Below are 69,289 nucleotides of genomic sequence, written 5' to 3'. Positions count from 1 at the left end.
AATCCTCTATCCAAGCAAATACATTATCTCCTATACCATGAACTTTTATTTTGTATAGTACAGTATCCTTTGATGTAGCATTTTGACAAATGCCTTAAAGAAATCTGACTATTCTACAACCATCAATTCCCCTTTAACCATATTGCTTGTGATTTCCTCAAAGAACTCTAAAAAATTAGTCAAACATGGTTTAATCATCAGAAAATCACATTGACTCAGCCTGATTGTGTTAGCCATCAAATCTCCTGCTATGGTCTCCTAAATTATAGATTCCAGCTTCCCTATGACAGATGTCAGGCTAACTATCCAGTAGCGTCTTACTTTCTGTCTCCCATTTTTTCTTGAATAGAGGAGTCACAGTTATTATTTTATAGAATCTTCCCAGACCTTTCCAGAATCTAGGGAAGTTTGGAAAATTAAAATCAAGGCTCTACTGTCTCAGCATCTGCTTCTTTTTACATGCTAAGATAAAGTCAATTGGCACCAGAGCATTTGTCAGATTGTAATTTTAATAATATTCTTTTGCCCATTCATTGGTCATTTATTTTAAGTTCCCCACTCCATCTCACATTCTGATTTAGAATTATTTCTGCGATGTTATTTAAATGACTCAATATATCTCTTTAATTCATTGCCATTTCTTTAATTTCCATTACTGATTTCCCAGATTCACACTCTTAGAGGACCAACACTTACTTTTACTTATTTCTGCCCTTTTCAAATGCCTCTGGACACTCTTAGTGTCTGTTTTTATATTTCTAGCTAGTTTTCTCTCATACTCTTATTTTTTTCCTTTCCTTATTAAGCTTTTCATCAATGTTTGCTTTTACGATGTATCTTCTAATCTGCCACTCTACAACATTATATGCTTCGTCTTTTTGTTTGATACTATTTTAAACTTCCTTAATTAGCCACAGATGGTGCATCTATCCTCTTTCTTTCTCAGTGGAATGTATCTTTTGAGTATTAAGAAATATCTTCTGAATGACTGCCACAGTATCCCTACTAAACTATCTTTTAACCTAGTCTCCTAAATCACTTCAGTCAGTTTTATCAAATTCTCATCATTGCTGTTCTTTATTTTTAAAGTAGTAGTTTTCAATATAGTCTTTTTTTCCCCATAAAGTAACTGTAACATTCAGTCTTTTATGATCACTGCTACTAAGAGCATCTTTACTATCTCCCTAGCCCTAGCCCTAGCCCTATCCCTATCCCAACTCATTATGCATTATCAGATCAAGTAGTGACCACTTTCTGGTTGATTTTCAAATATGTTGCTCTTAACAAACTTCCCAAAAGAACTTTATGAACTCGTCATTCAGACTACAGTTCTCAATCTGTTCCTCTAATTTTGCTAGATAAATAACCTGTAAGTCCTTAAATTCCCATTTGGAAATTTGAACAGCTATTTTCAAGAAGAAAATCAGCAACAACTGGAATTAGGAATCTAACGATGACCACAAAACCGTTGTCAGTTGTTGGTAAAAACCTATCTGATTCACAGATGTCATTTAGGGAACGAAACTGCCATTCTTACTTGGTCTGGCCTACATGCAGCAATGAGGTTGACTCGTAACTGCCTTTTGGGCAATTAGGGATGGACAATAACTGCTGACCTAGCCAGCAATGTCCAAATCCTGTGAATGACTAAAAAATAAGTGACCCCAATTGCCTTCTTCACTACCCTGTTCTATCTGTGACTCCACTTTCAAGGAACCTGCACCCAAAGCTCTCTTTGTTTAGAAACATTCCTCCGGACCCTACCATTAAGCGTATCGGTTCATCTTTGATTTGCCCTCTCAAAAATGCAACACCACACATTTATCTAAATTAAACTTCATCAGCCACTCCTCAGTCCATCGGCCCACCTGATCAAGGTCCATTATATTCTGAGATAACTTTCTCCACTGTCCACCACATACCAAGTTTGACATCATCTGCAAACTTACTAACCATTCCTCCTATATTCACGTCAAAATTATTTATAAAAATGACAGTGGACCCAATACCGATCCTTGTGTCACACCATTGGTCACAAAGCTCCAGTCTGAAAAACAACCCTCCACCAGTTCTGTCTCCTATCTTCATAATCAATTTTGTATCCAAATGGCTAGTCTTCCTTGGATTCCATAAGATCTGACCTTGCTAATCAGGCTACCATGCAGTAATCTATAGACAGTGAAAATGGGCCTCGTGATCCTTCTGACCATTTGGGTTTTAATCAGGAGGTGTCAGAAATGTTACCACAGGGATAATTGGCTTGTGACACCCAGCATTCATAGTGATGTCACTTTTTGAACTTTTGATGTTGCTCTTCCTATCATTGTGAAGCAGAATTCCACATGGAAATATCAGCATTCATTTTGAGAATACTACAATACAACGTCCAAGATGTATAGCTGATGCTGTATAAAGCGCTGCTCAGATTGCACTTGGAATATTGTGAACAGTTTTGGGTTCCATATCCAAAGAAGGATATACTAGTCTTAGAGAGAGTCCGGGGATATTCAAAAGAATGATCCTGGGGATGAAGGACTTGTCATTTGAGGAGGAGTTAAGGTCTCTGGGTCTGTACTTGATGGACTTTAGAAAGATGAGAGGTGGTTCTCATTAAAACTATAGAATACTGAGAGACCTGGATAGATTTGATGTGGTGAAGATGTTTCCACTAGTAGATGAGACTAGAACCTGAGGGCACAGCCTCAGAGTGAGAGGATGACCCTTTAGAACTGAGATGAGGAGGTATTCCTTCAGCCACAGGGTGGTGAATCTATGGAACTTATTGCCACAGAAGGCTGTGGAGCCCAAGTCTTTCAGACAGAGGTAGATAAGAACGTGAGTTGTAAGGGGACCAAGGGTTACAAGAGGAAGGCAATACAATGGGGTTGAGAATCGTATCAGCCTTAATCAAATGGTGCAGGCTCAATGGGCTGAAAAGCCTAATTCTGCACCTATATCTTATGGCTTAATGACACATTAGACATGTCAGGTGTCCTAGGAAAGCCAGGCTCCAATTCCTCCAAAGGTCATGTCCACTCCTTTCTTCCTGTCCCTCAACTTCTCTTTACCTTCACCCACCCCTCCACTATATCTGCTTTTTGAAGTCTTAGCTTTGTTGCAGAAATAAAAATCTGCTTTTGATTGATTGTCTTTATCAGTGTTGAGATGGAACAAGGAAAAGGTTTTGGTAGGAAGAGTAGGCCCCATACTAATTTGAAGGGTTATAAAATAGTGAATGCTCACATATGCAACTATTTTGGACCATTCTGATTTGTGTAGTTACCCAATATCTCCACAGTTTTATCCTCAAAGAGCCCTTACAGCTACACATAAAAGACAAAAACAGAGAAAGATTGAGCTTACAATTTGTTTGTGTATGTAGAACAGTTTATGAAGTAATTTAACTACATTTTCATTATATTTTTCAATGAAGGTTCACAGAATAACTGCATATCAGCATGTCGACCACAGTGGAAGGAAAAAAAACAGAGTGACGTTAGTGTCTTACCTTCATTGTTCTGCTTGGATGATTTTCATCTTTTTTACAACACAGCTCCACAGAGCATGAGGTTTCGTGCTTTAGCCATCTCAGTCAATACCTGCCTCTGTGCAAAAGGAGGGGTGCTGTGGAGTCACACATATTTCTATCTCATCCCGGAGAACATGCAGACACTATTTGCTGCAAGTTGTGTGGATGGACGGCTGCATGGCAATTCATAACATACCACACAGAGTACAGACATGTCATGCATGTACTTTGAGCAAGTAATTTGAGGTGGTATGGTGGCTTAATGGTTAGTGCTGCTGCACACTTTCACAACATCAGGGACCCAAGTTCGATTCTAACCTTTGGTGACTCAGTGGACTTCCTACATTCTCCCTTGTATTGGATTCTGCCAGGTGTTCCATTTTCTTCCCACAATCCAAAATGTGCAATCTAAGTGGTTTGGCCGTGGTAAATGTAGGGTTATGTGGATAAGGTAAAGAGCTGCGCCTGAGTGGAATGCTCTTTAGAGGGCTGGTGCAGAGTTGATGGGCCACAGTCTCTTTCAGTATTGTAGAGATTCTTTGATTCTATAAGTTACGTGGATAAATGGGAACCTGCAGATGTGGTGTACTTGGATTTCCAAAAGGCATTTGATAAGGTGTCTCATCAAAGGTTATGATACAAAATAAGAACTTATAGTCGAAGGGCAACAAATAATCATGGATAAATGGTTGGTTGGTTCACAGAGAATAGGAATAAATGGGTAATTTTCGGCATTGCAACGTGTGCCACAAAGATTGATGTTTGTGCCTCAACTATTTGCAATCCACGCACATGACTTAGTTGAAGAGATTACATTTATGATTTAAATTTTGTGATGACTCAAAGATAGGATGGAAAGTAAATTGTGAGAACACCAGGAGTTTACAAAAGGATTTGGATTGTTAAGCGAGTAGGCAAAAAATTGACAAATGGGGTATAATATGATAAAATATGAAATCATCTACTTTAGCAGGAAGAATAGTGAAAGAATATATTATTTAAATGGAGAAAGATTTTTAAATTCAAAAGTGCAGGAATTTCTGAGTTCTGGGTACATGAGCCAGGAACAAAAGGGGAGCATGCAGTTATAACAAGTAGCCAGGAAGACAAATGACATCTGGTTCATTGTCAGGAAAATTGGATATAAAGTAATGTGTTTTTCTCCAAAGTTCATACGGCATTGTTGAGACTAGATCTGGAGTATTCTGTACAGTTTTGGTCTCCTTAATTGACAAACGATATAAAATAGTTCACAAAATGTTCACTGGACCATCTCTTGGGATGACGTGGTTATCTGTTTTATTTCAGATTTCCAAAATTTGCAATATTTTTTTCATTTTTGCACCTGCTCCTAGATTGGAGTCAAACTAAATGCATATCGTTGAAATAAAACAAAATATATCAGAAAAGCATAAAAATTTAGTCAGCATCTGAGGAGAAAAGAAAGTTATAACATTATGACATTGGACCAGTGCTCTTGAAAATGGAAGTGCACCCTTGTAAGAAGAGATATTGAGTATGTAAGTTGGCTCGCTGAGCTTGAAGGTTTGGTTTCAGACATTTCGTCATCATACTAAGTAACATCATCAGTGAGAATCTCTGGTGAAGCCCTGGTGGTATGTCCCACCTCTCTATTTATAGATTTAGGTTTCTTAAGGTGGGTGATGTCATTTCGGTTCTTTTTTTCAAGGGAAGGTAGATAGGATCTAAATCGATGTGTTTATTGATGGAGTTCTGGTTAGAATGCCATGTCTCTAAAAATTCTTGTGTGTGTCTTTCTTTCACCTGTCCAAGGATGTGTGTGTTGTCCCAGTCAAAGTGGTGTCCTTCTTTGTCTGAATGTATGCAAATAGTGATAGTGGGTCATGTCTTTTGGTGAGCAGTTGGTGTTCATGTATCCTGGTGGCAAGTTTCCTGCTAGTTTGTCTGATGTAGTGTTTTTTACAGTTCTTGCGTGATACCTTGTAAATGACATTAGTTTTGCTGGTGCTGGTAGTATCTAATGGTTCCTTTTGATTCATTATTCGCTGTTTAAGTGTGTTGGTAGGTTTGTGGGCTACCATGATGCCAAAGGGTCTGAGTAGTCTGAAAGTCATTTCTGATATGTCTTTGATGTGAGATATGGGGCTATAGTTTTTGGTTGACTTGTGTCTGCTTGTTTGGGTTTGTTTCTGAGGAATCGGGGGATTCTACTTACTGGGTACCCATTTTTCTTGAAAACATTGTATAGATATTTTTCTTCTGCTTTTTGTAGTTCTTGGGTGCTGCAGTGTGATGTAGCTCGTTGAAATAATGTCTTGATGCAGCTCCATTTGAAAAAAGAATCAGAAATGACATCACCCCACTTTAAGAAACCAAAACCTTCATCAGGTAGCTTTGGAAAAGGATCATAAGACACTGAATTTAGAGCAAAAGATTACAGTGTCATGCAACTGAAATGATATATCGAACAACCAGGAACACTACAGGCAACTACTGGTTGATCCAACCAAAGAACAGACCCATGACCTAAACAAGACTTTTGATCCAGTCCTTCAGAGTTCGCTACGCACTCCCATCCCACATAGTTCTTGCATAAAGAACTTCTACTGTCTTCCAAAGATACACAATCTGGATGTCCCATTGTACCAAGCAATGGGACCCTAGATGAGAACCTTTCTGGCTATGTCGAGGGCAGCTTGAAACCTATTGTATGGGGACTCCCATCTTCTTTCTCAACACTACAAATTTCTTACAAAAACTGAGCACCCATGGATGAGTTGAACCAGGAACATTGGACATTTCAGCATTTTACTCCAGCATCCCCCACAATGATGGCATCGCTGCAACAGCGTCAATACTTAATACCAACAACTGCCAATCTCCACGCACCATCCTATAGCTCATCCACTTTATCCTCGATCACAGCGTCTTCACCTTTGTCAACCAGTTCTTCATCCAGACACATGGAACAGCTATGCAGGCCAAATTTGTACCCCAATATGCCAAATTCTCATGCACAAGTTCGAACAAGGCTTCTTTGCTTCATGGGTCATCAAACCAGCACTATACACCAGATATATTGACGATATTTTCTTCCTCTGGACACGTGGCGAGGAGTCACTGAAACAACTACACAGGGATATCAACAAGTTTCATCCCACCATCAGACTTACCATGGACTACTCTTTAGTATTTGCTTCATTCTTGGACACATGCATCTCCATCAAGAATGGGCATCTCAGTACCTCATTCTACCACAAACCCATCGATAACCTCATAATGCTGCACTTCTCTAGCTTCCACCCTAAACATATTAAAACAGCCATCTCTAATGGACAAGCCCTACGCATACAAAGGATCTGTTCAGATGAGGAGGAACACAACAGACATCTGAAGGTGCTCAAGGATGCCCTCATAAGTACAGGGTATGATGCCCAACTTGTTAATATCCCGTTCCGACATGCTACAGTGAGAAACTATAATGACCTCCTCAGGAAGCAGGCATGGTTAGCAACTGATAGGGCACTCTTCATTGTCCAGTATTTCCTGGGCGTGGAGAAACTACACCATGTTCTTCGCAGCCTGCAACACATTATCGATGGGGATGAGCACCTCGCCAAGACCTTCACTACAGCTCCACTTCTCATCTTTAATCAACCACCAAACCTTAAACAGACCAATGTTCACAACAAACTGCCCAGCCTTCTGGACAGGATTGACCACAACCCCGTACAACACTGTCATGTTGTACCGTGTCAGAGTGTCAACATAGATACCACCATTACACGTGGAGACACCAACCACCGTGTACAGAGCTGGTTTCATGTGACTCAGCCAATGTTGTCTGTCTCATACTCTGCAGGCAAGGATGCCCCAAGGCATGGTACATTGGTGAGACCAACAATCACCAGACAGAGATGTTCCCTCCCAGTCAGGAAACACTCCAGCGGTCAGGGACATTCGGCCTCAGATCTTTGCGTGACCATTTTCCAAGGCAGACTTTGGGATACACAATCACACAGTGTGGCCAAGCAGACGCTGATAGCCAAGTTCAAAACCCAAGAGGATGGTCTCAACCAGGACCTTGGGTTCATGTCAAACTATAGGTAACCCCACTCCACCATACATTCTCTCTGACACACAGACATTCTTACATACTCACACACTTACTTCGACCCTCTCTCATACAAACACATACACCCCATGCACTCACACCCACACACACACACCCTCTCACAGGCACGTACCCCATCACACTCAGACACACTTTACCAAGCATACACACACACTCTCTCATGCGCACTCAGGTGCGCACACTCTCATGTACACACACATACTCTCTTTCTCTCTCTCTCTCTCACATGGATGCCCACACACATATAAGTCTATGGGATGAATTTGCATTTGCAGAATTATATATGCAGATACATTCTATTTTGCTTAAAAATCACACAATCTGCAGGCAGTCAATATTTTGTAAATTCCTACTTTCAAAATAGAACCAGTCTGATTTAAGATTGGGATACAGACAGTATCCAATTTTACACCTTTAATGTTGAGCTGAGATGTCACTTATTTTTAACAAAACCTTGTTGTCTCGAGAATGTGACTTTAAAAAAGTTCTGGGATTTACATTTGAATGACCCAAAACCTGCAACCCATTCTCAAAGATGAAAAACTTAACAGCAATCTAAGTTTGTTCAATAAATCATTTCAGCTGCACTACATTGTATTCTTTTGTTCTAAATTCTGTCGTCTGAAGTTACCTGATGAAGGTGCAGCGCTCCGAAAGCTGGTGCTTCCCAGTAAACCTGTTGGACTATAACCTGGTGTTGTGTGATTTTTAACTTCGTCCACCCCTGTCCAACATTGGCACCTCCACATCATGGCTTTTATGAGACTATTATTTATGCGAACATTGATGGGAATATGTTATTAATCTAGATCATCGCAACTTAACAAGATCTTGCCCTCGACCAGCACATGATTTGGTTGTCAACAGTCTATACACCCACAGGAGTGCATCTGTCGGTAACAACAGCGACTTCAGCGTCAGAGGACTGACATTTCAAATGGTTCGGGGTTTCTGCTTTGACTGGAAAGCGCCGTATGGAGAATGAGGTTTGTCCTCATTGGTTTGCTGTCGGACACTAAAAAAAAACCAGTGAGCCAAAGTGTTTTTGAGTCATTGAGCTGGGAGAAGGTGTAGGTCAGGGAAGTGAGAGAGACCTCCCTGGGTTGTCAGGGCAGGAGGAGCTGGTTGTACTGGGTTTCACTAAAACGATGGAGCCTCTCCACATGCACGGCGTCCGGGTCGCTGAGAGTTTACAGCAAACACTCGGCAGCTTTGAGAAGAGTTTGTTGTGGATGAGTTGGATCGGAGACCCCAAAGCTTCCTTCTTTATTTATTTCCCCGTCACCTACTTCCTCAGCAAAAAGCTCGGGATATCGGTTTTGTGGATTACCGTAATTACCGAATGGTTAAATCTAACTTTCAAATGGTAAGATCTTCCCTGTATGTTAACCTGGCTTGTTCTCATTGGCGTCTTTCACTCTCTGCTCAGAATAGTACCTCTTCCCCCCCCCCTCTCTCTCTCTCTCATTTCCCCCCCATTCCACCACCATCAGAAGTGACTTTGTCGGTAAAAGACAGATAATTGCCGGTGCAACCTAATGGCCCCATCATTTATTTGAAAACGGAACTAGTGATGATTAATGGCAGGGCTTTGCTGCAACTTTGGGAGTGGCGAGACGTTCATTCCATGCCCCGGCCTCTCGCTCCGTTGCTTTAGTGGATGTTGAAGGCGCTTTCAGAGTTTCAGCTCACTAAACCAGTCCTAGTGTCTAAGGAGATCCATCCTCAATTGATAGTCCCTCGTCCTCTCATGTCTGTTTAGGGAACATTGTAAAATGGCTGCCACATCATTGCCGATGGGAGTCACTTCATTGAAAAATGTATAAAGTCTCTCACACTTTATGCTGAGAAATATCTAACTGCAAGTATAATAGGAAATTGTAAGTGGGATGCACTTTTTCTTAAAGGAAAATGTAGGTGTCCAGCTGCACGAATAAGTAAGAAATGAAGAAGTTGGGTAGGTCAACTAATAATGATTTCAGTTATCTCCTGACTGCTAAACTTAAAGCTAAACGTAACATGTTGTTTGTGATCATATTTTTCTGCTTGTTTACCCACTGTAGGGTGACCATTTTTAGTGGGTTGCCTTCCGAGAGGTTTCATCATTTCCTTCTCCTTTCATAACTGCCCTTGCCCTGACCCAGCCTCCACTTAATGTCCAACCCCTCCACACATGCACTATGCCGTTTTTCCCGTGAAAACTGGAAAGTGAATAGGCCTTTCATTTCCTGATCAGCTGGTTTTAAACAGTTAGAGAGTCCATTCTTACTCATCAGCATCTTACACCTAATAAACAAAAGCATTGTGAAAGATTTATTAATAATGTTCATCAGTTTAACAGTCCTGAAGTGTAATCTCCAATTCCTGGATTTTCTCAGGTCTCTACAGTATCATTGCTTTCCTGTTCTTACTTATGGAATGCTACATTACTAGAAAATAAACTTTCAGAGTAGCAGGGAGGGTTGCACACTGTGGTTACAGTTCACCATTGACCCAGATAATTCATGGAATGTAAAAAAGAAAGTAAAGTTGCCATAGTTTTACCATTTCATAGGGGTGTTCTCTGAGTGAGAAAGAGAGAGAGAGAAATAAATAACTTGCATGGGTTAACCCTCCAAACTGGTTAGACCACATATGGAATATTGTGTGCAGTTTTGGGTCCCATATCTTAGGACAGATGTACTGGCCCTGGAATGTGTTCAGAGGAGGTTCATGAAAATGATCCCAGGAATGAAAAGCTTAAAATATAAAGAATGTTTGTTTGAGAACTCTGGATCTACACTCGATTGAGTCTAGAAGGATGAGGGGAGATCTAATTGAAATATTCAGAGAACTGAATGGCCTGGACAGAGTAGATGTTTAGAAGATGTTTCCATTGGTAAGAGAGACCAGGACCTGAGGGCACAGCCTTAGATTAAAGGGAAGACCTATTAGAATGGAGATAAAGGGTTATTTCTTCAGTCAGAGTGGTAAATCTATGGAATTCATTGCCACCGAATATTCTGGGGACTAGGCATTGAATGTATTTCAGACTGAGATAGATAGGTTCTTGAGTATCAAAGATTACGGGGAGAAAGCAGGAGAATAAGGTTGAGAAGCTTATCAGCCATGATTGAATGGCGGAGCAGACTCAGTGGCTGAATGGCCTAATTTCTGCTCCTTTGTCTTATGGTCTTATGATGGTTTAACCAGAGGGTCACTATGCCTTAGGTAAGGGGCGAGGTTGATTAGGAGAATTCTTCGTTGTAACCTCAGCTGGTGTGGAGGGTTAACCCATGCTGTTGACATCCCTTTGTACTGCAGACCAGCTGTCCAACTAACTGAGTTAACCCACCCTCAAATGGCAGAGGATGGTTTCAATACATTGACTTCTGGGTTACGGGCCTAGCATGCTCTTGCTGTGCCATTCTGCTGCCTTAGTTAATAAATGTTCCTATTAAACAATTATACTTTTTATACTTTTATGTCTTATTTAGAGTTCCAAATATTCTTGTAAGGTATATAGCAGTACAGCTGAGAATGATAAAGGATGGGCCAGGAGACTCTCAAGTTGGGTTGTTGAGTTGTGCAGTTTTGTTTGACCAGAGTGAGAGCTATTGGTTGGTCTCAACAATGTTGGACCATGCAAGAACAATATATTGGTTAAAATTTCCCTGTGGATTAATACTGTTGAGTAGATCCTGCTGTCATATTTTTGGATAAAAAATGAGAGTAGGTGTAGGCTGTTCAGTACCCCAGTCAATTCTGTCCTTAAAATTGTCTTGTAGTGCAATGGTAGTGTCCATAAATCTGAGTGAAGACAACAAGATTCAAGTCCCATCTATTCTGAAGTTGTGTATTAACACTCCTGACCAGATTGATTGGAAAATATCTGTTCAGTCATTGACTGACATCTTACTGATCTGTGATTTAAATCTTTATGCCCACCCTTGCCACATGTCTCTGAACACCTTGGATAGATATTGTTAACTAATCTCAGATTTATATTGAACAATTAATCTAACATTAATTACCATTTCTGGAAGAAGCAGACACTGCCATTGCTAATGATCTCCCCTAACATAATTTTTCTGCACTATCTTCATATCTGTTGCTGTAATTAGTATCTAGAAATCTACTGATCTGTCTCTTGAATATCCTCAATGACAGCTCTCTGGGGTGAGAATTCCAAAGATTTACTTCCATTTGAGTGATCAGTCCTAAATGACTTGCCCCTTCTTCTAAAACTGTGCTCCCTGTTTCTAGATCACATTCACACACCCACAAACTGATCTATCTTTGTCTTAAATACGCTTGGCCTCCACAGCCCTCTGCAGCAATGAGTTCCACAGATTAACCACCCTCTGGCTGAAGAATTGCTCCTCACCTCAGTTCTAAAGGGTCGCCCCTTCAATCTGAGGTTGTGTCCTAAGTTGCTAGTCTCTCTGACTACTGGAAACATCTTTTCCACATCCACTCTGTCCAGGCTTCTCAGGATTCTGATCCCCCTTCATCCTTCTAAATGCCATTGAATATTTTAAAGATGAGAGGAGAAAGATTTAAAAGGGATGTGAGGGGCAACTTTTTCACACAGAGGATTGTTTGTATGGGAGTGAATCACAGAATTCCTACAGTGTGGAAGCAGGCCATTCAGCCCATCAAATCCCCACTGACCCTCCATCCAGACCCACCCTGCATTCCACATGGCTAACCCACGTAACCTACACATCCCTGTATAGTATGGACAATTTAGAATGGCCAATCCACCTAACCTACACATCTTTGGACTGTGGGAGGAATTGGAGCACCCAGAGGAAACCCATGCAGTTTTAGGAAGAACGTGTTTATGTCATAGTTGTCTGAGGCTAGAATCGAACCTAGGTACTTGGTACTTTAAGGCAGCAATGCTAACCACTGTGCCTACCCCTTTTTTTTCACCCATCCACAATTAGACAACCCCCACACATTCTGTGTCCCCAACTGTATTGCCTGCTCCTCCAATATTGTGCCCTCCTTATATTCCAACCCCACATTTTGCCTCCCACCCAAATATTGTACCCTCATTGTTTGCCCCCCCACCCAAACGTTACGCTGCCCCAACCATTTTGCTCTCCACCCCGACCAACTTTGCACCTCTCCCATAAATTGCACCCCCATGATGTCAGTCTCCCTGAATTTGCATCCCTCCCACAAAATGTGCATATTCCCCGTTTTATTTCCCCACAATTGCATCTCTGCCAAGGATTTTTGGTTCAACCTCAATATACTGCCAGAGGAAGTGATAGATGCAAGTACAGTTAGAACATTTTAAAAGATTTTTGGACAGGTACATGAATAGGAAAGATTGAGAGAGAGAGATGGGTCGAAATCAGGCAAATGAGTCCAGTTTCATTTAGGAAACTTGGTTGGCATTGTGGCGTTGGACCGAATGTTCTGTTTATGCATTATATGAGTACGGACTCGGAGTCCTCAACCATTCTTCATATGACAAGCCCTTCAGGCCCAGGATCATTCTTGTACACCTCTTCTGGACTCCCTCTAATGCTAGCACATCATTCCTTAGAAATGGGACTCAAAACTGCTCGCAATATTCCAAATGTGGTCTGACCAGAGCCTTATACAGCCTCAGCAGTACATCTTGGATTATGTATTCTAATTCTAGAGAACATTTCTAACTGTCAAATGAACCAGAATGGTAACCTTAAGAGAATCCCGAAATAAGATTCCCAAGTCACTTTGTGCTTCTGATTTACAAAGCTTTCCCCTTTAGAAAATAGTCTATGTCTCTATTGTTAAGCTGCGTCCACCCCCTGTTCCTCGCCTCGTTATCTCATGGCACCGGTAGTAAACTAGGGAACCCTACTCTGTTTGTCCTGCTCTGCAGCTTCCACCCTAACTCCCTGAAATCACTTTTTACATCCTCGATACTTTTCCTGGCTATATCATTGGTGTCAATATGTAACACGATTTCTGGCTGTTCACCCTCCCCTTTCAGAATCTTATACACCAGATTGGAGACGTCCCATACTCTGGCACCAGGGAGGCAACGTACCTTCCGGGAGTCCCGACCCTGATCACAAAATCTCCTGTCAATTCTCCTAACAATTGTGTCTCCTACCACTAGCGCTTTTCTATTCTGCCCCCTTCCCTTCTGGGCCACAGTGTCAGGCTCAGTGCCAGAGAACTGACCACTATGGCTTTCCTCTGGTAGGTCATTCCCTTCCAGCAGTATCTCAAACGATATACTTATTGCTGAGGGGAATGTCCACAGGGGATCCCTGCACTGTCTGTCTGTCCATCCCCTTTCCTCCCCCTGATTGTAACCCATCTATCCTTATTCTGAGCCTCAGGAGTGACCAACTGCCGGTAACTCCTCTCAATTATCCCCTCAGCCTCCCGAATGATCCGCAGTTCATCCAGCTCCAGTTCTAATTCCCTAACACAGTTTTCAAGGAGCTGGAGTTGAGTGCACTTCCCGCAGATGTAGCCAGAGGAGACGTGTCATGTCTCTCACCTGCCACGTTCTGCAGGAGGATCAAGCAACTGCCCTAGCATCCATACCCCACTTATCTGAATGCCCACACAATACTAAACAAGAAAGCTTAATTCAATTGCTATAAAATCAAGCAGTAAACTTATATTCAATAAAGGAAGTTTAGAAATGAACCGTACTTTATTAACTTGGTTAGAGGAGGAGGGCGGGTGGGAGATGCTCTTTGTACAGATCTTTTAGTTTGTAGCCTGTAAATATATTCCCTACTTACATTCAATCTGAATTTAATATATATCAATCAAATTGGTGGCAATCACCAATCAAAGAACTCATGGTTCACCTGATATGTTCGTCTTTTGTTCTGGGCTCTCGATCCTGAACTTCAATTTAGCCTGTCTGAAAAAAAAATCTTCATTATCACCAAGTTTGAGGATTTTGTGAAGGTACCACTAATAGTAGTTGTCCAGTTCTTTGTAGTATTTCTGGTAGGTTGTACAAATCTGTGAAGCGTTTAGGAACATAAGATCCCTGCTGCCTGGTAAACAATGACCTTAGTTTTGGGTTCAAGACCCTGATGCTTAAATACTCTTGACCTTGGTTGACTGAAGGCTGAGCTGACATATTGGAGGTGATGATGAATTTTATTGTCAATGTTTGCCTGTGTCAAGAGGACGGTTTCAAGTTGGAATGGTGCACTTTTTTCTGGATCTTGTCATTGATCTTAACCAACATGGGGAGTTGTTGTACCATGGGAACTGGTCCGAAGACACTTTAGTTTTCCAGATTTTTGTACCTTTCTATTAATTATCAATGATTTATATATTTGGATTTGCAAATGTTTTCTCCTTTACAGCTGCTAGTTTCTCACCATTTCGAAAGTACTCTAATTTATCTTCTTTCAATTCAAAACTGATGACATCACACTTGCCTACATTAAGCCCCATTTGCCATAGTTTTACCCACTCATGTAATCTATTTCATTTGCAGCCAGATGCTAACACATTCATTTTCTGTCCCACCTAAATTATTGTCATCTGCAGATTTGAATGTACAAATTTGTACTTCATCCAAATCATTAATAAATGTAGTGAAAAGAATTGATACTGGGAAGCATACATTGTTACATCATGCCCAGCTGAGTGTAAATCCTTTATTAACACTCTCTACCTCCTACTTTACAACCACGGCATTGTTAAATGGTAGATCAGGCTTAAGGGGCCAAGTAGCTTTGACTTTATTTGTTCATAGAAAGTGAGTGTCTGGCTGGTCCAACATTTATTGGCCAAGAGAGTAGCTTAGAGCCAGCCACATTACTATGGGTTTGGAGTCACAAGTAGGCCAAACGGAGTAAGTTAATCACCATTAGACCTTCAACAAATTATGCTTATTTGCAAGTCTTCAGGGAGGTTTTGTCAAGCTGGATATTAATTGATGTGGTTTTGAATTTTTGAGTGTACTGAGGAGCTGATGCTTTAACCACAGTCTAGCAAAAAACAAAATTTGAAGTATTTTTATAATTACATTTCAGTCATTTAATATCAGATTACTGAGTGATGGATTAATGTTGTAATAATGGTAATTTCTTGCAGTTATCCATTTTCAGCTGAATTAATCAAACTACCAAGTTACTATTTTTTAATTATTTCAAGAAATATTTTAAAGACAATTATAAAAAAGGTTTAAAAGGACTGCCTGAATGGGCTGCAACATAGTAGAATATGCATTTGTCAAAATACAAATGAAGTGAGAATGTCTATGGATGTTCTAGAACACTTTAATGATTATAAATTGCACTCGAATCACTCATTGTGCTCAAAGCATCAACTTTGTCAGGCCAACTCATAGAGTCATAGAGATGTACAGCACTGAAACAGACTCTTTGGTCCAACTCTTCCATGCCGACCAGATATCCTAAACTAATCTAGTCCTATTTGACAGCCCTTGTCCCATAACCCTCTAAACCCTTCCTATTCATATATCCATCCAGATGTTTTTTAAACATTGTAGTTGTCCCAGCCACCACCCACTTCCTGTAGCAGCTTATTCCATACATGCATCACTCTCTATGAAAATGTTGCCCCTTAGGTCCCTTTTAAATTTTTCCCCCCCTCACTCTCTAAACCTATGCCCTCTAGTTCTGGATCCCCCCACCTTAGGCAAAATACCTTGTCTATTTACCCTAAACATGCCCCTCATGATTTTCTAAACCTCTATAAGGTCACCCCTCAGCTCCAGGGAAAACAGCCCCAGCCTATTCAACCTCTCTGTATAGCTCAAACCCTCTAACCCTGGCAACATCCTTGTAAATATTTTCTGAACCCTTTCGAGTTTCACAGCATCCTTATAATAAAAGGGAAACTGAAGTTAAACATTTGCTTTTGATGTAATTTACTTCAAGTAATTTCCTTCAAAAGCCCTTCAAGAACATCTTGATAACCAAAGAGAACATTTTAATTCATAGTCTGTCAGGCATCTATGTTTTTTCAGATCAATTCTAAATGGTTTGTACATTTCTAATAGGTTACTCTTTGGCGAGCGTCCGTTTTGGTGGATTCATGAATCCGGGGTCTACAGTGAGCAGCAGATGCCCAAATTAAAGCAATTTTACTCCTCCTGTGAAACTGGGCCAGGTTTGTCTGAATAAAGTGCTGTGCCAATCCTACAAACAGGTTGGCCATTTTTATCTGTTTTTCAGTTAAAGTGATGACTGAAATTGATACCCAAATTTCTACATCTTATTTTTAAGAGACAATGTTTCTTTAACTTAGAGTTCTCTTTCAATTTTTCGATACATTTTCTCTCCCATTAAAGAACCATTTAAAATTATTACGTTGAACAGATCTTAACAAAATAGAATCAGACAGCTTGAAATCACATTTTTATTGATAATTAATAATTCATAATTAACTATCCTCTTGCTATTTACAAGAGATTTGAATCGATGAATTCAATTCCAGTGAATCACTATTCAGTTGAACACTGAGCCAGATTTCAGTGAATTTGAGCCAATTTCACAAACCTTTCAAAAATGATGTGGATGTGGAAGCCTCAACCCCATTTCTGACCGATCCTATTTTTGCAGCAGGAAAAATGGAGCACGGCATGACTTTCACCAGTGGGAAACCTAAACTCGGCATAGCCATTTAAAAGGAGTGCTAGCTTTAAAAAAACACAATTTGGCTGTTCCATGTACCTTAGTCAGTAATGTGGGACTGTCCTATATGTGGAGTAGTTGTAAATGGCTTGAAGGAGAAGCAGGCCTGTTTAAGCATTATGATTTGAAATTATTCAAATCCTTTGCTCTTTAAAAATTGGTAATAAACCAAATTGAAGATGTCAGTTAGAGTTTTTTAAAAAAAAGCACCCTTTGCTGAAATGCTTTGAGCGACTGGTCATCTGGCAATTTCAATGGAATTTTTATTGTTGACCTTTCCTAAGAACTGATATCACAATTGAGGTCTTTTTAAGTGCTTGATTTCGTTTCAAAGACTACAAAATCATTTACACCCCAACAGGGGTCAAAATGAAATATTAATTGTTCAAAAAAAAATTAATTGACTTTAACGGGGTTTCTCAGTAGAAGTTTGTTTATTTTATGGTAGACTGAATATTTGAGGGGCTTTAAAGACTTGAACTGGGAGTTATGAATATGACTTTTTCAATATCAAGTATGTAGGGGTATAAGCTCTATTATGGCTGAAAAAGTGTTGCTGGAAAAGCACAGGTCAGGCAGCATCCAAAGAGCAGGAGAATTGACATTTCGGGCATGCGCCCTTCTTCAGGAAAGGCTGAAGCCCTTCCTGAAGAAGGGCTCATGCCCGAAACGTCGATTCTCCTGCTCTTTGGATGCTTCCTGACCTGCTGCGCTTTTCCAGCAACACTTTTTCAACTCTGATCTCCAACATCTGCAGACCTCACTTTCTCCTCCTATGAGCTCTATTATATTGTAAATGTTTCCTGCAACCTATCTCCATGGCAAAGTGGCATTTTTGGAATGTTCCAAACAGAAATTTACTTAAATGAATTCTTCGAATCAAAGGTTCAGTTTTGAAACTAAGGTCCACATGAAGAATTTGTATCTCTAATAGAGTAAATGGCCCTGTATCCTGCCCCACCTCTTCATTCCATTTAAACATAATTTAAAACAGAGGGCTGGATTTCACGTATGTAGTCTGGCAGTTTTGAAGGGAGAAAGGCTTATAATTCCAGCATGTTGCCTTCCTCACCAACCTCAAATGTCATAGTGAAGTCGGAGGATGATAAAGGCATCAGGCAGGGCACCTGGCCCTGTGTGTTTTGAGGTTGCTCAATTATTCAGCATTTGAAGGTCTCATGTCTCCCTTTCTGGTATTTAACTTATGGATATAGAAGGCCCATGCTTTCTGGAAATTTTAGCCAGTATCATGCAAATTGAGGTGTAAGGAAGCCTTCTTTATGGTCAAACGCCCCTCCACCCCCCTGACCTCAAGTCATTCTGCTGTCCTGGGCCACGCACGCACACAAGCACGCGCGCACACACACACACGCACACACACACACACCCCTCAATGATTCTTTCCTAACTCTACGTCACGTCCCGGCTTGTCTTCATTTGGACTGACAATACACCCAGCAGAGGCCACCACGTCCGCCTGATACTGCTATGATTACAGTGCTGCTGGCCATTCAATTGGCAACTCCCTAAGGCAGGACTTTACTCCTGAAATAGGGGTAGAAGTCTCCTTTTAATGCAATTAACCCTGTCGTTACTGTTAAAATGCTGAAGGACAGCCATCACTCTGGCAGACTGGATCATCATCACCTTTTTGAATGAGTGGTTTGGAACCATGGCTCCCCTAAAACCCACCTTATTGGAGTTCACAACTGGTATTATACTTCAGGCTTTTGGATCTACTCTGGTCAGTAGCCAAAACTGATGGTTTTCTGCTCCAATGATTAATTCTATACACCTTGTGGAATTTTCTTGGAAAGAGCTCCAACATTGTTTCCTCTATTGCTCTGCTGTTTAACTATCACACTCCATTGCCCCCACTTTATCTTTGAATTCTAATGCCTTATTTATCACCAATCCTGATTATCATGCCTGTGTATTCTTGCCTGTCATGTCTGTTCGCATGCAGTTATTGATTACCATTCTGGATCTGAGCCAATTCTCCTTATCACTTTTTCTTGTTTCTACTTAAATCCCTCCAGTTGTCCTGCCTGTGTTTTTGTTTCTCTGCTTGGATACTTTGCCATCTCAAATCCCTACCCCAATATTTCAGCATTCACTGACCCTTGTCCTCTCTCACTGCCATCCTGGGCTTGCCACCCATTTGGGTTAACTTTCAGCTTTGGTGTGTGTTGCTCTTGTTCTTCTCCAAAAGGCCCATTTAAGACACTCACTGCTATTGCCCTGTGAACAGTAACTTGAACAGCCCCTTCATATTCTCCTTTACTATTTGGTGTGTGCTATGGTTGATTAGAACACACATCTATGTTGTAGGTGCTGAGTGTCAACTCTCCGATACCTCCTCCTATCTTCCCCAGGACCATGACTCTACCATGCAACGTCAGGCCATTGTATCAAAAATGGTCACTAACTTATTTCATCAGGTCATCTCCCTACTGCCACCAAGCTCATAGTAGCCCAACCCTTCACAGTTTGCTTCTACCTCCTTCTGAAAATTCACAAACAGAACTGCCTGGACAGACTCATTGTTTCTGCCTGCTGTTGCCCCACAGAACACATCTTTTCCTACCTTGACTGGGTTTTTCCTCCCCTCGTTGAGTCCCTGCCCACTTACATGTGCGATTCAGTTTGCAGTCACCAGCTGCCTCCTTTTCACCATGGCTGTTTAATCCCTCTACATGTGCTTTCCCCACCAACCCCCCCCCCCCCCCCCCCCCCACCCCCCCCCCCCCTAAGATGATCTCCAGGCTCTCTTCTTCTTCCTGGAATAAAGGCCTGAACCATTTTTTCACCCCCACCCAACCCTCCTCCACTTGGCTGAACTCGTCCTCACCCTAAATAACTTCTCTATTAATACTTTAATTTTCTTCACTTCAGAGGGGTGACCATGGGTACCTGCATGGGCCCCAGTAATGCCTATCTCTTTGTGGAGTATGTGGAAGATTCTAGCCCCCCCACAACCCTTTCACCGATATACCAATGATAGCATTGGTGCTGATTCCCTCTCTCATACAGAATTGGAAATGTTTATCGATTTGACTTTTAATTTCCACCCTGCCCTCACTTTCACCTGATTCATCTCTGACTCCTTCCATCTGTTCCTTGACATCTCTGTTTACATTTCTGGAGATAGACTGGCCACTAATATCCAGTATAAATCTACTGGCCCCCACAGTTAATCTGGACTGTACATCCTTGCCCCCTGCTTCCTAAAAAGCCCTTATTCTATTCTCCCAGCTCTTCTGTTTCCATTGCATATGTTTTGTTGATACCAACTCTGTTAAGGAGGTCTCCAAATTGTCCACCTTCTTCCTCAACAGAGGATTCCCCAGCATTGCCCAAGACAGGGCCTTCAACCGGGTTTGACCCATTTCCTGCGCTTCGGCCCTAACACCTTCTCTTAAGTCCCGCAACAGTGATAGGGTTCCCCTTGTCCTTTAAAAACCATCCCACCATCATTCGCATCCAGAAAAATCATTAGCTGTCATTCTGACACCTCCAGCGAGATGTCACCACCAGACACATATTCCCCTCCCCTCCCTTAACTGTCTTCTGCAGAGACTCTTCCCTCTGGGGCACTCTGGTCCACTCTTCCTTCACTCCAAACACATTCCCCACAGCTCCACGGCATCTTCCTCTGCAATTGCCAAAGGTGTAACACTTTCACATTTACCTTCTCCATCCTTGATATCCAAGGGCCCAAACATACCTTCCAAATGAAGCAGCACTTTACCTGCACTTCTCACAATCTAGTCTACTGCATTCGCTGCTCGTAATGTGGTCTCCTCTACACTGGGGAAATGAAGCGTAGACTGGGTGACGGCTTTGCAGAGCATTTACATTCTGCCCGCAAAATAAAACCCTGAGCTTCCAGTTGCCTGTCGCTTCAACACACCACCCTGTTCCCTTGTCAACATTCTGTGCTCCACTGAAAGCTGGAAGAACAACACCTCATTTTCCATTTGGGGACCCTGCAGCCTTCAAGATTCAATATCAAGTTCCATAACTTTAGAGCCTGAATTCTCCTATGTCCCAGCCCCACTCCAAACACCAGGCTTTGTGATCACATAGTCTGCTGCTATGCAGAACCCATTATCAGCCGCTAACAGTGCCCTTTACTAGCGATTCACACTTCTAGACAGATCGTTACCCAATCCTTTGTCGGTCAAACTGTTCTCTTTCCTTGGGCTCTACTGTCTATTGTTTACTTCATATCCCCTTCCCCACACTCTCTTCTGCATAAAAATTCACATTTTCCTCGCTATGATCAGTTCTGAGGAAGGGTCACTGGGCCTGAAATGTTAACTTTGATTTCTCTTCACAGATGCTGCCAGACTTGCTGACCTTTTCCAGCACCTTCTGTATTAATTCTTTATTGGTGAACTCCCCACTTTGGGACAAATACAGAAATTGCCAGGACTTAAGTCCTGGTTGCTAACAGTTCCGATGAACAGTCACTGGTCTAGAAATGTTCACTCTGCTTTCTTCCGATAGATGATGCCAGACCTACTGAGGTTTGCCAGCAACTCCAGTTTTTCTTTTCAGATCTTGAGCATCCGCAGTTAGTCATAGTACAGCACAGTATCCCTTCCTACTGATATACCCATCCAGATGCCTTTTTAAATGTTATAATTTTACCAGCCTCCACCACTTCCTATGCCAGCTCATTCCATACATGCACCACTCTCTGTGTGAAAAAGTTGCCCCTTAGGTCCTTTTTAAATTTTTCCCCTCTTACCCTCTATGTCCTCTAGTTCTGGAAACTCCCACCCAGGGAAAAGACCTTGTCTATTTACCCTATCCATGCCCTTCATGATTTTGTAAAACTCTATAAAGTCACTCTTCAGCTTCTGACACTCCAGGGAAAACAGCCCCAGCCTATTCAGCCTCTCTCTGTTGCCAAAATCCTTCAACCCTGGCAACCTTATAAACTTTTCTGAACCCTTTCAAGTTTCACGACTTCTGTCCGATAGGAGGGAGACCAGAATTTCTTCTGTTTTTCTGTACTTCTGTTTTATTTTGTGAATCCATTCTGTGAACTCAGTCAGTAGATTGACTTTCGCTCTCCCTCACTGTTTCTTCCTCTGGAATCTCTGATGACTTGGGAATAAGGCCTTTGCCATCCATGAGCTTAATGAGAATCTGAGTGTAAAACTGTACCCTGTTCTGCTGCTTGCTTTGCTCAAACTGCTTGTTTCCACTCCTGTAACATTGCCAACTCACCCTGACTCAGCTCATCTGCTGCTAAAACCATTGTTCAAGCAATCTATTTGATGACACTCCTGTTTACGACGTTCCAGTGCATTAAAAGTGCACGCTGTTGTGATTCCTCAGTAAACATTATTTGACCTGTTGTTGCATTACTGGTGTGTCCTATCTGTCAATACTGACCTTGGTCGGGCCAGTAATTAATGAAGAAATCCTTACTGAAGGATTTTTATCCATCATTGCAAATGTGTGGAATTTAATTTGCATTTAATTTTTGTGAAATAATGTAGGTTACCCATTGACAAGTAGTAGTGTGGGAATGGTTCCATTACATGTTGATCTTTCAGTCAGGTCTCTATTGTTGATGTGCATGTAACCCCAAAACTAACAATGACTACTGTTCTAGCTCTTTCAATAGATGTACTTTTGCTTTTCAACATTTGTTAAAAATGGGAGTGACTGAGTTAAGCCATTGGTCAAAGGGACACATGGCTAGGTCTCTACTGTTGTAATGATACAAGCTATACCTCTTACATACACAGACATTTTAATGATTAAGACTGAGATACTATGAATTTCCCAGGTGTGCACCAACCCACTGCACAATGAGGATAGCTCAGATTCAACACCTTCAATCAGTTCTAGATGTAGGTTTACTCACTGAGTTGGAAGGTTCCTTTTTCATGAAAACAAACCTTCCAGCTCAGCGAGCAAACTTACATCTAGAACCTCAACCGGAGCTACAAATCTTCTAAAAAAAAACTTGGTAACATCTTCAGTCAGTCTTATTATTAAACTTTTTTTTGTGATTTGGTGAATAACATACTGGCTCTCTTGCTGTGTTTATGTTACTTTAGGTAGCCCGTCGGGTCATGCTATGATCACGGGTGCGGCCTGGTGGGTTATGATGACCACATTTTCTACATTCATTTATGATCGCACCAGAAGGTTTGTGTGGCTTGAACTGTCAAAAATCAATGTATTGTATAACACGGGGTGCATAAATTTAAGTTTCATTCCTTTCACTCACCAACAATTTCCTTATCGTTTTCTGAAGGAGTCACTTCTTGTGCACATTAGCTGGTCCCCCCTTTATTGTGTATTATTCTCATGTAAACCAAAGCATTGGCAGATTATTTGAACACATTGGGCCTAATATGTCAGCTTATTGTGCCCAATGTATTCAAATAATCTGCTAGTTAAACTGAAATTATAACTTGAATACAATTGGTAAGTATCATCTGTTAGTGGTTGTAAATTGTCATGACCAACCGATTTGCTTAAACCCAGCCTTGTTAGGTTAAGCCACGTTTTTTTGGAACAGTTGCTGGAGTTTGACTATTAATCTCCCAAAGCTATTTTATCTTAATTACTGCTGGATAAGTGAGTGTTCCCTATTTCCCCAACACAGAATTTTTAAAAATTCTTTCAGGGGATGTGGGATTCACTACCTGGGCCAGCATTTTTTGCCCAACCCTAGTTGCCCTTGGTGAGCTGCCTTCTGGAACCATTGTGGGCCATTTGGTGTAGCACACTCAAGGTGCTGTTAGGGTGGCAGTTCCAGGATTTTGACTTGGTGACACTGAAAGAACAGCAATACATTTCCAAACCAGGATGCTGAGTGGCTTCGAGGAGAATTTACATGTGATGGTCCTCCCTATATCTCCTGCCCTTGTGCTTCAACATAGTAGTGGTAATTGTTTTCCATTGAATCCGCAGAATCCCTATACTGTGGAAACAGGCCATTTGGCTCAATAAGTCCACACCAACCCTCTGAAGACCGTCCCACCCAGACCCATCCCTCCATCCTAACTCTGTAACCCTGCATTTCCCATGACTGACACTCCCAGCCTATACATCCCTGAACACTGCGGGTAATTTAACATGGTCAATCCACCTAACTTGCATATCATTGGAATGTGGGAGGAAACTGGAGCACCCAGCAGAAACCCTCGTAGAGACGGGGAGAAGGTGCAAACTTCATACGAATGGCTACCCAAAGGTGGAATTTAACCTAGGTCCCTGGCACTGTGAGGCAGCAGTGCTAACCCTGAGCCGTCATGCCGTCTGGAAGGTGCTGTCTGATGAACCGAGTGAATTTCTGCAGGGTATGTTGTAGATAATACACACAACCACTCATGACTGTCAGCGGTGAAGGAAGTGAATATTTGTGGGTGTTGCACCAATCAAACATGCTGCTTTGTCCTGGATGATGTCAAGCTTCTTGAGTGTTGTTGGAGCTGCATCATCCAGAGAAGTGGGGAGTTATTCCAAAACCCTGCCCTGACTTTTGCCTTGTAGATGCATCTAAGGCAGGCAGATTGGTGAGGATGACTCGGTCTAGCAACAATATCCTTTAGAATAAACTTTGAAAGTTTTAACAGTTATCCTATTGTCTAATTAACATCGATTTTTAATCTCTCTTAAGCTCAGTGGCAAAGAACGCTCCCGTCGTATTGTACGTTGTGATGTTGCTTGCAATTGGCGTCTCTCGAATATTTATTCTGGCTCACTTTCCACATCAAGTACTTGGTGGAATAGTTACAGGTTAGAGCTTTAATTGCAAAATGTTCAGTGATCTGTGGGTAGATGGGAGATTCTCTAATTCAAATAGTTGTGTTGATAGTCCTGATAATTGTATTACATTTTAATTTGTAATTTCTTCCTTTTCTGCTTGAAGTATATACCTATACCTCCAGAATGGTGGCAAACCAATCTGTCTCAAGCAGCTACCAGTGTTTACCGGAACCATTTGCATAGTAGTTAATGTCAGCACCTTTGGCAATGCCATCACCAGGAAAGCAAGTATTTATAAACTCATGCCATGACCAAGATATCGGTTGTAAATCCTTCTATAACGGCTCAACTAAGCCAGCAGTATTTGTATGATGTTTATTTTAAACAAATTCAGGTAGATATTGTAGTTTGTATTCTGTTGAAGGCATTGTCTGCAGATGGGCATATTTAGTGTAGTGAATGTCTCAAGCTCTTGCAATAGATATGTAATGAGGTGAAACAAAAATACACAAAATTGTTTAATGCCTGATTCAAGGAACTCAAATACATCATTTTGGAAGATGGAGACACTTTGTTTCATTTGGCAAATTCAAATTGGAGAAGTATTAATAAACTCCATTTGATTGCTTCCTTTCATTGCAAATGTATCAATTACACTGAAGGCTGGAGTAAGACAATGTAAAAATTATATTCATTTTTACATGAGACATTGCGCTCCCATCTCTCTTGCAACCCTTCCTGAGGCACCAATTATCTATAACTGAGTGGAAGTGGACGAAGAAGTTCTGTACCTATCAAAAACTGGATACCAATGGCTTTTGTCATCTTCTTTCCCTAAACACATTTTAGTTTGAATTGTAACGTTTCCAAAGTAAATGATGGAAAGCTCCGAGAACCCAAACCCCACCCTTTAGTGGAAAACAGTGGTCTTTTTTAATATGTTATGTCACATTCACTGCATGACGCAACTACTAAAGATTGCCTTCCAAATTATCAAGAGTGGTGACACTCCTAATCTTTGAGGAGTTTATAAATTGTTATTAATAACTTTCTTTGGAATTTCAGGTGCTGTACTTGGCTTTCTTCTGGGCAAATGTGTACCTGAGAATATCAAACTCATCCATTGTATTAGTACTTCAATTGGATTGCTGCTTAGTGCCTTGGGCTTATACTGGGGCTTGCATTACATTGGTGTCAATGTCTCCTGGTAAGTCTTGCACTTTTCACACTTTTGATTTTCAGATAGCTATCACTGGTTGTGTGAGGTCTGTTTATCTTTGTTCTGAAAGATTTTTGTGTTTAATATCACAATATTGTTCTGGAGAAATATGTAGGGATTAGCACAGGTTTTTAAAAATAGAAAGCATTCACTTAGGGTGTGGAATAGATAGACTGGGCTTCATGTGCTCAAATCCTATCCTATGATTTCTGTTGGAATATACATCCATCCATTTGTCAGATATAGAGGAAGTAAAATGCGTAAGATCTTCATTTTGTTTCATACGTTTCTAAGTTACTGGATGATAATGATTAGGTAGTGGGGTAGTTCAACGCTCAATATTATTTCACCTCCTATCTCCACCACATGTTGTAGTTCAGAACAAACTCAAGGATATGGCACTTATAAAGATTTGCAGGAAGGGGGTATCATGTATTTTTCATTGAGATGCAGATTTGTTAGCTTAGCCACAGATCTATTTGCTGTGTTTATGCTGCTGTGAGATAATAGATGACTTTTTTTTGTAGATTGATACCGGAAAGAAATTAAATATTTCGATTTTCTTTTGAGTAGTGAAGGTCACTGTTGGGAACACAAGTATTCAAGTTATACATTAACAATCTGCATGAAGGAGGCGAAAGTGAGTGCTGGAGATTAGAGTCAACAGTGTGGTGCTGGAAAAGCACAGTCGGTCAGGCAGCATCTGAGGAGCAGGAAAATCGATGTTTTGGGCAAAAGCCCTTCATCAGGAATGAGCTGGTGAAGGGCTTTTGCCCGAAACATTGAGCTCCTCAGATGCTGCCTGACCTGCTGTGTTTATCTGGATGAAGTAACTGAGGGCATTGTTGCTAAGTTTGCAGATGACACAAAGTAGGTCGAGGGACAAGTAAGTGTTGAGAAACCAGGAGACTGCAGTTGGACATGGACAGGCTAGGAGAGTAGGCAGCTAAGGCAGATGGGCTACAACACAGGTAAGTGTGAGGTTATGCACTTTAGTGGGAAGAGTTGCATCACAGACTTTTTTCTCAATAGGGAAAGGCTTCAGAAGTCTGAAGCATGAAGGGACTTGGGAATCCTAGTTCTGGATTCTCTTAAGATTAACATGCAGGTTCAATTTGCAATTAGGAAATCAAATGCAATATTCGCATTCATTTCAAGAGGGCTAGAATACAAGAGCAGAGATGTACTGCTGAGGTTTGTAAGGCTCTGGTCAGACCACATTTGGAATATTGTGAGCCGTTTTTGGGCCCCTAATGTAAAGGAGATGTGCTAGCATTGGAGGGGGTCCAGAAGATTACAGAATGAACCTGGGGATGAAGAGCTTGACATATGAGGAGCATTGAGGACTCTGGATTGTACTTTTTGGAGTTTAGAAGGATGAGCGAAATCTCTTAAAACTTGCAGAATACTGAGAGGCCTGGATAGAGTAGACATAGAGAAGATGTTTCCAGTCGTAGGAGAGACTAGAACTTGAGGGCACAGCCTCAGAGTGAAGGGAAGACACTTTATAGAACTGGGGTGAGCAAGTCTTTCAGAGGGTGGTGAATCTGTGGTACTCATTGCTGCATAAGGATATGGAGGCCAAGTCATTCAATGTGTTTAAGACCGAAATATATAGTTTCTTGATTAGTATGGGGCTGGAATGTTATGGGGAGGAGGCAGGAGAATGGGATTGAGAAACGTACCAGCTGGGATTGAGTCGTGGAGTAGACTCGATGGGCTGAATGGGTTATTCTGTTCCTATTTCTTATGGTCTTATGGAATATATTTTAAAAGTGGTTTGCATCAGTAACAAAGTGGAACCTCTGGAGTAAAGTGCATTTAGAAATTTTCAGTGGACAGAATTTACTTGCAATCTACAAAACATCTTGCTTTAATTTTTTTCCACTTTTCAACCAGGTTTACCAGTTCTGCTCTGATTCCTACAATAAACATCTCACAGGGAAACACAAACCCAAGTAATATCAGTTTCTGTTCTTCTTTCCCATGTATTTCAAGAGATCCAGTTCTTTATGATGTATTTATGAAAGGATGTAATACATTGGAAGTAATTCAGTGAAGGTTTACTCAACCAATAGCTGGAATGAACAGGTTACCTTATAAGGAAAGGATAGACCGGATAGGCATGTATCCTCAGGAGTTTAGAAGAGTTAGAGGTGACTTAATTAAAACATTAGTCCTGAGGGGACTTGATTGGGTAGATGTGGGAAAAGGTATTTCCTCTTGTGGGAGAATCTAAAAATAAGTTCATAGTTTAAAAATAAGAGTCAACCTTTTAATTCCGAGATAAGGAAAAAAAAATCTCTCATAGGGTTGTGAATCTACTTATAAGGCAGAGATGATTCTTGACTACCAAGAGAATGAAATCTTATTGGGATATTTAGATTTGAGAGTTAAAACCTGATCAGCCATGAGCTTGTTAAATAGCGGAACAGGCTCAAAGAACCAAGTTTTTTGTAAAAAGAAAATTCAGTCAGGGGATGAGGATGTCGCTGGCTTGGCCTGGATTTATTGTTCATTCCAAAGCAGTTAAGAGTCAAGTGCATTGCTATAGGCCTGGAGTCACATTTTGGCCAAACTGGGTAAGGATGGTCGTTTCCCTTCCCAAAGGACATTAGTGAACCAGGTCACATCAACCATTGTTTCATGATCATCAGTAAACCTTTAATTCCAGATTTTTATTGAATTCAAAATCCACCATCTGCTGTGGCAGGATTCAAACCCAGGTTCCCAAAATGTTACCTGACTTACTCCTGTTCCTTGTAAACAAAAAACTTAACAAGTCAAGAGTGAAACAAAAGAAGGAAGTGAAGAAAGACAAAGATTTTGAAGTTTGTTTTTACACTATGGATGTTGGGTGTTTATTTTACAGGCCTTGTGTGTAATATTGGACCATATACAAAATATAATGGGATAATTAATTCATGTTCCCATGAATTTATATATAAGCTGTGGACTCAAGCAAATCTTGGTGTTTTGATTAAGGGTTTTGTCACTTATGAGACAGAAGCAATTAAGAATAAACTTCCTCCTGCCATTCAAACAGGAAAACAGTGAGCAAGTCCCTAGTATCTGTACTGATGTGACTTTGCAGAGATGCAGATTTTAAAACTCTGGCATAGACTAGGCTTAATTTGTGCACAGAGAAACAATAACTGACAGTCTGTATTATATTTGTCAATATTTAATTCTCCCTCTTTCCTGTTCCTCTGTCATTTTCTTTTGCTGTTTTTCTTTGGGACATAATAATGTCAACTTGCATTGATACAGCAAATGTTTAAAGTTATAAAATATCTTTTGAACTTCACAGGAGCACAATTAAACAAATTTGCCACAGCTGCGTACAGAGATACAGCATTGGGGAAGATGCCCAAAAGCTTGATAGAAGAGGAATATTTTCAGGGGTGCTCTTTTGGCTGGATTTCAAGAAGCACAGATATTTCAGACGCTTGTGGAGATGGCAGAGATAGGGAGGGGTGATGCAAGGGAGAGACTTGAAAATAGTTGTGAAAATTTCGAAACCAAGGCATTGCTTAACAGGACACTAATGTAGATCAGCAAGCTCGGGTGATAGGTGAATGGGGCTTGATTCTAAATAAGGACTTGGACAACAGACTTTTGGATCACCTTTGGGTTACAGAGAATGGACCATGGGTGGACCACCAGGAATATGTTGAATAGTCAAGTCTAGTAGTAGCAAAATAGTGCATGAAGATTTCAAGACCAAATTAGCTGAGACAGGACAGAGTTGCCTAATGTTACAGAGGTGGAAATGGGTGCACTTACTGATGGCAGGGAATTGTGATTAGAAGCTCATCTTGCAATTAGATATGTTTGTCCAACCTCTGACAATTGCAAGGAAGAGGGATGAAGCTTGTAGCTAGCAAATGGAGTTTGTGCTGGGGATGATGCTAATTGCTTCAGTCATTCCACATTTTGTTGAAGAAAATTTCTGATCACTCCAGTAACTGGATGTCAAACAGGTTTCTGGTAATTTAGAGTCAGCGAGGAGGGTTAAGAAAGGTTGTTATGTGAGGTCGAGAGCTGAGTATCAGTGACACCTGATGTGGTGTTGAATGAGGTGACTGCAGGCAATATTTGGAGGAGGTAATAGGTGAGGCTAAGGATACATTCATGGGAGGATTGTGAAAATATGGGAAGAGAAGACATTAAAGGTGATTCTCCATTTACAACCATTGAATAAGTGTTTTTGCATTCTCTTATCCCATTATACAATCTCTTCCTCAACCCCTTACAATCCCTAGTTCTTTGTTTTCCAAATATTCATTCTGCTTACTAATTCCACTTGGTCTCACTGCAAAACCATTCACTTATGTGGCTAACTCACACCTATTTGAACTAGCTGCTTAAATATTATAGCGTATCCACTGCGTCATTCTTTTGTCTCACACAATTTGTTAATCCTGTTTACTATTAATAATAGTTTTCACAAGGCCCCTTTAGAACCATAGAAATGATCCAGCACAGAAGGGCTTTATTTTGGCCCATCTTGTCTTTCTATTTATCTGTGCTTTTCCTATCCACAAAATAGTCTTGATTTCATTCAAAGTTGAACTAACCTGTTATTCTAAAAATCGCATTAGAATGAGGAAAGCATCTGGATTTGTTGAGAAATGTGTAAATGTCAGAAAAATAAAAGAATTGTATTTTCTAATAATGACTGAAGAAAGTGAAATAAAGGTTAGAAAACCATTTGGGGGAGGCAGACATTAATTTATGCGCATTAAATTCACCAATAACAAAAGCCATATCGAAACTTATACAATTTCATTCAGTTTTTCTCACAATACAGGAAACTAGTTAGTAATAATGCACTGAATGTGTATTAATACCCAGAAAATTAACTGCCTCGTCTTTAGCACCAAATTTTTGAACTCAATCTGTTTCTTACATAACATCTTCAGGATCATATAAACAGCTTAAATGCGTACGATTGTCATCAGGTTTTGCTAAGAATGCCATGAAATTTTCTGTGTCAGGACACAATTGTTTCTTTTTCTAACCCTGGTAGTCCAGGGTTGGCCTTGAACTCCATGATGCCTAATATGTTTGCGTATTTCGGGGCAAAGTTTTGGAAAAACCCAAAATAGAGGATATTGTGGTGATTTTCATTGATGTATTTTGCAACTTCATTTTCTCACTGTGGCTTATTTACCTCTATTTGCATATTTATGTATGGGTACCTATCTAAGTGGTGGAGAGAGCTTCTTCCAGTTTCTAACATTCTTCTCCAATGTCTTGAATTCTCCAGCTGATGTATAATTACTTATCTGTTCGTCAACCCCTGTGTCTTTAAGTCTGCCATGGGTTGTGGATCTGCGGTTCCTCCTTGACACCAGAATGTAATATTTGAGGGCAGAATCAGCCAGAGGCATGTTGCTGAACAAAGAGACCTTGGAGTGCAGACTCATTGTTCCTTGAAAGTGGAGTTGCAGGTAGATAGAATAGTGAAGAAGGTGTTTGGTATGCTTTCCTTTATTGGTCAGAGCATTGAATATAGGAGTTGGGAAGTCATGTTGTACAAGGCCACTTTTAGAATTTTGTGTGAAATTCTGGTCTCCCTCCCATCGGAAGGATGTTATGAAACTTGAAAGGGTTCAGAAAAGATTTACAAGGATGTTCCAGGGTTGGATGATTTGAGCTATAGGGAGAGGCTGAATAGGTTGGGGCTGTTTTCCCTGGAGGCTGAGGGGTGACCTTTAAAGGTTTATAAAATCATGAAGGGCATGGATAGGGTCTTTTCCCTGGGGTTGGAGAGTCCAGAAGTAGAGGACATAGGTTGGAGTGTGAGGGGAAAAATTTAAAAGGGATCTAAGAGGCAACATCTTCATGCAGAGGATGGTACGTGTACGGAATAAGCTGCCAGAGGAAGTGATGGAGGCTGGTACAATTACAACAATTAAAAGGCTTCTGGATGGGTATATGAATAGGAAAGACTTAGAGGGATATGGGCCAAGTGCTGGCAAATAGGACGAGATTAGTTTCGGATATCTGTTTGGCACGCAAGAGTTGGACCAAAGGGTCTGTTTCTGTACATCTCTATAACTTTACATACTTTAATTAAACTTACTACCGGGAGAAACATTGCTTGTCTGTTTTGGCTTCATGCACTCTCTGAAGGTCATGGAAGACAAAGTCAAAATCCATGCAATCTGTCATTTTCTATCTTCCCTTTGCTCCTGCCATACCTTTTGGCTGAAGAGAAAAAAAAACCCACTGAATATGAACTACTAAAATAAGGCCCTCAATTTTACCAAAAGGTGACTAAGTGTCCATTTCTGGGAGTTGTCTAAAGGATTTCCCTTAGTGAGCTTTTTTCTCACGTGATTTTATACTGCTCAATACGTACGCACAATGTGTCCATGGCACCACTGTCATGCTATCGAGACATGCTACGCTTGCTGGGATGTTCCAGGATTTCTGGTGCCAATTCAGCCCATGTTTTCTCAAATTTATCCTCTAGTCTTTTTTCTCTTGAAACTGTTTTAACAAATGTCATTTAGATATTTTCTGAAAGTTTATCCGATTCCAGTGTTTGGCTTGTTTAAACAATACTGATGTATCCTGAAAAGAATAAAACACCAATTGTGCTCAAACTACTGGACTGTCCTTTAGTGAACATCATTATATCTCTAAATATCAAATAAATGCCAAACATTTAAAAAGTCTTAAGAATTTCAAATCTTTATTGAAGACATTAAAAGACACAAATTCAATGGATAACTCTTTAATCATGTTACCGTGAAATAAGTTTCTCATTCTATTTTACGTTGGACATGAGACATTTCAGTTTCTGAGAATTAAATTGCAAATAAAAATCTTCCGGGAAATATTTTGAGTATTTATTGGAGAGAAGTGCCTTCTGATGGCCATAACCTGCAATTACGGAATGTCAGCATACAGTAGACTTAGGAGATCTCCACTTTAAGTGTGAACATTGAATGTCATATTGAAACATATTGATACAAAACATGACTTAAAACATAGTACCAGGAAGAGACGATTTATAGTCAGGATGTACATGCATATAGCATTGCACAAAGTAAGACAATTATAATAATTTAAAGTGTATGAGCTTATTGCTTTCTTAAGCAATCGACTATTAAAATCAGGAGAGTCAGGCAGGGCCAATTAATCAGTCTCCTGTCGGTCCTCTATGGCCACTGGCTCATTAGTGAGATAATATATCTCAGGAAGAATCTGAAATAGATATTACAGTGAACAGATGAATTGAGCTGGAAGGTTTAGTGAATTGATTTTTACATAAAACATAACTGTTTATTTAATTTTCAACTAGAGGTTGAGGCGTTCTATTTAAATATTTATTTCAATTTCTCACACGTGGATTGGAATCAAAAGAACTCAGCCAACAAGCAAATAAAACCTGTAGGATCTGATGAACTACTGTACGTACTTAACAGGTCGTCTTTATTTAATCTTTGGACTGCGGATCAAGCAATCACTCTGAATTAATGATTTATTCTTTGTGTAATAAATTGATTAATTAAATAGAGGCAATTTAATTGATTAAATTATGCCTAGAACATAGCTAATACATTTTCAAGCTGCAGGTCTGGATCCCTCATAACCTCTTCTGTTTCCAGATATTTTCTGCCTTAATTTTGAATTAATTAAGTCCATTTGATCTAGAGGAGAGAGAAATGGAGTAAGAGCAGAAACATAGCCTTTCACGTGAATTTAAATGTTTAATTTACTCCAAAAGCTTCACATTTATCAGGTAATCAAACAATCTGTCGGAAACAATTTCAAATTTAGAGAAACATTTGTTATTTCAAAACTATTGTGTATTTTTCGTACCATTTGCAAGATGCACAGCAGCAACACATTGAGGCTTCTTTGACAGCACCTTCCAAATAAACTCGAGACTTCTGTCACTTGGAAGAACACATCCTCTGTAAGTTCCTGTACAAGTCAAAAACCATCCCGTCTTAGTCAAAGGTCACCGCTCTTTTAAGCTCACTGGGGCAAAATTCAGGAACTCCCTCACTAACAATTCTGACAGTATATTCATGCCACATAGACTGCAGCGGCCCGCTACCATTTATGGCAAATTTAAAAAAAAGCAATTACTGTTGCGGTAGTTGGGGGGATAACATTGGTAGAAGCAAGTGAAAAGAAAGTTTCTAAATTGGTTAGTGCTGAGTTGAAGAAAAATGCGAATGATGCAGAGTCAGTTTGTGAATAAATTGTCCAGCAGTAATTCATTCAGAACTAAATAAAATGAATGGAATAGATTAAGGCAAATGTCCAACCTTTTCATCTGGAGTTGTGAGGGAGTTCATTTCAATTTTTCTTTCACATGATGGAAGTGGGGGTCCACTGAGAAAATTTAGGGAAGAAAACCAAGATGACTAATTTATTGCCCTAACCTTTCTGTACTTTATTGTGCACTAATTCAGTGAGTTATTTCCCTTATCTTGGCTTCTACAAGAAGCCAATGACTGTCCACTCTCATTATACAGTATTCCTCAGATGTCCATTTCCCAGTTTACATCTAATTTAATTTTTTTTTGTTTACATGAGGGATCACATAATTCTTTCTCTTCACTCACCGGAGCAGGCATGCAGGTTTGGGGGTAAACTTAAAACCATTTCACTCTCAACCAAACAACTGTCTGCCTGCAGTGTTCCTGCCCCACCTTCTCAAAGCTCCACAGTGAGGTCTGAGGCCTGTCCACTCCATTCCCCTTCCCAACCTTGCAATTCTATTTCCTCACTGTGACACTCCAGTGCTCTATGCACCGAAAACACTTGATGGTATGTGCCTTTTCACTGCTTGCTGTTCATCCTGTCAGAGGCTTCTCGTCTACATTTATTGTTGCATTGGCAAACAACTCAGCAGCATTTTTTAAGAATCAACTTATCATTCCGTGTACTTATTTCTGCAATGAAATGAGCCCTTGCACAGTTCAATAAGCCTTTGTCTGGTTGGACAAGGCCTTGTGTAGTTGGACATTGCTTTGCACGAGCAACGTTCACACCTTTAGCATCTGCATAGTAGCCCTCTAAGTTGCTTGTTGAAAAAGCTCGAGCGACAGGTACACACACTCTGGAAGCTCAAACGTTTCACTTCACAATAAATGCAGTCAAATTTATTTTGTAAATTGATGCCTACAACTGCTTCTCTTGGGTTAGATGCCAGGAACACGCCCATGATGAGGAGCAACATGACACAATTTTAGGCTCCAGAAAGGACCAGAGGCTAGGCAGCATTGTGGTAAAAATATATAATATATTATTAAATCAAAAAAATCTTACAGTGCACATTTCCAACCCAGGGTAAGTGAAAGAATTTATCCCAGGAAGTCTGTGAAGCCATCTGAGTCTTTTCTGATAAGGATGCATGGCGTTAGAGGTAGAGTATTAGCATGGATAGAGGATTAGTGTTGTGGAGAAAATGTAGAGAATCCTCAGGAGACACAGAGTTCTTCAAGAAGTAGGCCTTTTATTTGTAAACAAAAAACCGTGACGCTGATAAAGCAGATTCTTGAATCCCCACGAACCTCAGGGTCCATGGTTTTTTAATATTTTTTAATAGATATTTTTATTGAAAATTTAACATTTTTACAAGTTTTCAAATAAAAAATCCCAAGTATAAACATTGATATACAATTAAACCTTAAATAAATAAAATTTATCAAACAGAAAAAAAAAGAGATACCGAGAAATAAAGATAAAACTCAACTAACTACTAATCTAACCTACAACTAACCAGAGTGTATAATTAAGTCTCTTGCATTATTCAGAGAAGAAAGAAAAAACAACGGATAACACAGAAATTGAGTAGTGAGATATATGCTCGGAATGTGTTAACATTAGATCGTAACAAAACTCTTATTCGTGCGGGATTCCTCTCCCAAGGGGCCCCGGACCTGCCAGGTTCGCCATCTCAATTAAATAAAAGCCCTTGTTAGGATGGCCGAAATATCTGTATTTATGTAATTCAAGAAGGGCTGCCATATTTTATGAAATAATTTGGTCTTTTGGTGCACCATACTTGTAAGGAAGTCAAGGGGAATACATTCCATGATTATTCTGTGCTGATTCAAAACTCAGCCACCCAGTTTACCAAAATATTTTTGGTAAAGAGAGAATAGAAAATAATCTCTTCCCGTGCATATCCAGGGAGGGTAAGTTCGAAAAGCCTAAAAGGAGAGATACAGGATCCACTCTAATTTCCGTTCCTAAGATTTCTGTCAGAGCACTCGCTACTTTAGTCCAATATCTACGGATCTTAGGACAGGTCCATAAGCAATGTACAAGAGTGCCCACCTCTATTTTACATTTGGGACACATTGGAGATACTCCTGCCTTAAATTTTGTCAATCGGTCCGGTGTTATGTGGGCCCTATGAAGTATCTTCAGCTGAATGGTCTGAGTTCTGTTGCAGATGGAGATTCTTCTGGCATTTTCCCAAATGTCATTCCACATTTCTATAGAGATTTCCAGTCCCAAATCCTGATCCCATGTTTTAAGCAGATTGTCCATATCTCCCAATAATTCATCATGTAATAAATGATAAATAGTGCTGACGGAAGATACCCCATTGGCCATAGCACTCCACATTTTCTATCTGATTTATAAAGACTATCTAATAGCACAGTTGTCTTCTGTATGTAATCTCGAATTTGGAAGTATCGAAAGAGGTCTCCATTAGGTAATCCAAGTTTCTGATGCAGCTGTTCAAAATACATCAGGACCCCTTTTTTTAAATAGATCCCCTAAACAGGAGATATCCCTGGATCTCCAGAGTTTGAAAGTGACATCTGTAAGCCCCGGTTGAAATCCCCATGCTCCCACTATCTGAGCATAGGGGGATGTTTTATGTGAGTTGCCCTCATTTTGCCGCCTTATATTCCAAGCTTTAATTGTGTTTAGTATTATAGGGTTTTTACAGTGATCCGTGATGACTTTCCTATTGTCTGAAAACGAGGTTAATAAGTGGACATTTTACTTGAGAAGCCTCGAAGTCCAGCCAGATTGGGTCTTGTCTGACCCGCAATCAATCAGCTATGTAACTTAATAGGGAACTTAACTGATGTTTCCTAAAATCTGTGAAGTCCAATCCTCCCCTTGCCTGTGGAAGCTGTAACTTCTTCAGCTTAATGAGGGGCCGTCTATGATTCCAGATAAAGGAACCCAGCCAGCCATATAATTTACGTAGTGCCAGCCTTGGCAGCATCACCGGAAGCATTCTCATAGGGTATAGGAGACGGGGCAGGACATTCATTTTAATTAGTGCTATTCTACCTAGGCAGGAAACCCCCATCGCTGGAGGTCCTATCTTATCCTTTCCAGTAAATGCACAAAGTTAGCCTTGTATAACTGACCAAATACTGGGGTAATAAAAATGCCTAAATATAAGAAACCCTCCAGGGACCACAGAAAGGGAAAGTGGGATCCGTCCAATAAGTGGGATATATGAGCAAGGCCACCCATTGGCATAGCCTCCGATTTTGAAAAATTAATTTTATAGCCTGAAAATACACTAAATGTATTAATAACTTGGATTGAGCGAGGCACGGACATCAGGGAATTACTGAGAAATAGAAGAACATCATCTGCATAAAGGGTAATTTTATGTTTACCTGTACCAATCCTCGGGGCCGTTATATTAGGGTCAGCCCGTATAGCTTCTGCTAGTGGCTCAATTATTAGCGTAAATAGCGAAAGAGGACATCCCTGACGGTAGCCCCTACCCACACTGAAGCTATCTGAGCCTAATCCATTAGTAGTCACAACTGCTTTGGGATCATTATACAGTGTTGAGACTCATTTGGTAAACACCTTTCCAACGCCAAACCTTCCCAGTGTGTAAAACAAATATGGCTATTCAACCCTGTCGAATGCCGTTTCCGCGTCTAATGAGATTACTACTCCTGGTATCTTTCCCTGATGGCAGGCTTGAATCACATTCAAAATCCTTCTAACATTGTTGGATGATCTATAGCCCTTAATAAACCATGTCTGATCCTCCTTTATGATGTGTGGCAATACCCTTTCTAGCCTCAGTGCTAACGTTTTAGAGAGGATTTTAAAATCTACATGTACCAAGGATGTTGGTTTATATGACGTGCAATCTTCTGGGTCCTTTCATTTTTTGAGGATGAGAGAGATATTTGCCTCTTTCAGCGAAGGCAGGAGACAGCCCTGATTGTATGAATAGTTATACATATCCATAAGTGGATCAGCCAATATTCCTGTAAATTCTTTATGAATTCAGCTTGAAAGCCATCTGGGCCAGGTGCCTTACCACTCTGAAGCTGCCTGATTGCGTCAAGTATTTCTTGGCTTGCTAGGGGAACATTCGGGACTGATACCTGTTCCGGAGTTAGGTCCGGAAAGGTCAGGTTTTTTAAAAAATGACTGCATCCTCCTAGCTCTGACTTCGCAATCCTGTGATTTATATAACTCAGAATAAAATTTTCTAAAGATTGCATTAATCCTTTTATGATCATGAGTCAGAGTACCCGTACTTTCCTTGATAGGCATGATAGTTTGAGGGGCCTTTTTTTCTTTGCGAGAAATGGTAAGTATCTACCAGGTTTATCGCCAAATTCATATAACCTTTGTTTTGCAAATAATATTTCCCGTTTGGGTAAGCCTGGTGTTTAGAGCTGTCCTAAGGGCCATAATCCTTTGTAATTTGATAATAGAATTTGGTAATTTGCTGCTTCAGCTGCTTTTAAGCGAGCTTCGAGCAGACGCTGTTGTTCTCCCTTTAATTTTTTCTGGGTCACTAAGTATGAAATGATCAAACCTCACGCGTAAGCTTTGATAGTCTCCCACATCATTGATGGGTTGCTAGCCGTACCTGAACTAATTTCTTAAAAAGTTTTAAATTCTTGAGAAAAGTACTTTACAAATTTACTATCTTTCATCAGGAAGGGGTCCATACGCCAATGCCGGGGAGAGGTCTCATTGTTCTTCGCCTTGATTTCCATATATACAGCAGCATGATCAGAAATTGTTATACTGCCTATTTTACAGGATGATATGGAATTTTAAAAAATCAAGGGGGCAAAAAACATAACGATTCTGGTATGGCATTCATGTGGATTGGAGTAAAAAGAAAAATCTCTGCCCTGTGGATGAAGGCATCTCCATACATCTACTAATCCTAATTCTTTGTTCAAATCCACCAATTGTCTAAATCTGGGAGATACTCCTGCAGTACTCTTGGGAATCCTATCTATTTCTGGATCCATAATACAATTATAGAGGGAGATTTTAATTGTATGACAAGCACCGAGAGCCATCAATTTTGAGAAGACTTCCGTTATAAATTTAAAAGGGGGGAGGAATACAAATTTAAGATCCTATATTCCTCTCCATTTATAAGGGCTTTAATTAGAATATATCGTCCAGATTCGTCTTTTATCTGATTTAGGATTTTGAAAGGGAAATTCTTCCGAATAAGAATAACAACTCCCCGACTTTTTGAGCTGAAGGAAGAAAAGAAGGCCTGATCAAATCCACCCTGTCGTAATTTCAAGTGTTTTTTATCCAATAAGTGTGCCTCCTGTAGAAGAACTATATCAACCCTTTCTTTCTTGAGGTTTGATAGTATTTTCTTCCTTTCGACTGCTGAATTACTCCCCTTGACATTCCAGGTGCACCATTTAACCGACTGATTAACCATAATCATCCGGGCAAGTCTGGGAGTCCTCAGGAGGGAAACCCTATCGCAGAACATCCCGAGCATAGAGCATATAAAATTCACAAAAATAAAGGCTCTTTAATACACTCACATCAATATAATAAAAAAACTATTTCTAAATTAAATAAAGTATAAAACATATTTAAATGGAGATTTTCCCCCTTGTTCCCAGAGGAGATCACTTCCTTTCCAAAAGTCCCTCTTATCCTCTCCCAACCAGTGCCCCACCCTTGACCCAGGCGCCCCGCAATAGGATGAAGAAAATTCAAATATACTACAGAGCTAGAGTTAATAGTGAGCACCCTACCCTCCCCCCACCACCCACACCAACACCTGGATATATTTGGTAATGTTAATACCATGTATAAACGTATACAACTATAAAATTACAACCTCAACAAGTAATAATTAAATATAGTAATACAAATCACAGGGGAAAACAACCCCGCTCCTAAAGACAGAAATAAAATAGGATAAGGTAACCTCTTCCCCTACCTACATTATATATATATATATATATTTATATATATATAAAAGGGAGAAAATCCCTATGTAGAGAACAAATAAATAAACCTCTTTTCCCCCCCCCCCCCCCCCCCCCCCCCGAAGATAGTATTAAACAGTAGGGTGAAGAAAGGAATTCATATAAAAAAAAGATGTGTAAACCGGGGTGGGGGGAGAGCAAAACAACAACTAACTCTTACAATTTATCTAAGAGAGTCCAAACATTCCTTGGCCTTTTCCCGGTGATCCGAAGTTATACACGGACCCTTCATGGTTAAAGCATAGCGTTGCTGGGTAACGCAAGGAGTACTGAGTGTTTAAGTCCCTTAAACACTTCTTTGCTTCGTCAAATGCCTTTCTCTTTCAGACCAGAGCTGGGAAAAGTCCTGGAATAACATAATCTTGGATCCTTTATAAATCATGGCTTGGGGATCTTTCCCAAAATTTCTGGAAGCTTTCAAGAGCATCTGCCTCACCTTGTAGCTCTGCAGCCGGAACAGGACCGGACGGGGGCGCTGGTTCAAGCCGGGCCCATGCACTGCAACCCGGTAGGCCCATTTCACCCTTACCTGGCCTGATCCAGCCTCCAGATTTAAAAACTATGGAAGCCACCATTCGAGAAATGCTGTAAGCTGGCCTTCCTCTTCCCGTTCGGGAAGGCCCAGCAAACAAATATTTTTTTGACGACCTCAAGAATCGAGGTCATCGATGTGATTCTCTAAGGTCTGGACTCGCTGTTCGAGAGTCCGGACCCGATCCACGGCCAATTATGCTATAGTCTTGGAGGTCGCAGCCTTTAGCTCCGCCCCTCCAACTCGGCGCTCGATTTCCTTGATGTCTTGGACATGCTTTTGTAGCGCAGCCGAGAGAGAATCCCATTGGCTCCGGGCTTCGATCTTTGCGTCAAGTTTGGAGATTATTTCCACGAGGCTCGCCACCGTAGGTAAAGCCCCCAGGGCGGCTGCGGATGCCTCAGCTGCAGCTGGAGAGGGTGGGGGAGGGGTTCCTGCCTGCTGAGAACTGCGGGCTCCCTTCCCTTTAGTCATTTTTACAGAAGATTAGATTGTTTAAATTCAGTACTGAGCAACTAATTACATTAAGTAAAAACTATTTTAAATGATTTGGTGAGTGTGGTGGAGGCAGGTGGCCCACTTTGCCCAAGTCTTGGGAGGGGCATTATAGACTCAGACTTGCTAGGTCGCCGCCATCTTGGATCAACCTTTTTTTTTAATCATGTTTCTGTTAGCTTATCAGCATGTCCAACTATATTAATCAAAGTACCTCACTCTAGCTACACAATAAACCAGTGATGTTAGTTCCCATTATCTCTTTAGTTGTATATTCAACTTAATGTTATTCTAATGTCACGGTTAGATATTTATTATCACCTCTGCTACAGTGATCTTCTATTCCAGACTAACCTGTCATGATTAGATATTTAGCTATTCCATCTATTACAATAGTCTGTCTCAAGCTCACTCTACTAACTATTAATTAGATATTTAATGTCATGTCCCAAATATTTATGGTCCCAGTCTTGTCATAATGACACTTAACAGGGAGACTACCTTTACTAACTGTGACCTTTCAGCCTTAACCTTACTCTGCTAATTGGTGTAAGAGCATTCCACTATTCTTATCCCATCCTACCTTCCACACACCTCAGATTGCCAGTGGTCTTCATGCTTTAACCCTTCCCATGCTTTCATGCTCTTAATTTTCCATATTAGTTGACTAACAGGAAGCAAAGTAGGGATAAATGACTGCTATTCTGACTGGTAATCAGTGACTAGTGATGTGCCTTAGGGATTGGTGTTGGGATTGCAATTATTTACAACTTATATGGATGATTTGGAGTTGGGGATCTCGTGTAGGGTGTCACAGTTTGCAGATAACACTAAGATGAGTGGCAGAGCAAAGTGTGCAGAGGACTGTGAAACTTTGCAGAGGAACACATACTTTGAGTGAGTGAGCAAAGGTCTGGCAGATGGAATACAATGTAAATAAATGTGAAGTCATACATTTGGTAGAAGTAACAGTAAAAAAGGATTATTACTTGAATGTTAAAAAGTTACAGCATGCTGCTATGCAGAGGGACCTGAGTGTCCTTGTGCATGCATCACAGAGGATTGGTCTAGCGGTACAACAAGTAATTAGGAGGGCAAGTGGAATTGTGTCTTTCATTGTTAAAGGGATTGAGTTTAAAAGCAAAGAGGCTATGTTACAGCTATGTTGGTGAGGCCACACCTGGAGTACTGTGCGCAGTTTTGGTCTCCTTATTTGAGAGAGGATGTACTGACACTGGAGGGGATGCAGAGGAGGTTCACTAGGTTGATTCTGAAGTTGAAGAGGACGGCTTATGAGGAGAGACTGAGTAGATAAGGTTTATATTCATTGGAATTCAAAAGATTGAGGGGGGAATCTTATAGAAACATACAAAATTATGAAGGTAGAAGTAGAGAGGATATTTCCACTGGCAGGTGACACTAGAACAAGAGGACATAGACTCAAAATTACAGAGAGCAGATTTAGGACTGAATGGAGAAGGAACTTCTTCACCCAGAGGGTTGTTAATCTATGGAATTCTCTGTTCAGAGAAGTAGTTGATGCTACTTCAGTAAATGTGTTTAAAGCTGAGGTAGATTTTTTTTTAAACAAAAAAGAAATTAAGGGATACAGTGAGAGTGTGGGTAAGTGGATCTGAGTCCACGAAAAAGTTAGCCATGATCTTATTGAGTGGCAGTGCTGGCTTGAAGGGCCGTACAGCCTACTCCTGCTCCTAGTTCTTATAATCTTTCACTGTGTTTCTCACACCTCATGAGTGCAGTGCTCAATCATTTAGTTTTCTCTGTTCCTCTATAGTTACTGTCAACAGATTATTATTAACTTTGTTGGCTGGTGCAAACCAAGATTTTCTATGGTGAAGAGGTGTTTTCTAATGACTAGTTAGCACACTAAGATAATTGAGGAACTAAGAGCCTACAGTACTGTTTGGCAGTGTACAGGGGAATTCCACAAAGAAATTATTGAAAAACACTTTTGCAAAAAAACTAAAAAGCATTCTCATGATATGATGCCAATCTGAATCAGACCTTCTAGAAGTGGTGATCTGGAAGTGTAACTAAAATCACAGACACGTTCAGAACTAATTCATATTTGTATGTTCTAGGACAATTCTCCTTGCTACAAAGTGGTGTGCCAAGCCTGAATGGATTCGACTTGATACTGCTCCATTTTCTTCATTAAGCAGGGATACTGGGGCACTCCTAGGGCTTGGTCTTGGACTCTCCTCGCCTGTGTATTCCAGATTACAGGCATGGAAGATGACGTGGAAACTGAAAATGATCTGCATAGTGCTGTCTGTGCTCATCATTGAGATAATGGATCATGTACCACTATCAAAACACTCCAGCATTCTATTTTATGCTCTGTTTTACTTGAAGAATGCACTTGTTCCTATCCTAGTCATCGTTATCATCCCCTGGATAGTGCATTCCATTTTTGTTATTCAGCACTCTCAGAAACAACAGTAGTATTAATGACGGTATTTTAATGACTTGTATTTTAAAATGGTTTAATCTTATTTTGCTACATATTTAGAAGTGCACACACATGCACCTAGATTAAATGTTTGCCTGAATCCAGAACAGCTCTGTCTTGAAAACAAATGTTTCCTGTTCAGGGCCATTTACAAAGACAGCAGTATCGATCAACCCATTACTACTAGATCTCCTTCACAGTGTGTCAGAATTACATTCGATGTTCCAAGGTATTCTTATAAGTTAAATACCCACAGGTGGGGACAAACCTACTCGAAACTCTAGAGGAATACTGCAATTGATAAACATGTCTAGTTCACCACCCACTATGCTGGTAGTTGATGAAGTCATAATTGTTACCAAGTTGATGGCTGTTGTTCCTTTAAGCTATGGGCATTTTTTCCTTTAAGTTTTCAATGAATAAAGTGTCATTTATTTTTGAATCATGCTTTTGTTGAAGTTGTGCAGACATGGCTTGAATGGTCATGCCATAGTTTACTTTGCTAAGTTGTAGGTTTAGGTGCAAAGTTTAACATGGAATTTCTGAGCTCAACTGGATAATGAAAGAGACAACTGACTGGCACTTTCCCATGAAGCTGCTTATGGGGTGTCATTGCCAATGTAGGTCACATCTGAAGCCTCTTCACTGGATAAAAGTATTATTGATTCTGTTCCCTACATCTACCAACACAATCCCAGTCCACAATAGGAAAGCTTCCCTTTTCCTTCTCTGTTCTTTTGGAATCACTTGTTATGGACCAGACCAAATGTCATCAAAATATATTAAGAGGATAGTGTAGACTCCAACTTTTCTTATTTTAAAGGCAAGTACCAGGTTTTGTGCTCTGGATGCTTCAAACTACCAGATTTGAAGTAAAACACATTTTAGTCATACACTGTAGTTAAACTGTAACAAAAGAAAGAAACAATTGGAATAACAACTCTACTGGAAAAGTTAACAGAATGATAGATTATTTAACTACTAAACAATAACTGTTCCAATATAGTGACATTCCAAAAACATACTTCACAAAGGCAACTTCAGTAAAATAGATAGTCTTGCAGGGAATTCTCTAGTCCAGGAGAAAAAACATCAAGAGAAAACTTGAGACAGAGAGAGTAGCAGGGAGAGATGTACTATAGTTTCCACATCCAGTTTCAAGATCCCAGCATCAACTGCTACTGAAAGACTGAAATTAAATATCCTGGTTCTCTGGGAGCTTGACCCCACTCATTCAGGCTGCTTCTATTGTTCCAGCTTTTAAAAAAAAAACCAAGTCCTCACAAGCTGTTTATTGGAATCAAATATACAGCTCAATACCTCTGTCTTAAAACGTCTCAAAAGAAAAATTGGACAAAATACATCTCTTAAAGCCATACTATCATCTCACGCTTTAAAATGGACTTTTCTTACTATGATCTTATTAAAGCTCCAAAACGTTCTATTGCTTAGTCTTTCTTTAGTGGGTGAAGCAGCTTGGGATGTTTTATTCCATTAAAGGTACTGTTAAATGTTGTTTCCATTTCTGACTTAATCTGCTTAGCGAAAATAAGTTGGAATTGGGAATGAAAAGTATTAATAGTTAATAAAATCAGACATAAACCTTTTTATATATACCCTTTTGTCACGTTACACAAGTCTTGCAGGTCATATTGATGTTTTGTTTCTTCTTAGACATAGGGTTAATTCCACAAAATAAGATATTTTGGTTTATGGAGCAATTAGAGAATGGAATGGCCTTCTCTGGTTCTTATTATGTTTTGTTCTGGTACTATAATAGAACCAAAAGTGTACTCTCAGCCTTCTGATAGCTACACACTGACTGACAGGTACAGGAGCAAAACACAAGTTTAAGACCTGGTCTTAATGTCCTCAGTAACGCTCTTCATTTCTTACAGCTACTGTCCCTGGATTCCAGTGTCATCTCACTGTTGTTCTCTTTCATAAAGTCTGTGATTTACTCTAAATATAGCTGCAAAACAAAACCATTGTGACAGTCCTAATCTTAGCCTCTGTCTGATGGAATTTTTTTTTAATAAAAAGGAATAAAATGATTGTTCAGATACTAAGTCAATATGAACTCTTCATTGCAACCTCTGGAACTCAACTTCAAGGCATTTTACAAAATAAGAATGAAGTAAAGTTATATGAATTAACAAAGAACAGTGCAGCACAGGAACAGACCCTTTTGCCCACCAAGACTGCTGACACACAATGCCTTTCTAAACTAAAATCCTTTTGCCTCTCTGTGATCTGTATCTCTCTATTCCCTGCCTATTTATGTATCTGTTGAGATGACTCTTCAACATTGCCATTGTATCCGCCTCCTGAAACTGAAACATCGATCACCTGGCTGGGCTTATTCCTCAATACCAGATATAGTTTAGCCCATTCCCCTGTTGGACCATATGCACATTGTTTCAAACATCCATTCCAGACACACCTAACAAGTTCCCAACCCATCCAAGCCCCTGGCATTAAAGGAGTCCTAGTCAACGTTGGCAAAGTTAAAATTGCCCACAACAACCCCATTGTTTTCATATTGTTCCATAATCTATCCACACATCTGTTCCTCTGTCACCCGCTGGCTGTTGGGGAGCTGCAGTACAATCTGATCAAAGTGATTGCACCCTTCCTATTCCTGAGCTGTCCCCAAATGGCCTCACTGGATGAGCCCTCCAAGGTGTCCTCCCTCCATACAACTGTGATATTATCCCTTATCAATAATGCAACTGCCTCACCCCTTTTACATCCCTCTCTATCATACCTGAAACACCTAAATCCCAGAACATCAAGCTGCCAATCTTGTCCCTTTCTCAACCAAGTTTCTGTAATAGCTGCAACATCATAGTTATAGGTATTAAAAGTTCAATTGCCTTATCTGTCATTAAAACAGATACACTTCAGACTACCAGTCTTGCCATGTTCTGTAACCTCCCCTTGTCTGATCTTCCTCTTAGTCTTACTTACCTTAATTCCTACTCCTTCTTGTTCCTACTACTCTGGTTTCACACTAGTTTAAACCCTCCTGAGGGGCACTAAACTTGATGAGTTGGTAAAATGGAAAAGCTTTACAAAGGATCATTCAAAGTGGCACAAGCCTAAGTAAAATGCCGACAACAGATCCAGCTATGAATTCTGATATAAAGTAGAGCTGAAGACGTTTGCAGCAGGAGTGACAGTGCATCATGAAAAGAGGACTTCACGAACATTTCCTCACTTTAATTCTCAGAATCTATTGACAGAACTTTATTATGTTCACTGTATGCTGAATAAGTGCTTAATCTTACTATAATCCACAAAAATGTAAACTGTTAGCATTCGAGGTCCTGTAGTGTGACCCCAATGCTCTGAGTATTTTATGCTGATATATTGCAAAAATAGATTGATATTGCTGTAGCTTATACATAATTTGGAATTCTAATAATCATTAAAAAATGTCAGATAGCTATTTTTAGGCCTTTTAATATTGTCATAGAGTTTGCTGTAACGATAAAGGTATTTTAAACCAGTTAACTCCCTTTCTCACATATTGGCATCTCTTCCTCAGATTTAATTCCATGGGAAATGAAAATAACATTGTGAAACAAGAACAAGAGATGAGATGGTGAATGATATTGGTCACTATAGCCCAAGCAGCTGAAAAGGAATTATATCTCACATCTCAGTGTTAATAATTATTCCGTTTTCAGTGTTGACCACTAGAAATAAGGGAATCTGTGCAGATTAGTAAATTGCACATAGTTTGGAATGAGCTTCAAGGTAGTAGACTTTTGAACACTTCATACATATTTAGAATTGCACATCTCCTAACAGCATAATATAAAGTGAAGAAGAAATTGCCATGAGATACATTTTCATGTTATTTTGCATCATCATTTTCTTGGTCTCTTTCGGGGTCTCACAAACTATTAAATCCTACTGGACAATATACCATTATGAAATAGCTGGCTATTGCTGTTGAGGAAGTTACCTCCATCAACACAATGTAAATCCCATCAGCAAATTTAAGTAAGAAAATGTTAACCCAGAAAAGTGGATCCCATATAACAAAGTGCTTGAATTTTCCTCCTTGCCACTAACTGTTTTACTGACTTCTCCAAAATCTCCAGTGTTTCCTATTCCTTTCTCGATCCTATTTGTTTCAACAACTCCTTGTTCCCTGCATTACAATGTTTCACCTGGAATTCTTCATGGTTTTACTGACGACTGTCTCATGTTTATGACCAATAGTTTTGGACTACTACATAAGTGGAAACATTTTGTCTACATATTGCATAATCTTAACGGCTCCTATCTTATTCATTTTAAAACTTTGCTTTTCTGGAGAAAAATGACCCAGCCTGATCAGTTTTTCCTGATAAGTATCCGTTCTCAGTTCTGGTATTGTTTTTACATCTTTTTCAGTGCATTTTGTCTCTTTACTATAATATGGAGATGGAAAATGTGCACAGTACTCCATGTGGTTTAACCAAGGTTTGATTCAAATTTAGCATAGCTTCTCAGTTTTCCAATCCTATCCCTCTGGAAATGTTTTGAATTAAGAATTAGGTTTACTGTCACAACTAGTCAAGTACAGGGATACAGGAATAAAGTGAAAAGTATACAACGTCATTATTCATGGTATCTTAGATACAAAGGTACCTAGGTACAAAATCTTAGGTATAAAGAAATAAAGTTAGAAGTTCAGCATTACAGTCCTTTATTTAGCCATGGGCCTTCAGATGCTCCATACTGGCCTTTTCCTATGAAGGCTCATACTCCCCACAAGGTCTCGATCCTTCCCACCCCATTGTTTGGCCTGCTTTTAAAAACAAGTGCCTGTTAACTAGTGTCACTACTTTAACTGATTGATATCCTTGTACTCCTCAATCATTCTGCATCGCTATCCCATTTAAACCATCATTATTTAAACTGTTTATGGCTTCATTTTCTTCCTACCAGAATGCCCCACTACACACATATTGGGCTGAATTTTGGTGAATTTTGTGGAGGAGCCCTTGCCAGATTTCACACGCTATTCTCCGAATCTCGCCTCATTAATTAGACAACACACCTCCATGATGCCCTGCTCATCCTTCTTAATTGCCAGAAGCAGAAGAACTCATGAAAGCTTGGACTTCCTGGCACAATGCCATTTTTAAAACCTGACCATTATTGGATCAAGCATTGCCAGCCAGGAGTTGCACATGTAGTGAATGGAACCAAAAAGAAACAGTTCTCAGGGCACATGGGGATGGAGCTGACAGATTGCAAATACAAATGCAGAACCATAAATGTATTGCTATTTCACATCCAAGCTACACAGGTTACCCATCCTTAGCCTCACCCCATCTTACAAACCTATCTAAGGGAGTGCTGCACTTTTCCCAATACCCAGTGTTTTCTACAGCTTAATCATTCAAACCCTGTTGTTCCTGTTGAAGTGCAGGTGTTTATAACCATTGACGATCCTTGTTCCTGAAGTAACCCTTGTCCTCCATACTCCTATCCCATATGTCATAACTATTGTTCCCTCTGCATTTTAGCATGCAGCCTACAATCCCCAGAATCGACCTCATCAATCCCCTACCAAAGCAGTGGCTCGTGACAACTCTCCTTGAGCTTTCTTGAACTCAGCTTTCATTGATCTGACCTCTGACCACACCAAAATTGATCATAACCACAAATTGTAATTTAAGTGCACCCAACAGTGACAACCCCAAATAGCCAACTGACTATGTCCAAGCCCCTGGACCAATAACAGATGCTGACCATGGTTTAAAGTGCTGGGACCCCCTGGCTGAAAGCTGGTCCTTTTGGTGTGACTGAGAACTACACACTGTAAAAGTTTGAAACACAGTTATTTGGTTGAAGCACATACACATTGTTAACAGCATAAGCTGCTGGCACAAGGTGTGACATTGGTGTCACACCCTCAGTGCCATACAGAATGTCCAATCCCTTGACTGATCACTGCTGACAATAGATAGTGAGGACTGCAGATGCTGGAGAGTCAGAGTTGATAAAGCGTAGCACTGGACAAAGCACAGTAGGTCAGGCAGAATCTGAGAAGCAAGAGTGTTGACGTTTCAGGCAAGACCCTTCAGGACTGATGAAAGGTTCTGACCTGAAACATTGACTCTTTTGCTCCTTGGATGCTGCCTGATTTGCTGTGCTTTTTCCAGCACCATGATGACTGATCTGAACTCTGATCACTACTGACAACCACGATAATGCTTGAACAAGTCAATGTTAGGAAGGAGAGTGTGCTGAAAATTTTGAAAACCATAAGGATAGATAAATCCCCAGGTCCAGATGGGGTAAATTCTAGGTTGATACAGGAGTTGAGTGAAGAGATTGCTGTGCCTTTGGTGATGATCTTTGCTTCCTCATTGTCCACCCCCTGGAGTAGTGCCAGATGATGGAGGGTGGCAAATGTTATTCCCTGGTTCAAGAAAGGGAATGGGGATATTCCTGGAAATTACAGACCAGTTCATCTTATGTTAGTTTTGGGAAAAATATTGGCAAGGATTCTGAGAGACAGCATTTATGATTACTTGGAAAACAATAGTTTGATTAGAGATAGTCAGCATGGCTTTGTGAAGGGCAGGTCATGTCTCACAAACCTTATTGAATTCTTTGAGGATGTGACAAAACACATTGATGAAGGTAGAGCAGTGGATATGGTAGCCATGGATTTTAGCAAGGTGTTTGATAAGATTCTCCAGAGTAGGCTTATTCAGAAGGTAAGGAGGCATCGGATTCAGGGAAACCTGTCTGTCCAGATACAGAATTGGCTGGCCCATAGAAGACAGAGGGTCATGCTAGATGGAAAGTATTCGGCCAGGAGCTTGGTGACAATGGTGTTCCACAGGGATTGGTGCTGGGACCTCTGCTCTTTGTAATTTTTATAAATGACTTGGATGAGGAAGTGGAAGGGTGGGTTAGTAAGTTTGCTGATGACATGGGGGTTGGTGGAGTTGTGGATAGTGTGGAGGGCTGTTGTAGGTTGCAATGAGACATTAACAGGATGCATACCTGGGTTGATAAGTGGCAGATGGAGGTCAACCTGGAAAGGTGTGAAGTGTTTGAATGCAGGTCGAATTTGAATGCAGAATATAGGGTTAAAGGCAGGATTCTTGGCAGTGTGGAGGAACAGACTTATCTTGGTCTCTATGTCCATAGATCCCTCAAAGTTGCCACTCAAGTTGTTAGGGTTGCTAAGAAGGCGTCTGGTGTGTTGACTTTCATTAGCAGGGGATTGAGTTTAAGAGCCATGAGGTTATGCTGCAGCAATAAACAGCCCTGGTTAGACCACACTTGGAATATTGTGTTCAGTTCTGGTCACCTCATTATAGGAAAGATGTGGAAGCTTTAGAGAAGGTGCAAAGGCGATTGACCAGAATGCTACCTGGACTGGAGGGCATGTCTTATGAAGAAACGCTGAAGGAGATAGGGCTTTTCGCATTGGAGCAAAGAAGGATGAGAGGTGACTTGATAGAGATGTACAAGATGTTGAGAGGCATAGATAGAGTAGGAAGCCAAAGACGTTTTCCCAGGGCAGAAATGTTTATCACGAGGGAGCATAATTTTAAGGTGATTGGAGGAAGATTTAGGGGAGATGTCAAAGGCAGGTTCTTTACACAGAGAGTGGTGGGTGCATGGAATGCACTGCCAGCAGTGGTAGTAGAATCAGTTACATTCGGGGCATTTAAGTGACTCTTGCATAGGCTCAATGAAGGGTATGTAGGTTAGTCTGATCTTAGAGGAGGATAAAAGGTCAGCATAACATCGAGGGCTGAAGGGCCTGTACTATGCTGCACTGTTCAATGTTCTATAAGCTGCTTCACTTTTTGTCTGTGCTAACCAGCATGGCACAGCTGAAATTCTGTGAGAATCCAAGAAGGCGCAATGTAGTGAGTGTTAAGAGACCAAGAGGAGCCTTCAGATTTCCTTGGACGAATCAAGAGAAGGGGGCCCATTCCTGTGTGCAAAGATTCCTGACAGCATTTTATAATGAAAGGGACAGTGTGCTCTAAAGTGCAGCATTGAAGTGGACAACTGTACTTTAAGTGGGTCAGAGATGTGCCATAACGACTCTTTGAAGCTGGTACATGTCTTACGTTAATGCCCATGGATAGGGGTTATTCCTGATGAAGGGCTTATGCTCGAAACGTTGAATTCTCTATTCCTGAGATGCTGCCTAACCTGCTGTGCTTTGACCAGCAACACATTTGCAGCATGGATAGGGGTTGTCAACAGTTGATGCCTATGAAGTGTACTGAGATGTTAGTGACTGCTGTCCAAAATGGAGAACCCAGAGGAGCAAGCAATAAACCAGTCACCAGGTAAGTGCTCTGACTTTTATGTCAGGGATTGTGACAATCCTGTTTCTATCCAACTGGTGGGAGAATGGGAAACTACATATCAATGTGGCATGATTAGCTAATAATAGAGTGCTAATAGGCCATTCAGTGAGACTGGGGGGGAACTCTTGCCATCTGTTGCCAGACTGAGCAGCTAAAATTAATCCTACTCTTTTTCTTGTTTTATAGTCATCTTGCAGAATGGTTTGAATCCACAACCAGGGCTTGAATAGACAACCATTGTGAATAGCTTAGTGCAATAATGAGAAAGTCTGTCCTTCAAGTAAACAATAAAATTTATATTTACATCATGTCTTTCATGGGTCCAGATATCCCAAAAATCATTACAGGCAATTCAATTTTTTTTGGAATACAGTAATTGTAATACACAAAATGAAGCAGCTAATTTGTATATAGCAAGATATTGCTTTCAATGGTGTGATAAATATCAGTTTTAGTTTGGGGAATAATGACACAACAATTAATTTAAGGGATAATCCCACAGCTACCTAGACTACACCTCCTCCCACCCTGCCCCCTGTAAAAATGCCATCCCATATTCTCAATTCCTTTGTCTCCGCCACATCTGCTCCCAGGAAGACCAGTTCCAATACCATACAACCCAAATGGCCTCCTTCTTCAAAGACCGCAATTTCCCCCAGACGTGATCGATGATGCCCTCCACCACATCTCCTCCATTTCCCGCTCCTCCGCCCTTGAGTCCCGCCCCTCCAACCACCACCAGGACAGAACCCCACTGGTCCTCACCTACGCCACCAACCTCCACATACATCGTATCATCTGTCGTCATTTCCGCCACCTCCAAACGGACCCCACCACCAGGGGTATATTTCCCTCCCCTCCCCTATCAGCTTTCCGAAAAGACCACTCCCTCCGTGACTCCCTCGTCAGGTCCACAACCCCCACCAACCCAACCTCCACTCCCGGCACCTTCCCCTGCAACCGCAAGAAATGCAAAACTTGCGCCCACACCTCCTCCCTTACTTCTTTCCAAGGCCCCAAGGGATGCTTCCATATCCGCCACAAATTCACCTGCACCTCCACACACATCATTTACTGCATCCACTGCACCTGATGTGGTCTCCTCTATATTGGGGAGACAGGCCGCCTACTTGTGGAACGTTTCAGGGAACACCTCTGGGACACCTGTACCAACCAACCCAACCACCCCATGGCTCAACACTTCAACTCCCCCTCCCACTCCACCAAGGACATGCAGGTCCTTGGACTCCTCCATCGCCAGACCATAGCAACACGACGGCTGGCGGAAGAGGGCCTCATCTTTCGCCGAGGAACCCTCCAACCACAAGGGATGAACTCAGATTTCTCCAGTTTCCTCATTTCCCCTCCCCCCACCTTGTCTCAGTCAAATCCCTTAAACTCAGCACCGCCCTCCTAACCTACAATCTTGTTCCTGACCTCTCCGCCCCACCCCTGCTCCGGCCTGTCACCCTCATCTTGACCTCCTTCCACCTATTGCATTTCCAACACCCCTCCCCCAAGTCCCTCCTCCCTACCTTTTATCTTAATCTGCTGGACACACTCTCCTGATTCCTGAAGAAGGGCTCATGCCTGAAACGTCGATTCTCCTGCTCCTTGGATGCTGCCTGACCTGCTGCGCTTTTCCAGCAACACATTTTTCAGCTCTGATCTCCAGCATCTGCAGTTCTCACTTTCTCCATTATCTCAACTAAACCAATAAAAGGTTAATAAAATAATAAATAAACCAAGACATTCTTTTGAATGCTCCTGAGATAGACAATTCTTTTCATCAGTAAAAGGATTCAGGATTTATGGGGGAAAGGCAGAAAAGCGGAGTTGAGGATTACAGATCGGATCTAATCTCGCTGATAGCCAAGTAGATTTGATGGGCCCAATGGCCTACTTCTGGTGCTACGTTTTATGGCCTTTTAGGAGGGAAAGTTAATCATACCGTGCTGGGAAAACAACATTACCATTGAAAACGTTTAGAATACAAAAATAAACGAAGGTCTCTTGCTCCGACCGACTAACGTCAAGTCTTGACTTTTAGTTTGAATTAAGAAGAAATGGCTTGAATGAGTTACATCTTGGTACCAAACGTTACAGTGTTCCTTTAAAATGTATTCTTGGCAGGTGGATGACAATATGAAGACAACACCCAGTGCCAACCCTTAATTAGCCTGTGGCAGATTTAATGTAATCAATTAAATCTACGATTCTGTCTGTACCGCTGTTCGAATGATCATTAAAGATGGTAATGACATTGCGAAGAACACAATCCTGACCCTGACGTGGAGGAGCTGGCGTTGGACTGGGATGGACAAAGTTAAAAATCTCACAACACCGGGTTATATAACACCCTGTGGCCAATGATCCTGCCCCCACTAGCTCCCTGATGAAGGAGCGGCGCTCCAAAAGCTAGTGCTTCCAAATAAACCTGTTGGGCTATAACCTGGTGTTGTGTGATTTTTAGCACTTCTGACCAACATTCCTCATTTAACCAAAAAAAAACAAACTCACTGACATTTTGCTGCGTGTGCCCTCTCGCTGTGCACAAATGTTGCCTTAGAACAGAAGTTACTGCCAGTATTTCAATCAACTTCATTGTATCGGGCTGTTAGAGAGGTCAGATAGAAGTTGTATAAATGGAAACTTTCACCTTTCAGATCACCACCTTGTTCCCAGATACAGCATGTCCCTGGAATGGGCGCCAGGCGGCGCAGTTATCCACACGGACAAGATTAATAGCATCCAAACTGTACAAGGTTAAATTCCATTGTCTAACCAAAGACTATGTCCAATGGCTGAAAATAGTACGTTCCTCTCGAATGCCTTTTGTTTTAAGAATAACATTTGCTGCAATTTCAAAGAATGTCTCTAAGAAAAGCAACACTGGGTGGGGACAGTGGGGAATAAATTGGAGTTGGACTTTTTTTTAAGATGTCCCAGAACCTACCCCCTTCACTAATTTCCCAACATCAGTAGAGCCCCTGTTGGACATGTGTAAAAAGGAGTGCGCAGAGGAACCCTAGAACGGTTAGAAATCGAACCTCAACGAGAATTAGAGTTTTGGAATTAAACTTATCTTAATAATTGGAACAGGCGAAAAACATAAGCAGTGAAAACTACCGGGAGGACCGTTATTTTGAATACTTCATTTCGGTTCCTTAAGAGTTCAACAAGCAACAAGAAGAAAAAAAAGTTTGCAACAGGGCGCCAGTGCTAATGCAGGCGGCTCGCAGGAGCGTCTATTGATGAAACACAGGATTAATTCGGGAATAATGCGAATTAACATCATGAACATAACTCAAACGGAGATTTAGTCATTAGCGTTTTCGTTCCGGGGGATTGTTTTTCAACTCGGTAGCTCCTGATTGCACCAATTTAAAACCATCACTTTCTCTGCAACCGACCAGGCGATGCGTTTAAAATATTAATGTTACTGCAAATCCATGAAGTCGACATTCAAAAATTACCCTTCCTTTTTGTTCGTTACCAAATCGCCATTTCCTCCCGATGTAACCAGCGCCGAGCACCGTTAATTTGCAAATCTCGTTACATGAACCGTTTTGAATTCCACTAGATATCCTTTAAGATCAACTTTGTGCTTTGGAGAAGAAGGAAAAAAAATGGGAGTAGATCCGCAGGCTGATTTTATACAGATGTTAGTGGGTGTTTTCTGCATCGTTTGCCAGCAGAATACTCCCACTCATTAGAGAGAATGTGGCCCAATCAGTTCTGAGCTTCCCCAGGATGTGGGCCCTCTCACGGATCTTGAAAGCTCAAACCCCCCACGAAACCAGTGAAAGGTAGACAGAAGAACTAGGAGCACTGGGACTAAAGTGGCTAAGGCACTTCTGTAAGTTTTGTTTATTTTTTACAAATTGGTAGTTTCTGTTGACAGAGAACTCCTCTCTCTCTCTCTCGCCCTCTCCCTTCTCCTTGACGTTGACGCCAGCTCTTTCAGAGTTGGGTGACTCGCAACATGCAGGAGGATTCCAACTCTCCGTTCTCTCCCCTGGACAGCTCAAGCAACAGCGAGGGAGAGCAGGACTCACAGCAGAAAAGGATCGGCCGGAAGCGGCGCTCAGGCCAAAGGGCACACAGGCCCAGCACTGGGAAGAAGGGGATGAAGATCTCTCCCCTCGCCCAGAGTCTGGAAGATATTCAAACCCAGAGGGTGGTGGCGAATGTGAGGGAACGCCAGAGGACACAGTCTCTGAACGACGCCTTTGCCACGCTGCGGAAAATCATCCCGACTCTGCCCTCGGACAAACTCAGCAAAATCCAGATCCTGAAGCTCGCTGCCAGGTACATCGACTTCCTCTACCAGGTGCTGCAGAATGACGAGCTGGACAGTAAGGTGACAAGCTGCAATTACCTCTCACACGAGAGACTCAGCTACGCGTTTTCTGTCTGGCGGATGGAGGAGTCATGGCCCTTGTCTGCTGGACCTTAGCATTTGCTGCTGAGCAGGTAACTGTCAGGGCCCCCGAGATCCCCTGGACAGGGTCGGCTGTACAAACCCAGATAGGCAGCTGGACAAATGCTGACCCCCCCCCCCCCCCCCGCAATGTGGACCTAACGCTAACCCGCCTTTTCCATCTCAGCTGCCATTTGAGGCCTGTGCCCTTTCCTTCCTTCCCTCTGTCTTCCGCCAATCTGTGTATTTTCCTTCACTCTCAGGATTTGCCCCAACCATGACCGCGTAACATTGTCCTCTTGGACATTTTGCTCTCCCCCCCCCCCCCATCTCTGAACAAGGCTTTGAACTGTTGGGTGAGTCAACAGCTGAAGTTGTGAGAAACAACCGTAACCACAATTTCCCCCCCCCCCTTGTAAACCTCTTCCCCCTGTCCCGAAGTATTTCCTCAGCTGCTGTGGAAATGGAAGAAAGGTTAAGCCAACACTGGGGAGGGGGTGCACTTATTTCTTCCTGACATTCCAAATGCCCAACAAGTGTGGATGTTCACAGGCCCTGTGCATCCAAATCTCTCTCACACACACACCCAAACCCACTGCTCACGCACTCAAAACCTTCGAGTTCAAGTCAATGCATTTTATAAAATCCTGTGCTTAATTCTCTGATTTCGATCAATAATGGCCTTTGGACGAGATTCACGCTGATCTTTGGTTTTTTTATTTGCATGGAGTTTGTAAATAATTGTAAAAAAAAAATTTGTTCATTTTCTATTACTGATCTGGGAATCTACAAAGGCACCCAGTCCCGGGCTGGGAAGCTACAATTTAAGTATTTTTTTCCCCCCATTTCCAAATGATCCAAACTTTTCTTCCATTTAATTTACAGGCTCAATATTATGCTACGTGGAATTTCTACACACCGCACCAAGAGCATTTTAAAGTCGGCCTCGTGTTAGCAAAAGTCAAGAGCACTTAAATATCATGCTGGGGCGATGGACATGAAGATACCTTGGAGTAAACTGGGACATCAGACGACAATAGTCTGTGGATCCATTTTTAAATATTTATTTGCATGTCTCCTGCAGAGCTTTAACTCCACCGTGTATCGTGTGGCGGGACTGGGAAATGATTTTTTTGTTGTTGTTAAAAAAAGGAAGAAAACCGCGGACAAAGGAATATAAGCAGGAGCTTTGTTGTGAAATATTATTTTTTATATTTTGATTGGAACTTTATTTCCGGAGAATGAGCTCTGAATGTTCTGAACCGTCTTATTATTTTAAGAAAAGTTCTATCGCATCCTGTGTTTTATAATAAATGCACATTGCGAACACTTCTAATCAGGGTTTTTTTGTGTGTGTGTTTTGCAGCAACGTTTTGGTGAATTTATAGCTCCCAGGGGAGCGGTAAGGCATTTGCCAGCGAAATAAATAATATTATCAAACAGAAATCAGATGTTTAGCAATAATCTTCAACGCATTTCCGTGCTCTATATATTTAAGACAATGACCTCCGTATATAACAAGATAAATATGAAATAGTGAAGATATGTCTTGAAGTTTTCAAATGCACAGGAAAGGTACAATGACCATGTGCTTTCAGGAATAAAATTGATAAGTATTTTTTGAAAGTGATTCATGTTTGGGACTCTGGAGCAGAAAATCCTCTCACTTTAAGACAGGATGTTGAGCGTTTAATTTTTAAAATTTACTTTTCAGGATATCTTCGAATGCCCAAAGTTGACTACAATAATGTCCAAGTCTCTCAACAAATACAAAACTTTATTGGAATTATGTGGTTTGAAAGTACTTTGCGTGATTTATCAGAAAATCTGCATTTTTTTTATTCCGACATTTAACCGGCATGAGTTAGGTTCCGTGGTTTAAACACGGGGTGTGTTATCCGGCGCAGGTGGGATGGGGGGAAGGGTGCAGGAGCCGGGGACGGGATGGGGCGCTTTTACTGGATTTCACCCGAACGACTGGAGCAAAGTGAGCGCGAAGACAGCAGAAGGCTCACAGCAGCCCTGAAGGGAATGGAAGTGGCAGTGAGTCCCAGAGTGACTGAGACTGAGGGAGGGAAGCAGGCGCTGGAAACGGGGGGCAGCCCATTGACTAGCACGCCAGAACATCTTTAAAAGGTGCAAGAACACCTGTACAAGGGAAATACAATTTCTTTTTAAAAAAAACTTTTGTTTCATCTATTACAATCGAGTTGCGAATATTTTTAAAATGTAAATTGGCTTTTGCAGGTAACTCGCGGCTCCTAATCGCGATTATTTTATACAACGTGAAACCTAACGGTTAAACTTTTAATAAAATGGAATGGTACTTTGACAGGTCCAGATGTTTGATTGTGGTTGAGCAATTCCCGCTTATTCTGGTCAATATTAAGGATCCTACAACGTAATCGGTACTAGGACGACCCCTTTAGAATAGTGAGATTAAAAATACACATATATGATGTGTCCGGCCAGATTTTGCTGCATTGTATGAGAATGACTGGCAGCTGTCAGGTTCAGAGATCGTTCTCTTCCAGAGCAGATGGGATTTGTACACTCAGAGATAAACTGCTGCACTTCGGCAGCGGTAAAGCGGCGTGTTCAGCTGCTTCTCGTAGAGATGAGGAACATGATGTGGAGGAGCCGGTGTTGAGCTGGGGTGGACCAAGTTGATTCCTGAAGAAGGGCTTATGCCCGAAACGTCGATTCTCCTGCTCCTTGGATGCTGCCTGACCTGCTGCGCTTTTCCAGCAACACATTTTCAGCTCTGATACTCCAGCATCTGCAGTCCTCACTTTCTCCTCCAAGTTAAAAAAAACTCACACAACATCAGGTTATAGTCCAACAGGTTTATTTGGAAGCAGTAGCTTTCGGAGCGCTGCCCTTTCGTAAGGGAAATGTGGAACAAGATCATAAGACACCGAATTTATAGCAAAAGATTACAGTGTCATGCAACTGAAATGAAATGTTGAACAAATCTTTGGATAAGGTTAGCTTCTCTAGCTCTCTCTGATGGTGTGTAGAGTTCGCTTTCTTACACAAACCCTCCTTGTGATCAGTTCAAAAGACATCGAAAGCAGACAATGTCTCTCGGATTTTAAACTAAACTAAATTTCTCTCATCCATAGATCTCCAAATACACACACATCTCAAAGCAATGCCCCACCTCTGCCCCAAACACACTTTAAATTACGGGGTAAAAACAATGACTGCAGATGCTGGAGACCAGATTCTGGATTAGAGTGGTGCTGGAAGAGCACAGCAGTTCAGGCAGCATCCGAGGAGCAGGAAAATCGACGTTTCATTGACATCACACATCGTCCTCACAATTACACAGCCGGCTTGAATCGGAAGGGACATAGTCCCAAATATTTGCACTGACAATCGTGTTTGGTTATTCTTTCTGAGCAACGTCAACTTCACATAAAAATAAATCAATATAGAACCCATTAGAAAGAGTTTACGATTGTTTATACTTCAAATGATGGGAGGAAATTGTCCCACAGACACTGGACAACTGTGTGCTATTGGAATCTTCACTTTTTACCCAACATCTGGCCACCTTCAGGCAACCGGAGAGCTGGTCTCTTTTTTTTCAATCGCCTCTTGTTGTGATTTTGAACAGAGCCGGATTCAGCCGCTTTTAAATACAACAGGAAAAAAATCAGCATGTCTTCAAATTCAAAGGACGGCTGTTTCTGCCCGGTGAACCTAGATAGCAACGGTGATATATTGGCTCAGAGTTTGCTGAAGGATTTTAGTTAGTTTTCCTTGATGTACAGACACCGGGGTCCTTAAAAGAGTTAGGTGGAGGGACAGAAAGACGGAATTCTTCAAAGTTGAGAAGCAACATCTATTAAACAGAGGGAAGGAGGGAAACGGAGTTTCGAGGTAATTAGCTGAGAGTTTTGATTCTCTTAAATATAGGAAAACCCTTCCAGGCGAAAATGAACAGAATGCGGAGGGACACGTTCCGCTGGTTTGGCGAGGCCTCAGTCAATCTGAGGTAGGTTTGAGCGGGGCTGCCTGGGAAAGGAGAGGGGAATCTCTATGATTCTCCCGAAGGAAAATCCGAAGAAGTGGAAGCATTATCGAAAGGTCAGGGGGGAAATCGGACGGCGGAATTGCAAAGGTCAGTTCTGGGCGGAGTGAGGCCCAGCATATTAGCATTAACATTGCGTTTTGCCAGGGAGAAGGAAGCTGTTCGGTCCCAGGAACAGGACGGTGAGGTTAGTGAGGAGCAGGAGCTGGGAGACTGGGTCTATTTCTCAGGATAATTTTCCGATGAGATTTGATCCCTGATAATGATAGTTCCCCGGGATTTAGCAACAGCAGCATCTTCGGGCAGATGAAGGGAACTTTAGCTAAATCTCTTTGCAGAGTTTAGGTTACACCCAACATCAACATCATTTCGGGATAAAATGCATCCCAATATAAAATTCATTTTATAGGACAGTTTTTATTCGGAATTAAAACCATTGTTTGTGCGCCCTGGTTTGATTTAAGATAAATATTTTCTCAGCCTCTGTCAGAATGTCGGTGTAAAGTCTGTAAGAAAGCAAAATGACAATAATTTTTTTTCTTTCTGTTCTAAACTTTAATCCTCCAATTCTCCAGTCAGGGGGTTTGATGTCAGTATTATGCACTAGCTACATCTAGTGGTGCAGTTTGCTAATGCGCCCAATTATGTGAAATAAGCTAATATTGCGGATGCTGGCAATTTGATTTTATTGAGACAGGTTGAAATTAATTTGCCCTTAAAGGTCACACAGAAAATGTGCTTTCACCATTCGGAGTTAATCCACAGAGACTTCACCAAAATGTGAAAAGCTACAAACGGATAATTATGCTATAAACTGTAAAAACAAAGTAACGGTGATAACTTTCCGTTTTCTCATCTTCCTCGTTAGTTTTGATTTAAATGTTTGCATCAACTGTTGGGATCTTAACAGGCGAAAGCTCCGAGACTGACCTGGGCTGGAAGGGGCTGGACAGTTTCCACATGATGATTGTCAAACTGCTTTATATACTGGGGGCGGCTGAGCCGGTCACAAACACACACACAAAGCATCCCTTCAATACAACGACAGCAATCCCAAATGAGAATGTCCGTCCACCACCCGTCCTCCCATATAATTTCAGAATGGCAGTCCCCTCCGTGTGTGAATCAAAGATACAGGGAATTGGTAACGTCTCACCCAGTCATTCCGCTTCGAAACAAAACGACAGTTTTGCAGCCGGCGAGTTTAACAGCTTGGAATACGTTCCCCGTCAAAACAGCCGGCCCTTTCACTACAAATAAACCCGAGGAATTCGGGTCAGAATGTGCTTTCGACATTTGCATGGTTAAAAACAAAACCCTCAAGTCTTAGGTAAAATAATAAAAGAATCATTTTCACAAGAACGAAAGGTTTTTTGGTTGAAATCACGGGCTGAAGTTAAGAAACCGGGAACAAAGTAAAAAATAAAACCATTCTGGCGACAAATTGCCGGAGTGGACAATGTGATGGCGAAGGTGCAATAATCATGACTTTAACTGACTTTTTGTGATCAGAATATGTTGAAGGGATTGATTGATTCTCACGCGTCCAATTTGCTACAGTCAAATCCCGCCTTCATTTGAATCCAATCTATTTTATTTTAGATTTTAGATTCGATCATTTTTAAACACTAAGTTTGTCAAAACAGCTACAAACATCAAACTTAAGGTTGACAATTCACAAAAAGCGTGGCCAAGTCTAAACCAGGAGTGCCGCTCTTTTTCCTGCCACATGCATCCAGCCTGGCTGATTGGGTACATATGTGCTCTTTGTCCTTCAGCTACTTAGCAAAGATCAAAGCCACCAGAAAGCTCTCTTTCAACTCAGTACAGAACAGCATGGATTGTTTATGGGCTGTTTTTATGACCAAATCTATTATTTCACTACAAAATCAACCCTGTTAAGATCACTCTTTGCAAAGAGTATGATTAGGAAAATTGTAAACTACTAAATTTGAAAAACAAAATCATCTTAGTTAAATCCACAAGTGCATTTCTCTGACGTTTTAGATGCTGATATAACCTTTCCCAAACTTTAATTCAGGTCAGCCTTTTTCTTCCGGTATTTGAGAATACTTGTAATCTTCTTTAATTCTGATAAGATGGTAACCCCGACAGATCTTTGCTTCCCCCCCCCCCCCCTCTCTTTCCACGCAGTGGTTTGGCTGTTGAGGGTTTGGCACTTTTACAAGTATGTATTTGATGAAATCATAGATCACAAAACTTCAAATGAAGCTTACTCTCCCAAATCTAAATATGTTTGCATTTACTAACATTCTGGTTCAGTCAAATGCAAAATATCATGAAACAGGCCATTTCTACATTTTAAATAGACTTTTTGTTAGAAAAGTCTGCTTATTGAAACGCAAGTTCCTGTCTTCTTTCTCAGACCACGTCAATGTGCTAATCAAATCACTGTGTGGACAGCCATTACGGCAGCAATGGAGTTTATTATTTCTAACTAATTTACTGAAAAACAGCAAAACGTTACACAGAACTTCTCTAGCACTTCGCCAGAGGTGCAAACGGCACAGGTATTATGATCGGAAGATCAGAATTGTTTGACAAATATCAACAACAACACTCTGGGGAAGGGGGAGGGGGGTGGGGGGTGTGTAAAAACCAGCAAGTTCAGGACTATGGGCCAACTGATTCAGGCTAATGCTCCATTCCTACTGGGACAAAGCAACGTCAAATAGCTCAGTGCCTCTAAACTAGAACATAGATACAAGAAAACTCCCCTCATGACTGCAATTTCGAAGCTCCGACTCGAAAGTACAGGTTTGGAGATGGGTATGGGCTCGGTTATGATGTCACTGAAGTTGGTACTCATTGTCTAAATGTAAACACGAATGGTAGCTCCCATAATGAGTTTAAAAGGTACCTGACAGAACCCACGAAACCACATCAGAACATGAAGGAGTACGTTTGCAGAAGTGAACAAACAAAAAGAAAGATACCTGGGAGAACGCAAAATAACATTATGGAAACTTGTGTTTGTTTAAATGTGGAATTAATTAATGATCAAAGATCTTTGCATGTAACCAATTGAAAATGTTACATTAATGCATTTCAGAGTTGGAAATTATTGAAAAACATTTTACTGGGTATTGTAGCTGCCTTTAAAGAACTTCAGTAAACGAAATTTGATGAATCTGCACAGTCAATTTGCAGGGGTGATACTGGTCATCAAACAGACTTTGGGAGAATGTGAATCCAAATGAACTGTGATGGGAAAGACAAAATTTGCTGTGAAATTCAATAGAGTGAGTGTACTCTCCCCAGTGTGTGAGAGAATCCCAGTCTGTCAGATCGAAGTATTACAATTTGGGAAACAGGATTCTGTGTACAGGGATTAAAGAATAAAATTATCTAAGGCAATAAGAAGATTCCCTTCACAAAAGAAACCTCAGGTCCATGGAGCACATCTACTAAAATCTCATTGAGGAATTAGTCACTGGTGTAGTTGACCACCATGCTATATAACATATCCCGGATGGAATCTCAGTTTCAGCACCATATTAAATCCCAACATTTGGCTCAGCAAGTAAAGTATCCAACAGAGGGAAGAAGACCTTTGTTGCAATGTTTCATCTATCTGCTTGACAAATGATCATTCATCACAACATTGTACAGCACCTGCAGAATTTTATACTGTTTTAAAACTTCTAATGCAACAGATTTTCCAGTGATTTTATGAATGTATTTAAGAGCTGTTAAAATTCTTGCATTTTCAAATCTTAGTGATGCCAGAAATTATCAAAATATATGACTTTTTTTGTTGTTGTGAAGATATGTAACTCATGCTTCAAAGGTCTGTGAAATATAATTAATTATATTTCTGTTTGAATTTAGAAATCACGCAGCAGTGATCCCATTGGACTAATAACTGTCCACAATAAACCTTGCAGAAGTGAAAGCTGAAATGATCAGCAATTGATGGTCCCTCAGGTGCTCAAAATGAGATTTGGTTTGTGGAAGGTTAAGTGAAGCATTCTGCAGTTAAGCAACAGGGGTAGACTTCAGCAAGAACACAAAAGGAATGTCACTGACCTGCCTGGGTAATTGAAGGTGTTATTGAAGGATTGAACAAGACTCTCTATGCCCTTTCATTAAGAAGGTTGTAGTCAGTCAAAACTGAGTGAACAGTGCTACCTCATGATTTGATTTCTTATTAAACTGACAGGACTCAAACTTGTAATTGTGCCCTACAGCTGCATTTCAGAAACAGACAAAAACAAAAGTTAAAAATGGATTTATGGGCATTTAATTGTATTAAAAAAAAAGTCCAATTCAAGAGAGTAGAGTTTTTAAAGTTTAGCTCATTTTGGGAACAGGAGTTTTTTTTTTGCAAATAATATTTTGTCATTATTCTTTAAGAACATCTTTCTGTATTTTATTTTTGTTCTTAAATTACCACAGATCATTTCAAAATTAACTTGAGGGCACCCCTTAGCAGTAAATGGCGGCATGGTGGCTTGGTGGTTAGCGCTGATGCCTCACAGCACCAGGGTCCCATGTTCAATTCCAGCCTCAAGTGACTGTCTGTGTGGAGTTTGTACATTCTCCTTGTGTTTGTGTGGGTTTCCTCTGGGTGCTGCAGTTTCCTCCCACAGTCCAAAGATGTGCAGGTCAGGTGAATTAGCCATGGTAAATTGCCCATTGTGTTAGGTGCATTAGTCAGGGGGAAATGGGTCTGGGTGGGTTACTCTTCAGAGGGTCGGTGTGGACTGGTTGGGCTGAAGGGCCTGTTTCCACATTGTAGGGAATTTAACCAATCTAACCTAAACAACTGTCAGCCTTTATCAATTATCTGACATTGCTGCCCCAAGTGATTGAAGGTCTGTTGCGCCTTTATCAGATAATCCTAGCAGTGAAATGGTCATTATATTTCATGATTGATAACAACATTGCATAAAACACAATGTACTTGAAATATATATAGATTCTTATCTGGCTCCAATTCAAAATGTGTTTGGGGCCAAAGATTTTCCCAATTACAAATCTGGCAATTCAGGGAGCTTAGTTATATTTGATCTGTATAACTGCATATTTAAACTAAAGTTGAAAATGTGTTGCTGGTTAAAGCACAGCAGGTTAGGCAGCATCCAAGGAATAGGAAATTCGACGTTTCAGGCATAAGCCCTTCATCAGGAATGAGGAGAGGGTGCCAGGCAGGCTAAGATAAAAGGTAGGGAGGAGGGACTTGGGGGAGGGGCGATGGAGATGTGATAGGTGGAAGGAGGTCAAGGTGAGGGTGATAGGCCAGAGTGGGGTGGGGGCGGAGAGGTTAGGAAGAAGATTGCAGATTAGGAGGGCGGTGCTGAGTTGAGGGAACCGACTGAGACAAGGTGGGGGGAGGGGAAATGAGGAAACTGGAGAAATCTGAGTTCATCCCTTGTGGTTGGAGGGTTCCCAGGCGGAAGATGAGGCGCTCTTCCTCCAACCGTCGTGTTGTTATGTTTTGCCGGTGGAGGAGTCCAAGGACCTGCATGTCCTTGGTGGAGTGGGAGGGAGACTTAAAGTGTTGAGCCACGGGGTGGTTGGGTTGGTTGGTCCGGGCATCCCTGAGGTGTTCTCTGAAGCGTTCCGCAAGTAAGCGGCCCGTCTCCCCAATGTAGAGGAGGCCACATCGGGTGCAGCGGATGCAATAGATGATGTGTGTGGAGGTACAGGTGAACTTGTGGCGGATATGGAAGGATCCCTTGGGGCCTTGGAGGGAAGTGAGGGAGGAGGTGTGGGCGCAAGTTTTACATTTCCTGCGGTTGCAGGGGAAGGTGCCGGGAGTGGAGGTTGGGTTGGTGGTGGGTGTGGATCTGACGAGGGAGTCACGAAGTGAGTGGTCTTTGCGGAACGCTGATAGGGGAGGGGAGGGAAATATATCCCTGGTGGTGGGGTCCGTTTGGAGGTGGCGGAAATGACGGCGGATGATACATTGTATACGGAGGTTGGTGGGGTGGTAGGTGAGAACCAGTGGGGTTCTGTCTTGGTGGCGGTTGGAGGAGCGGGGCTCAAGGGCGGAGGAGCGGGAAGTGGAGGAGATGCGGTGGAGGGCATCGTCGATCACGTTTGGGGAGAATCTGCGGTCCTTGAAGAAGGAGGCCATCTGGGCTGTGCAGTGTTGGAACTGGTCCTCCTGGGAGCAGATGTGGCGGAGACGAAGGAATTGGGAATATGGGATGGAGTTTTTACAGGGGGCAGGGTGGGAGGAGGTGTAGTCCAGTACAGGGGGCAGGGTGGGAGGAGGTGTAGTCCAGAAGTCCTAGTCTCCTACTGCTGGGCTCCTTTCTTTTCACCCTTTTAAACAAATCAACCGAGAGTACTAATGGCAATATCTAGGTACCTAATTGAATGGCAATGCAGAATTTTTATATTCATTAAATGTTTATGTTTTGTAATCACATCAAATATCATTCTTCTCAGAAATTGCATGGATTCCAGTACCCATTGGATGTCACCCAATATTTACAGGGACCTCCCTGTATTTTTGGGTTGCTATTGTTGAGGTAGAGATATTGAAAATAAGACACAATGAGCTGTTATCCTGAACAATGCAATGCTGACATAACTGCCGTGTTTGAACATGGAATATTGGCACATTCCAGAGAAATTGCCATCTTGGTGAAATGAATATGATAAATGCCAGAATGTGTAGGGAAAACTTTCATCAAGGGGGTCAAAACTAGAGGGCATAGGTTTCAGGTGGGATGGGAATGATTTAAAAGGGACCTACTATCACAAAGGCTGGTGTGGATATGGAATAAGCTGCCAGAAGGAGTGATGGAGGCTGGTACAATTACAACATTTAAAAGACATCTGGGTGGATATATGAATAGGGAGCATTTGGAAGGATATGGTCCAAATACTGGCAAATGGGGACTAGATTAATTTAGGATATCTGGTTGTCACAATTGAGTTGGCTGAAGGGTCTGTTTCCATGCTGTACAGCTCTATGTCTCTATGTGATACTCCTTGCTTACGGATAATCCAGGTTCTCCTGAAGCTGCTTGGCAAGGTCACCCGTTCAGCATGACAATATTTGCATCAGCCTTGTGTCTCCTGAAAAGATATCTGATGGAGATAAAACTATGCCTCAGCAAACACTTTCCATGTTTCTGCAATAGGATCTTTGACAATCAGAAGGACTGCCACTATGTGTAAAGTTCATGTATGTTGTAGAACTAACCCACTGTCAAACAATGATTGAGGTAGAGTGCTGCCATCAATTGTCTTTTTTGGTTCTGCATCTGTAGGCTTATATGGTTAACAGGGGAAATGAGAAACTGTTGACAGTGAGTCTCAATGAAAAGTGGCACTTACTTTAACAACAAAATGTAGTTTATTTCCTCAAAGCAATAGATATGACTTACATTGGCTAGTTAGACATAATCACTAGACTACTAGGAGCCAGGGATGTCACATCTGAATCCCTCAGGATTTCAAGCTAGCCTCCTCTTTTCCCAACACAAGATTTGGTGACATCATCATGAGTGGAGTCTAATGCCGTCTTCAACATCGACCCTTTCAGAACCTTGATCTTTTACAACAGTGAATGTTTTCATGCAGGTGCATGGTCTTGAAGTATGACATGGCAATAAATTTGTGCTAAAACAGTTACATTTTATTTTCCTACCTCTTCAAGAAGTGTTAGAATGAATGCAAGTCAGCTATAATCATATAAGCAAGATTTCCTGTTGAAATTCCCAATTATTACTTTTGTTCCTTTCTCTTTCTACACCAAATGTTGCAAGAGGCAGGCAAACCATGGGCTCACATGTCTTTCAATAGCCAGTTCTTCTCGGAACAGATCATCAGCCTGTTGCCATTGACTATCTTTGAGGAGAACCAGGCCACATCAAATATCTGAGCAGGAGACTCCCCCATTCTTACTCTATGTGAAAGGATTTACAGGTTGATAAGCAAAGCTGTTGCACACTGTTACAAACACAGCTTTTGCAGCCAACCAGTCCGGGAGTGAGAGTCCAACCTGAATCTTTTGGCTTATAGGCAGGGACACTATTGAGTTTGGTAATGCCCATTACTCACAATGCTCCACACCACCTTAACATTCATCCAGCCATTGATCTCAAGCTTTCTGCAATTTCAAGGCTGGAAAGGGATCTTGAAAGTGATTTGAGAACAACAACAAAAAAAGCAAATGAAAGGAAAGGGCATTTAAGAAACAGGATAGTTCAGTTATTCACCAGCATCGACACACATATGATGGACTCAGTGGCCTCCTTCTTTGTTGTAAATTGTATCATACAGAATCAGAATTAAAGGAAGCATGTGGATTAATAATATTATTTCCAATTTATGGAGAAACATTATTTCCAAAGTATTGCCTGAACAGTTAAGCTTCCCAAACAAAATAATATCTCCAACTGCTGTACAATCAGTACGTTATAGATACCACATTGCTAAAATAATCTCTTGAAAAAATTATGAGAGGCTGCAGACGTTTTCAGGCTCTAGACTGCAATGTGTATTCATGAATTA

The 69,289-nt window shown here is 41.1% G+C and overlaps 2 protein-coding genes across 2 annotated transcripts; both read left to right on the top strand.

Annotated features, from left to right (window-relative positions):
* The first annotated feature begins 8,645 nt into the window (after positions 1 to 8,645).
* g6pc3 (glucose-6-phosphatase catalytic subunit 3) lies at positions 8,646 to 46,017 on the top strand. Its single transcript, XM_060848724.1, has 6 exons — positions 8,646 to 9,012; positions 16,639 to 16,748; positions 23,356 to 23,446; positions 24,927 to 25,045; positions 26,081 to 26,222; positions 43,610 to 46,017. The coding sequence occupies exons 1-6, from the start codon at positions 8,795 to 8,797 to the stop codon at positions 43,971 to 43,973; spliced, it is 1,044 nt and encodes a 347-aa protein (XP_060704707.1). The 5' UTR covers positions 8,646 to 8,794; the 3' UTR covers positions 43,974 to 46,017.
* Positions 46,018 to 55,570: 9,553 nt separating this feature from the next.
* LOC132830844 (twist-related protein 2-like) lies at positions 55,571 to 58,090 on the top strand. Its single transcript, XM_060848725.1, has 2 exons — positions 55,571 to 56,807; positions 57,640 to 58,090. Exon 1 carries the CDS (start codon positions 56,317 to 56,319, stop codon positions 56,788 to 56,790), a length of 474 nt encoding a protein of 157 aa, XP_060704708.1. The 5' UTR covers positions 55,571 to 56,316; the 3' UTR covers positions 56,791 to 56,807; positions 57,640 to 58,090.
* Positions 58,091 to 69,289: the final 11,199 nt, after the last annotated feature.

The sequence above is a fragment of the Hemiscyllium ocellatum genome, chromosome 32 (genome assembly GCF_020745735.1).
Source record: "Hemiscyllium ocellatum isolate sHemOce1 chromosome 32, sHemOce1.pat.X.cur, whole genome shotgun sequence".
Lineage (NCBI taxonomy): Eukaryota > Metazoa > Chordata > Chondrichthyes > Orectolobiformes > Hemiscylliidae > Hemiscyllium > Hemiscyllium ocellatum.
This window is presented reverse-complemented; position numbering and strand designations above follow the sequence as displayed.

What these genes read in the sequence shown, in the direction of transcription:
- g6pc3 (XM_060848724.1), top strand. Translation starts at nt 8,795, where the DNA reads ATGGAGCCTCTCCACATGCACGGCGTCCGGGTCGCTGAGAGTTTACAG. An exon ending in CTCCTGTGAAACTGGGCCAG is followed by an intron (nt 16,749 to 23,355) that starts GTTTGTCTGAAT and finishes ATGTTACTTTAG; the next exon opens with GTAGCCCGTCGGGTCATGCT. An exon ending in ATTTATGATCGCACCAGAAG is followed by an intron (nt 23,447 to 24,926) that starts GTTTGTGTGGCT and finishes ATCTCTCTTAAG; the next exon opens with CTCAGTGGCAAAGAACGCTC.
- LOC132830844 (XM_060848725.1), top strand. Translation starts at nt 56,317, where the DNA reads ATGCAGGAGGATTCCAACTCTCCGTTCTCTCCCCTGGACAGCTCAAGC.